The 71511-nt window shown below is 38.3% G+C and overlaps 1 protein-coding gene across 3 annotated transcripts; it reads right to left on the minus strand.

Moving 5' to 3' along the window:
* Positions 1 to 32364: 32364 nt before the first annotated feature.
* Positions 32365 to 57377, minus strand: FEM1C (fem-1 homolog C). 3 transcript variants are annotated; one of them, XM_033110428.1, is made up of 4 exons: positions 57103 to 57377; positions 56430 to 56561; positions 55567 to 56248; positions 32365 to 36987 (listed from the first exon to the last, which is right to left on the minus strand). In XM_033110428.1, exons 3-4 carry the CDS (start codon positions 56108 to 56110, stop codon positions 35678 to 35680), a joined length of 1854 nt encoding a protein of 617 aa, XP_032966319.1. In that variant the 5' UTR covers positions 56111 to 56248; positions 56430 to 56561; positions 57103 to 57377; the 3' UTR covers positions 32365 to 35677. The 3 variants fall into 3 exon arrangements, with proteins under 3 accessions (XP_032966319.1, XP_032966318.1, XP_032966320.1); XM_033110427.1 differs by lacking the exon at positions 56430 to 56561; XM_033110429.1 differs by lacking the exons at positions 56430 to 56561; positions 57103 to 57377 and adding an exon at positions 56905 to 57057.
* Between the last annotated feature and the right edge of the window lie 14134 nt (positions 57378 to 71511).

Below are 71511 nucleotides of genomic sequence, written 5' to 3' on the forward strand. Positions count from 1 at the left end.
AGCGGTCAAGTAAAATTCCTCTGGGCCCCCAGTCTTCTATTTTGACTCCCTTCCCCATAGCTTTTCCCTTCTTCTTTGTCAGGTTCCCAATGGCTTCCTCCTTTCTGACCTCCTCACTGGAAGCAACACAGGAAGGGGACCAGGAAAGGAAGGACATGAGAGAGGACAGAGCCCAGGGAAGCTCAGCACAGTGAAGCCAAGGGAAACCCAGGAGTAAAGAAGTGAGAACCGTGACAAGAGACTATGGCATGAGTTGATACTGATCGAACATAAAAATGGAATCAAGAAACAATCATTGAAAAGCAAATTATAGATTCTTCAAAACTCTATAAATGGGAAGAGAAGAACAAAAATGCAGTTTGGTCAGTTAAGATTGATACTAATTAGAAAGTCATCTTGTTCTCTAATTCCAACATAGACTCTAAAACTAATCTCTAATCACTGCCACCCGCCGTGCTAACCCGGGTCCATCCCAGCTACCATCACCGGGACTCCTCATGCCCTATTTTGCTCCATCTAGTTCAGTCTTTCTAATGACAGCCAGAGGGTACTTCTTAAAACATGAATTCAGTCATGTTTTCTTAAATTTTTCAACCATTTCCACACGTACTTAGAATAAAATCCAAAATCCAAAATCCTTATCATGACTTCAAAAACCCCGAATCACCTAGCCTCTGCCAACTCCCCAACCTTATATCGCATTACTCTCCCTTCTTCTACTGAGCACAGGACACCAAGGCCTACTTTATTTTCTAGAGGTACCAGGAAACTGCCCCAAGACCTTGACTCTTGCTGTTACTGCTTCCTGGAGAACTCTCCCTCCTTTCCTCCCACTTCTTCCTGTTCATTAAAAAGAACTCAGAGTACTCTGTTAATGCTCCCTCTAGATCTAAATTAGGTTCCTCATGTTCCCCTATCTCCCAGGACACTGTACTTTCCTTTCATTTGTCACTTAAGTGTGAAAATGTATGTTTACACTAGACTAGAAGCGCCATGAAGATTGCGACCATATTGCTTTTGTTCAATCATATCCCCAGTTCCAAGCATAATACCTGATATGTAGAAACACACTATAAATGTTTGTTGAATGAATGATGAAGAAATGAACTGCTGTATATTCATCACTCCATGGACCTAGTTCTACAAATTCCATGGGATGCACCTGGATCACTCCCTTCTCCCACCACAAGTCATGTTCCTTCTCTTAAGGCATAAACCAGTTTCTCCCAAGTTATGGTTATTTTTTCTGACCCCCTCATTAGACTATAAACACCTATAGGGCATATTTATTCACCTTTTTTTAGCTTCTGTAATTTCTAGCACAGTGCCTTACACTTTATAGATGTCTAAAATGTATTTTAATAAAAGCTGAAAACAAGCAAAGATGGCTGACTTCTTGCTCATGCGTCTCACCTTTCCCTGTGCCTACGTTGCTGAAGTACCTCTTCATGTTCCTAGATGAGCAAAGGGTAGAGGGATGGGGCCAGAAAGAAACAAAAGGAGAGGTCGTGATATACTCCTCATATCACAACTTATTGGATTGTGATATGAGGAATAGCTGAAGGGAGAAGAAAAAAAGAAGGGGAAAACATGAAGACAAGGAATAAAGAAAAGGGGAAGAAAGAGGGAAAGGCAAGGGATGGGGTTAACCACCTTATATTATAATTAACGAAATAGGTCTAAAGTCCTAGTTGTTAAAAATAGTTACAATTTTCTTCTCTACCCACTTTTCTCTGCCATAATTGCATTTAATGACTTCAACTGCCCAGGCTTTTTACTAAAAGTTGGTGGGTCTGATAGTGGTACTTCATATTTTAATTCTTGCAGCTCTTGGTCATGAATCCTAACAGACCTACAGTTATTACAGAGTGATAGTGATGAAAACACCACTATTTAACAGATGGGGAAGCTGGCACTGTAATAGTTGGCCAGTTGGCACCAGAGAACGAAGTGTCAGCAAGTTCGACCTCAGGCCATGAATGGAACTGACTCCCAAGGGTATCAAAGATCTCCAGCCAATTCAGAAACCTCACGCTCTATGGATCAAAGCATATCCTTTAGTCTAGTGTGTTCTCAAGACATGTCCAAATAATACTTTTTTTCCTTTCGTGAGTGGCTCTGCTCTTTCTATCATTAAATATGACATCTCAACAGTCAATCATTGTTTCATTCCATTTGATCCAAAGAATAAATAAATTTCTAACCAAAAAATATTCCACTGAAATGACTATCAAATAAAGTCAAAGTTGAAGTGGAGAATGGCTTAGAACTCTATTAATATATTCTGAAAAAGATACCCCTATTTGTAGAAATGAAAGGATTCAATTGTATGGTGGGAAGGAATAGTCTAAGGATCAGTAGACAGCATTAACTTACTTCACAATAGTTTTCGGAGAGCAAATCATTCAAGTACCATTTTCCCATTCATTCACCTGATCCCCTTCAGAGAGACACAGTTTCAAAGAAATTGAAATTTGTATGGAATCTTATAGAGAAGAATGGCATGTATAGGAAAGTGTACTGAGCCAGGAATTAGAAATCTGGACTCTTTCCCCCTCGACGCCAATAATTAGTGTGAACTGGGGTAAGTCAAATTCCCCACTCTGGGCCTTAGTCTCCTAAACTTGGATAATAATTTTTATGATTCCTTCTAGCTTCTATTTTTCAGGTTAATCCCACCCCTAATTCAATAATTTCTCCTAAAGTGCTCTAATGTAAACATACTCCTCTTAGCTTAGATTCATGAGTGATAGAGAGCTCTGTTTCCCAAGGCATTCACTCCTCGGTAACTGATTTGTGGTCATAGAATCTTCCTCTCTGTAATTTCCTCTCATTGATCTTATATTCTGTGTGCAGGAACAATCCAGAATAAGACACCTTATCCGGCCGTGTGTCAGCTGCTTAAAATTTACGGACACTCAACATCCTTCTTGCCTATACTGGCCTCTTTCTAGTTTACCAACGTCCATCTTAAAATGTAGTTCCCAAAATTAATTTGTATACCCTAGCTGTGATCTCAGCAGCTAGCTCAAAGAGTATCTCAAAGTGATCTAGGAAAAATACTTCTCCAAGTACTTTGGCTTGACTAGTAACAAAACAAAAGTGAGCATTGGCTGATGACACGGCTGTTGTTTTTGTTGTTTAAAGCATCTACATCATACTGTTGCCTTTCATAGCTGTGGTTCCAGCTGAGCCTAAACTGGGATTCAAACTCTGAGAGTACCTGATGGCTGGGTACTAACGGTAACCCACAGGCACTGACCATTCTGCAGGAGGTGATTTTCATGGAAGAAGGAGCTTGTGGAGAGGACATAGAGCCAGAGGGCATGGCGATGGCAACGGGAAGTAAGGACTCAGGTGTCTATCAAAATTATGACCTTTGAGATGTCTTAGATCTGCAGAGGGTAGGGCTGGGGATACGCCAGTGGGAGACAGTAAATGAAAGAAACGTGGCCTTGCACATGTCTGCCCCTGGGAGGGGACGTGAGGTGCCCTTGAACTTCTCAACATAGTAAGCAACAGGCAACAGTGGGGGAGAGGAATCTGCTCCTTAGGTAGCATCTGGGTAACCTCCTGAGGATTCCAAGAAAAGCTTCAGGGCACTTTGAAGATGAACTGAGATATTGTCTTAGGCATTTCCAAGGAAATGTGAGCTAGTGAAGCTGAGTTTTTACTGGTAATGAGAGCTCATTGGGACCATTAAGCTGATGAAGCAAAGAAAATCTGGGTTCTCTTAATAGTAATTAAAAAGTTAATGCAATCTCTTTCATATTAATCTCAATCTAGGGCATCTGAGAATTTTCTGAAGAAGTCCAAGGGATGCCAAATCTGCCGGTCTGCATACTTACACTTTGAGTAACGAGAATGAGAATACGTGACCACAGATCCTCTTAAGAAATATTAATAGTATTGGGTGAAAAGGGCTCCATAACTGGGAGTATTGCAGTTGTCTTCATTGCTCTCTGCTGAGTTTCCATCTTTCTAAAGCCTCTAAAACTTGATCCTAGTTGCTCAAAATGAATCTCCGCTTCCAATATTTTTGTCACCTTTGTGTGGTCCCCCAAAATAAAAAGGGGACCATTATTACCCTAATAAATTTTAATAAAAATAAATAAATAAATAAAAAGGGAAAACCCATTAGCACAGGTAATGCCTGGGAAGTAAAGCTGTCTACTTTGGGGAAGGAAAAAAAAAATCAGCTCTTCCTAAGGATATATTTAAGTTAATCGTAGAAACGGGTTTTGAACTTTCATTATATTTGACCTGACATTTGAGGTTTCAGAATGCCTAGTAAATGAGAGAAGGAAGCAAAAGCTAAAAAGGCATTTGATTTCCCCACTTTTTTAATCTCAATATAAACTGTCCAGGGTTCTGTGGAGACTTCATGCCCATAAAATCAAAACCTGCTTACAGGAGACTCCCTGGTGAGCTTCTGTCTAGATCTTGTTGAATCATTTTGTCCCCAGGGTGATACAGAAGCTAGAAGGGTAGGTGACGGGCCAGAGGGAACAGCCCTCACGCAGCTCGCAGCCCAAGTAGTTCATTTCTCTACTTGAAACATTGCCTGAGAATCCCCACTATTTCCCTCAAGCATCACACTCCACAATCTCACACAGAAAACCCTTCCTAAAACCAACCTAAAACACAAAGCAGACACGGGGGAACTAGGACACCAGCGGAAATTTTACATTACACTCAGCTACAGAGGGATATGCAGACAAAACCCACTGCCATTGGAAGATGGCATCTCAGAGGAAGACTGCACCAAGTCGGGTTTCACCTGCAGAGGAAGCTCTGTCCTTGCTACTACCTCGAAGTCCCGGGGCTAAGGCTATCCAAGAACAGTGCTTTGGTAACCATGCCCACTCGAGCTGGAATAGGTTTTCTTCTGACAGTGTGTGAAAAGCAGATGTGTTTCCACAGCACTTCTCCAACAGAAGCTCTTCAAGCATTGCATAAGAATATTAACTTCTAGAAGCTGAAGTGATGACCAGCTCACTTCCTTCAGCTGGCCAGGCCCAAGCAAGTCATAGATGAGAGAACACACCCCTTGCTCATGGGTCGCGGAAAAGCAACTGACTCCGGTAAAATGTAGCCAGGCAGGTATCTAAACGGGGATAGGAGACTGATAAAATAATTTACTATATTCTTCTATTTCAGCCTGCTACACACATGGTTGTTTTTCAAATCTCCTCCCATTTATTTATCTTTTATTCCTCACGTATTTAAAAAAAAAAAAAGTGAGGACATTTATGACAAAAGCCACAAATCCAACTGACCCATTAAACAAAGAAAAGAACCTGAGTCTGGATTGGAAAACCAGCAAAGTACTGAATTATAAACCCTAAACTATAGACAGACTTTCATTGCAATAATCCCCCACACCAGCTCTGTGCTCCTGGTAGCCAATGGAAAATTATTGATTTTTAAAACTCTCACCTAATAAAAGAAAACACATTTGTTCATTAACAGAAACAACAATTCCCCGACGTCTAAATTTTGTGTTTTCCCAATTTGATTAAACCATATTCAGGTATGTCCTATTATTCCTGGGAACTGACACTACCCTCCTTGGAGAGTCAAAAGGCTGCTGCCTTATTTCTGGAGTTGACATACACCTCTATGTAGGGAATATGTGACGACATTGCAATTTATAAAATTATACTTCTGAAATAAAAATGAATTATTGGACTTGAACTGTCAAATAACTCATACACTTGACACCCCTTAAAATAGCAATTATTTCATTATTAGAGTCCCAACATCTTATGGTAGGAGAGATTGTGTGTACTAAATATGGCATAGGTAGGTGCAGCTCAGCTCCTGAAATACAATCTTCCCATTTCTTTTTTTCCCTGATAGATGACAATGCTTGTTTGCGTACGGTAATTTTTAAAACTTGAGGTTTGGTAATATTTTAAAAATATACATAACATAAAAATTATCGTTTTAACCATTTTTAAGTGTACAATTCAGCAGTACATTCACCTTCCCCTCCATTTCTGCAACCCCACTTCCAGCCCAGCCCCTCCTACAAAGGGAAAACCTACAGACAGTATTATTTTTCTTGGGGCTTTGTATCTATTTTTCTCTTAAAAAGAAGCACATCTCAAGAAGTAATGCGTACCATAAAGGAATGAATGAATGAATGCTTTTCAGAGACAATGAGACAAAGAACTTTGAGTAAGCAGGCCTTTCTAATGTCCCTAATATATTACTCTCCCCTCTGCTCTCTCAGGGATATAATGGAAGAAGCATGACATTTAGAGTTGGTATTCTGTCATGTGTTTGTTGCATAAGCTTTTAGCTGGTATCATTCTGCCTTGATGTCTCGTCCATAAAATGGGGATAGTGACACTGGTATCAAGGTTGTGTAACTTAAATGAGGGAATACGTATCAAGAGGGATTTTAAAATTACTGTGCGCATATTGGTTATTACGTACGTGACCTTCTGGTCCTAACTGATACCACGAGGCTGCAGGCTCCTTGAGGACAGGGTTTGGGTCCTGTTCACTGCTGTGCTGAGCCCCCAGCCCGAGCACATGGTGAGCGTTAAGCAAATATTGGTGAAAGGTATGGAGGGACAAGTTCTCTCCATTTTTCTGAAAGCTTTTAATGTATCCAGGATAATGAGGAATAAAAATCACAATGAAGAAGTTAATTGATTGAAAAAGAAAGCAAGTCTGTGTGGCTTGTTGCACGCTGGGCCCAGCGTGGGCAGAATTATCATTAGTACGTGAAAACGGGTGCTCAAGGAATGGACACTCACAAACTGGCACAACCTTCCTGTAGCACAATTTGGACACAAAAGCCTTAAACATAAGCACAGTTTGACACAAAATTCCAAGTCCAGGAAGTTATGAGAAATAGTCAAAGATGTATATGAACATGTGACTAAAAGGATGTTATGTACAGAAAAAAAAGAAACCACTGTCTCGCCCAACAATAGGGTCTGGCTAAATAAATTATGTGCATCCAGACAATAGGACACAATGCAACCAGCCTTTAAAATGATGGCCCAGAAGTATACTTATTAACAAGGAAAGATGTTTAGAATACACTCACACCAAAACAAAAAAAAAGATGGACAAGCAATAAACACACAAAAAAATACATATAACAAAATGTGAACAAAGATGACTTTTGGGCTTATTCTTACTTCTTCAGTTTGCTTTTTCTAAATTTTTTCATGTTTCTACAATTGGCGTAAATTCTTAGTGTGATTTTAAGAAAATAGTTAACAACAGAAAAAGAAAAAAATATGGTCTTAAATATGCTTTAAGGAATTTGGGGGTTGGGAAACATGAAAAAGTCTATATAGACTTTTGAAAGAGTATATATATATATTATATATATATATATATATATTTGTATACCAGTGAAGCAACTCGAAGCAGAAGGTGAAACACACAAGATGCCAAACCAACTGGTCAGTTGACTAGTTTTTGTCCAAAGAGTCATTTGTTTAAGGGAAATGCCAATTATCTCTATTCTAAATTCCCCAGCCGATGCCACGCTGACCTCCAGCAACTTAGAAACCCAGTGGTCAGCATCAGTTCCTTATCCCCTTATTTGAGGTCTGGGCATGTGCATGAAGTAAAGTCAGGAAACCTCCATGCTCCAGGTTACTCAGCCAAGGCCCCGGCAGGAGAGCATCTCTCAAAGGAGAAGGTGAACCAAGAGACTTCGGGGTAGCCATCCACGGCCAGTCCTCCCTGAACTGTGAGTAAGTCACAGGGCCCAAGGCAGAGGGACTGCTGGGAATAAATGCATGGACAAATAAGTTCCTCCTGCTTGGTAAACCAAACTGATGACTCAATGTTTTGACATTGTTCCACAAAAAAAGAAAAACAAAAAAGTGCTCACACAGTCTGAGCAGGCAAGGAAGTATTAGTTCTGTTTTTTTGCAGTTACACATTTTCCGGTTGAAAATTGCTTCATTAGTTATAGTGTCCTTCTTCTTCGACTCTCTAGCTTTCTTGCATTACTGAGAGCCCTGAAACTCCCCATGCCTCTAGAGTGTATTAACTTGTTCAACTTTCCATGCCACAACTGTGAAAGTACTAGAAGTTCTCTATAGCTTGCCCTTTTTCTGATACTGCCTTCTTGTTGCTGTATCTCTAACAACTGTAAAGTTCATTAACACAAGCCCAAATCTCGTTAGCCTGTGCACAGGGGTCTGGAATGCTGGGCAATTTCAGGAAAGACCCAGCACAAGGTTTCCTCAAGAACAAAGGTCCTTTAACACAAACGTCACACTGGGCCCAGAATTCTGTTTTATAAAGCTCAGGAGAACCACGCTCAGTTCCTTCTGCGCACAGAATCGCTGTTCTGAGGACATGTCCAAAGCCAAGGCTTCTAAGACCACATGTTGGACCCCTGCCCACTTTCCTACATTCTACGGGAGGAAGGGAGGAAAGCAAGGAGGAACTATAGCATTTATTATTGTTTTCAGATGAAAAGTCCTTTTTTTTTTCTAGCAGGTGTGGGCTAAGAGCAGAGGCTTTGTACACTTGAAACTAATAAAATAATTAAATTTGAAAAAAAAAGAAAGAAAAGACAGTATTAGAAACTCCACTTGTTGAGTGGATGAATCTGTTGGGACTCGTTGTGAGTTCCAATTGAGAAAAATCCCAAGACCATAGTAGGCTTAAGCAAAGGGGAATTTATTGTCTTAAGTAGAAGAAAATTTCACGGGCGGGTCTGGCTGGATACATAATTCAGATCAATGACACCAGGAATCAATGTCTCCCTGCGAGCTATTCATCTAATTTCCTCTGATGGGTTCATTTTCAGCACACTCTCATGTTGAACCGCAAAAAAACCCAGGCTTTCATCCAATTAGACTAACGAAAGAGAACTTCTCTTTAATATGAGAAGTTCCACATGAGTCCCAAGACCGATTCACATCTGACTGACCCGAGTGGCAGTGGTCTTGGGTAGCGGACGGTGTAGGGTACAAGCAAGGAGTGCTCAAGGGTCAGCAGTTCCAAGGATCAGTCATGTCAATGACCCACAAGCTCAAAAGGCTTTACACAGAGCGAGGAAAGCAGTCCACGTCAGAGTGTGGTCTAGAAGGGAGGATATGGGCTCTGGGTGGGAAGAGGTGAAGTCAGAGGAGTCAGTGAGGTGGCCATCTTGCCCCAATCTAGGGGATATACTGCTTATAGCAAAGATCTGTCACATAGCAAGACTCATTTGAGCCGCCTGGCACCACCCTGCTGGCATGAGCCTCTGCTGCTAACCCTGCCATACCACTCTTTCAAGAGGCCAGGTCCGGGCAACACTATCCAATAGCCAAGCCCAAGTCACTTGTCTCCCCCAAAGCTATTCCAGGCAGGAAGAGGCCCCACCTGGGTCCTTGGGCTTCCTCCCAAGACTACATCCAAAAGTGGAAAGGGAATCTACCAAAGAAAGTCAGGATGCTATGGGCAAGGGTGATTGGTCAGACAGCCCTAAAGCAACAAACATGTATGGCTTTCTGAGACTCATGACTTTTCAACCATAACAGCTGTTCTCTCTGTGCTAGATCTGGAAGCATGACCATTACCAATCTCACACAAAAGAAAACAAATCTCTAGGCAATACTACAAGTGTTTAGTACACCCATCCATAAGATCAGAGGACAGAAAGGTGTTTATTTTATTTAATCATCAATGGCATCACATTAATCCACCTTTCTATTTCTTTCTACATCTCCCCAACCCCTACCCCAAAGGTCTCCACCACCCTGGAACTTACATAAATAAGCAAGAGTACTCAGAAACGTATCATAGGCTATCAATTCAAAAATCTCTCAGATGGGCACAACAGTTCTTTCAATACAACAGTGAGGAGACAACCCAGTTCTAGAACAGGACTGTGCTGGAACGGGACCTGAAACAGACACTTCCACCTCCTGGAAACAAGGCTATACCCTGGACACATGCCTGAGACTGAAGACAGGAAGGGAAACAGCAAAAAAGAAGTTGAAAACATGACAGAATCCTCACTAAACAATCAGACATGTTAAGTTTCTATGTCTATTTCCCTATTTATTAAAAGAGAGAGAGATCTAGGCATTAAGTGTGCAAAAAAATTATTTAATGAAAGCGTCACACATACATACACATACACACAGAGGGAAGAGAAGATCATCCATTAGAAACATAGAAGCCATTGTGTACTGATTTGTAATAATGTCCAAGACATATTGTTTGGTGGAAAAGGCAAGTTGTTGAACAGTGTGATGAGTAGGGTGCCAACTCTGTAAAAACAAGGAGTAATTACATACACATCCATACTTGTATGTTCTTTTTCCTTTCTTTTTTTTAAGTGTGTTTTTCGAGGACCCATCAGCTCCAAGTCACGTAGTTGTTTCAATCTAGTTGTGGAGGGCACAGCTCACAGTGGCCCATGTGAGGATCGAACCAGCAACCTTGTTGTTAAGTGCACGGCGCTCTAAATAAGTGAGCTAACCGGCCACCCCCATATTTGTATATTCTTAAAATATCTCAGAAGAGCATATGAGTAACCTAATGAAAGTGGTAGCAGGGACTGGTGGTTGGGGGCTGGCACTAGAGGGACACTCTTCACCCATTTCTCCTCCTGAAAGAAAGGGTGGTGAAAGCCAAGAAAAAAACTGAGATCTACTGGTTTATACTATACCATAGATTTACAAAAGAATGGAACATCCACATGTATTTATGATCTATTCAAAATTGTAAATGGAAAAGGAGAAATGCATTTTACATTTAACCAATAGGAAAGTAAGCTGCAGGGCTGGGGGTTTATGTAGATGACCCCACCTTTTCAGTGAACACAGCCTTTTACCCCCACTCCTAGGAACAAAGCCTTAAGCAAATGAGAACTTTTCAAAGAGCTCATTGGGAAATCCTGAATTGCTTGATTGATCTATAATTAACTGAGACCTGAAACTTGCTTCAAAAGTTTGTTTCTCCTGCTTCCTATTTATTCCTTATATAGGGGAAGCACAAGAATCAGCAACATTCTTTTCTAACCTTTGGGGAAACAGTTAAACTTGGGCAAAGGAGATTCTAAGAAGCCAAGAGGCACAAGAAAAAAGCAGCACCCAAATGCTTTAGTCCACTTCCTGGAAATTTCTTAAACATACTCCGAAAAGGAGCAAAGCAGATCTGCTAAAGAAAAAAGGAAATTTGAAAGCATGACAAAGACGAACTAAGACCATTATGAAAGAGAAGTCAAAAGCAACATGCCTCCCAAAGGAGAAAGAAACAAGGAATTCAAATGATTGTTCTACTAACTACTACTCTCTATACTTGCAAAATAAAAGGTTACAGGTATGTTGTTAACATTCTGAATATATGTAAATGAATGCATTTTTGATTAGTAAAAAAGAAAGATGATATTAGCTATTTGAAAGAACACAGGAATTCTCCAACATTGCTTGAATAGTTGTTTTAAAAGGTTTGCTAACTGACTCTGGGTGGTGAACACACAATTTATAGATGATGTAATACAGAATTGTACACCTGAAATCTATGTAACTTTACTAACAATTGTCACCCCAATAACCTTTAATTAAAAAAAAAAGTTTGCTCTGATCTGTTCAAAATGTGAACTGAGGAATGAAAAGACACTTAGTGTTTTGCTCCAGCAGGGCTAGGAGATATCTTACTAAAAAGTACACCTCCCAGAAGAAAGGGGAGAAGGAAGTAGCAACTGTCATTGCTGAGACTTCTGCGTGTGGGCACTTCATAAATACCGTCTAATTGAATCCTTACAACCGCTCAGTGAGGTAGAATAGTGTTATTCTCCCTATTTTTCAAATGAGGGAACAGACACCAAAAGGTTAAGTGATTACCCAGAGCTACTCGGCTGGAGCAGGCCTGCAAGGGTCTCTGCTGGGAGTCAGGTGGAAGAGGAGTGCAGATGGAGGTGGGGCAGCTCCAAATCTCCCACTTGCTCCTAACCTCACTTCTATTGGGGCCAACCTAATTTCACACATGGCCTGTATTCCCTTGTGCTCAAGTTAATTTGTAAGATTGTCCTACATTTTCCTTTAGAGAGCGACTATTTGAAGGCTCTTAGTCACAAGGGCATGAACATCTTTGCTAAGTGGGTACTGTTTCTGCTAATTAAGGAAGACTGAAGGCTGGAACAAGCAGGAGGGCAGTCTCTGACTCACCCTCTTTGGCTTCAGCTATGAAAATAGACCCTGGAGCTTCAAAAGAAGAGAGACGATAAAAGGCACAGCTGGGGCACTACCCTTCAACAGGTTGAAAAACATTTGAACATGGCTTCTGTCTGACCCAGAAATAAGGCTTCTACACCTGAAATTTGTTCAGACACTCATCAAAAATATCTCTGCCTCTTTTTTCTGTACCTCTGGAGCCACAGAAAATCTCAACTCAAATATTCCAGCACACCTCCTCCCATTGGCAAAGGAGGACCGTAGCTATCTAATTTTAGGGTCTAACAGTTGGTATGCAATTAAAACTATATTTATTATGGGCTTCGAAGCAGAATAATTTATTTATGGGTAAATTAGGATCATTGCAATACAAACATGCTCCCACGGACGGGGATTTAGCTATGCTCAACCAGGGACCGTAAGAACTCTGCCATTTTCGCAACATGGCCCTTATTGTTTCCAAACAAGCAGAAGATCAGACACTTCTAGGGTCCTTCTCAACATCAATCCCCAATGCTGCAGCAGGGTTGTAGTCAAGACTATACTTCAGCATTGATAATGATTTGAGGTATTTCATCAAAGGAAACTCACCCTCTTTGGTTCTCCTTCCTGAAAACAAAAGAAATTATATTAAAGTTCAGAAACGCAGACTGAGAGGTTTTTGTTTTTGTTTTTGCTTTAAAAACTTTAATGATGAGAAATTCAGACTTCGATAGATGAGACTAATTTTGCTGGTTTATTTTGTGTCATCGATTTGCTAAAACAGAGTGGAGAAAAGCACACCTTATTATTTAAATAATGAGAAATAAAAGAAAAGTAAAATAGCTAATAGTATGCAACCATTGTTTTTCTGAAAACCAGGTTACCATAATACTTGTCAATTCAGTATCACCTTTTATTTAAGCTTTCCAATCTAATCAGAGTATGTTCCCACCTCTAGTACAGCAGCTTTACAAAAAAAATATATAAAGCATATAAAAATACACAAAACTATGTGTCCTTCCCAAATCACGAACAATATGTTCTATGTGGGGTAAAACATTGTTTTTGAACTTGTTTTTGTGTTCTGATGCAGAAATAAGTCTAAAAACCTGAAGCTAGGATTTAGTTTTGTTCTATTTTTGCCCCGATTGAAGACTTTAAATTATTGGTAACCTGTGACAACCTTTTGTGGGTTACATGTTTCTGCTCTTGTTTTCCTGCCCATTCATTATTATGCATTGGCCCAGGCATAAGTACTCACACAGGATTTCTACCTAGTACCTTCATAGTCAAACCCATTTCGCATAAACAGAAATGGAGAGCTGGTTATTACCCCTAAGTACACAGGCACCCTCCCCTTGGGTGAGTCTTCATCATAGAATCTGTTTTGTTTTCATGGAAACATTCATTGCTATATGAAATCATCTTGCTCACTTATTTGTGTACTTCTTTATTATCTGTCTCTTCTTACTAGAACATGCTTTCCGGGAGGTTAGAAAACTCATCTTTCTAATTTATCCCTGTGTTCCCAGCATCTAAAAGAGAGCCTGGCTCGTAACAGAGATTCAACAAACGTTTGTTGAAGGAATGAATTCCCTAATGCTTTGGGGAGTACAAACAATGGATCTATAAGCGAATCCTGAAAGACAGTACTCAAGGATCTTAGAATCTTCTAAGGAATCTCCTAGGTCATTCAGAGCTGGCAAATTTTTATTAAAAGACCCGAGAGTGAATATATCGGACTTTATGGGCGACGTGGTCACTGCTATGACTACTCAATTGTGCCATTGTACCATTAAAGCAGCCACACACACACACACACACACACACACACGACATGAATGAGCACGGCTATGTTCCAACAAAACTTTATGTATAAAATCAGTCACCGGTGGGCTGAAGTTGGCTGACCTCTTCTAGACGAACAGTAATCCAACAGAAGAACTATTTCCTCTAGGCTTATGCCCAGCCACTGCCTTACTTTACTCACAGACACCTCCTCGTCTCACACAGATCCATAAGCTTAGCTGAAAAAAGGTCACAGGCAGAACCCTCACTGCAATGAGGTGGAGAAATGAATGTGTATTTCGCCATCCTCTTTGAACAGCAATTCAAACTAGAAGGAAGTTGGAATGGGTTTTGAGCTGATAGCATCTTCCACGCAGATCCTGAGGCCCAGAGCTCCTTACCTTTATCGCCACACCAGTTCAGACTATTTCAGAGGACAAAGGGGCTCCAGCCCAGGGATCTGTGGTATAACTACATTTTGTGGAAGAAAAGTAGCATCTCAAACGGCTTAGAGGGTTGCCGTCAAAGGAACATTTTCAGCTTGTTAGCGAAAGCCACACAAGTGGAAAAGTGAAGAACTGGGATAATTACGCAGATAACTCAGATAGCAAAACAACTTTGCCTGATCACTAAGGCAAAAGGCAAGAAAGAAAAAAAATACCCCTCAAAACTCAAATAATCACGTTAGTCAATTTTTTATTGCTGTTGTTTTGTACTTGTAGACACATCTTTAAACCCTAAAGTTCAATAGGGCGGACTTAGGAGTTGCTCCTTCTAAGCGCTGAATGCTGGCTTCTGCCCACACCTTTCAGATCCGAATCAGAATGTCAATGATGCAACCTACCCTTGAATACAATGGGGTAAACAAAATAAACCAAATAAATCAATTAAGCTTATTTTTATCTCTTCATAGATAACTGCTGTGAGATAAGAGCTGGAAATAGCACAATTGTACAAGGAAAGTTGGACTTATAATGACAGTTGTTTGGTGTGATAGCTCCACTAATCAGAGACCAAATTAAACACACCAAAATGTCAGCAGTTAGTTATGTCTGAATAGTGGAATTGTAATGACACTCATTCTTTTCAAATTTTCAAAAATATGTATATGCTGTATATATAGTCCTTTTTTTGTGTGTAGATTAATTATTTATTTGTTATTCTGGGTTTACCCATCCAGGACTATTCTCTGTCTTGCTCTGCACACACAAGGCTGCCCTGTGTGGATTGCATCACCCGTGACCTTGCTGCTATAGGATGATTTCTCTAGAAGGAGACACTGAAATGGAGTCTGGAATATATAATCCTTTTTAAAAAGAGAACAACTTACTCCCAAATAGTAAGTCAGTATATAGGTACTTATTTATAATGCATTTATTGTTTTTATCCCACCATTAAATATTTAGAGTCCATTAGTGCAGGATTATATCTAACACATATGAGCCTAAAATATACTTGAGATATTATCCTTTTCTCAAGAAGCTCACAATGGAATGAACAAAACTTAGTTACAAATGATATTACTACAAATATTACACAAGGCAAAGTGTTCTTAGAAATATTTATGTTAAGAGAAACTTCATTTTTTAAGGAAAGGAATGTCAATACTGATATATGCATGTCATTCTTAGATGCACGAAGTTTGTTACTGGGTGAGCGGGTGAGGAGGTTGGGGAACAATGGAAGGAACACACTGTAGGGAACAAAAACAAAGACGTTCCTACAAAGTGGCTCATGTTGGCTGAGGATCTCAGTTCAGTGGTGTCCTCAATTTCTCAATAGAACCCAGTGACCAAAAATAGCATTTGTTCATATATGTGTGACAAGTCCTCTTCAGGATTAAAAACACATCAGAAAAGTCACGGCCACTGAATTTTCTAATGAACCAAATCAGGACAAAAGTTGTTATGTGTCTTAGTCTATTTGGGCTGCTATAACAAAATACCAAAGACTGGGTGGATTACAAATAACAGAAATTTATTTCTCACAGTTCTGGAGGCTGGAAGTCCAAGAGCAGGGTGCCAGCAATTACAATGTCCTATGCGACTGCGCTTCCTGGTCCACAGACCGTTGGCTGTCTTCTCACTGTGTCCTCACATGGCGGAAAGGGGAGGGGCTCTCTGAGGCCTCCACTACAAGAGCACTAATCCCATTCACCTGGGCTCTAATCACTTCCCAAAGGCCCCACCTCCAAATACCAGCACAGTGGGGATTAGCTTTCAACATGAATGTTTTTTAGGGGGGAGGGGGCACAAAGACTAAGTCTATAGCATTATGTCCTAGCATTTGCAAACAGCAGGCGAAAAAGATAAGAGGTAGCCTAGTGTGTTCTGAATGTCAGAGCCAACCACCTCCAGAACTTCTTTTTCTACTAAGTGTTTTCACTTATTAAAGTAGAAAGCAAGACTTTAAAGAGATTGGGCCAAGACAACCAAAGTGTCCTTCGACAGATGATTGGATAAAGAAGATGTGGTATAAATACACAATGGAATACTATTCTGCCATAAGAAAAGATGAAATACTGTCATTTCAACAACATGGATGGATTTTGAGATTATCATGCTAAGCGAAATATGTCAGAAAAAGTCAAGAACCACATGACTTCACTCATATGTGGGATATAAAACTGAAAGCAACAAAGGAACAAGACAACGAAAGAAAGAAACAAAAACTCATAGACACAGACAAGTTTGGTGGTTACCAAATGGTAAGAGTGGAGAGGGGATGGTAGAAAAGGGAAAAGGGGATCAAATATATGGTGATGGAAGGAGAACTGACTCTGGGTGGTGAGCACACAATGTGATATATACAAAGGGTGACAAAAAAAAAGTGTACACACATTTTAAGAAAGGAAAAGAACTGTATTCAAATTGTAATACTCAATATATACTGATAACAAAAGATGAATACAAGTCAAGTGTACACATTTTTTTGGCACCTCCGGTAGATGATGTATTATAGAATTGTACACTTAAAACCTACGTAATTTTACGAACCATTGTCACCCCAATAAATTTAATTTAAAAAAAAAGAAAACAATGAAAAAAACTTTTAAAAAGAATGAGTCAAACCCTGTACCAATCCTTTCTGTAGATTAACATGCATACTCTCTCCTAGGCTTGTGGTCAATTTCCCATCAAAGATTCTCACAGTGTCATCTACCCAATCAGTGATCTGAGACCTGTTTCTCCACCAACACTGGTCTGTGACAGCCTGTGAAATGTGTTCTATATTCAAAGGACTCATTTACAAGGGAACAATCCTGTTCATCTTTGTCTAGGTTGCAACTTAACCACATTTTCATTAAAAAAAAAAAGGACTAGTATTAGGAAAAGCTGAGTTTACTGGCTATATAAAGAGAAAACGTGTCACTAAGGGACAAACCTGGAACCAACGGTTCTCTCCACTAAGGGATCTCTAGCCAGAATGTTGCCAACACTCAACACATGTATTTGGAGTTGGACCATACCCCTCTCTCCTCAAATCTCTTTATAACTACAAACTGTCCTATAACTGTCCTAAATGTAAGCTAGGACAAAGAAAGGGGCCTCTAAGAGCACATTCACCGTTTTGAAGGAGCCTGGCCGACTCAGCAATAAGGCTTGAGAGTCAGACATACGTGGCTTCGGACAAACAATACTTGAATCCATCCTGACCCAACTACCTGGGTGGCATGTCTACACATATGCCCTGGGGAGAAAAAGCCTTGTGTTCCAGGACTGATAAAGCTCTCCCCAAACTCTGCAAGTCTCCAGAGCTGATGCAGCCTTCTGCAGGAATGGCGGGGCAGAGTTAACATCTGCCACACACAGGGCAGCTGAGAGATACTCAGGCTTCATGAGGAAAATTTCTGCTCAATGTAAGGGTAACATTTTCAAATACGTAGTCACAATAACAGGACTTTTTATCTTACAAGGTAATGAGTTCTCCAGCCCTGGAAGTGTTTAAGCAGAGATTTAAAAATCCCTGGATGGAAAGTTGGCCTGGCTAGCCTCTAAGGTCCCTTCCGGGATACCTACGCTTCTAGCCAAAAAGTGGACACAAAGGTGCCATTTGTCTTTGTCACTTCAGTTCAGCTCACATGCATATACATGAGAAAGGATTAAGAGCATGCCAAGACGCCAACTTTCCTACCTCACTGTACTGCTGTGATGGTTAATTTCACGTCAACTTGACTGGGTGACAGGACGCCCAGATATTTGGTCAAACATTGTTCTGGGTGTTTCTGTAAGGGTGTTTTAATCAGTAAAGCAAATTCCTCTCCATGATGTGGGTGGGCTTCATCTAATCAGTTGAAGGCCCCACATAGAGCAGAAAGACTGACCCTCCCCCCGGTGTAAGAGAATTCTCCCCCAGACTGCCTTAGGCCTTCATCTGCACGGCTGGCTCCCGGGAGTCTGGAGCCTAACAGCTGACACTGCAGATTTGGACGTTGCCAGCTTCCACAATCACGTGAGCCAATTCCTTATAATAGATCTCTCTCTCTCCACTCTCCCATCTTAATGGCTTCATCATTCACTCAGTTGCTCAGGCTCAAGATCTAGAAGGCTTCTTTAATTCCTCCTTTTTCCTTCACCTCCTTCATCCAATCCTTTAGTAAAAACTATCAGTTATATCCAAAATATATACCAAATCTGTCCACTTCTTATTATCTTCACTGCCACTCCCTGATTCTATTCTTGCTCCCTTCTATCTCTTCTCCTTAGAGCTGTGAGTGGTTATTTAAAAAAAAAATAAAGGAACAAACAAACAAACAAAAAAACCCCACAAAACCATGAACCTGATCATATCACGTCTACATTCAACACCCTCCATGGTTTCCCATCTCACTCAAAGTAATATCCCAACTCCTCTCCCGAGTACTTCCAGCTTTCTTTTGCTAAAAGCAGGACTTGTTACTTCATATGCCTTTGCCCCTCTGGCGTCATGCCTTACCACTCTCCCACCTGGCCTTTCTGTTGTTTCTGGAACATCTAAGCTATTATAGTTCCCACCTCAAGGCCTTCCCATTTGCCGTATCCTCTGCCCAAAACACTGTCCCCAAATCTTCAAGATGGCTTTCTCCTTCACAGCATTCACATCTCAGTTTAAATGCCACCTCCCGCGAGGGGGTCTTCCCTGACTACCCTATCTATCAACTTTTCTCCCCACCTTCCATCTCTTAACACCGTTTTGATTTCTTCATGGCACTTACATTTGGCTGGAACAGAGAGACTTCTAGACAGAATTTGTACCACTTTTTTCCTGGGTCCACCTGCAGAGGAAGCTGGGTCTACAAACTACCTGAAACTTATCCAGTCAGCACTACAGAAAAGTGCTGCCTCATAATCTATTGAACCCTGACAGCAAGGACAAAGAGGCAAACATCTCCCAAAGTGCATATAATAGCAGAAGGTGGGTTCTGGGCCTGAACCAGGTGTGCTTACTGCCTGGGGGACAGGAGTGAAGGGAGACTGCACCTGTCCTGAGGCACAGGCTGGCCAGGAAAACCTGACAGGGCTGAGCCACCAAACTCTGCAATCAGATATTACTTCTCCTTGGGAGTAAGGGATGGAGAGAAGGCCTGCGACTGGAAGATCCTTTTGGAAACACAGACCCAGGGAGTAGGGAACGCTCTATCAATTTAGGGTAATAAAAAATATTGTTTGAAGCAATGGGCTGAAAGAAAGTAAGTTGACTAGTTCATCTCTGTAAGACCCTCTTCCATCACGACTCAGTGCTAGAAGAAATGCAATCTTAGTGATGGTATTTAACACTTTATTGTTTTATATGGAACATTGCTCGCAGTTTACTGGTACCTTACCTACGGCAAATTAAAGCGCACGTCGCCCTACCCCCACCCCCAATGCGTCTTCTACATTTATTTGGTTATATAAGTTAATGATCTTCCTACTTCTCCTGCCTTTCATGTCATTTGCGAATTAAGTTGCCTTTCTCTTCAGTGGCTTTACTATCCTTCTGTATCTCTGTGAATGTCTTGCTTAAATCATAGATGCTTCGTTTCAAGCAAGGTAGCAACAGAGAAGCAACAAACTTATGGTACAGAATGACACCATGTTGAAGGTGCTTAAAATAAAATAGCGGAGAAAAGAAGAAAACCAAACAGCGTCTCCTTTCCCCACCTCCCAAATGTGCCCTCATCATTCCCCAGGCGTTCAGTGCGAGGCGAGGCCCGGACCCTCTCGAGCCACGTGACTCTGCAAGTCCCATTACCCCGGCTTGATCTGCGTCTTGTGTTTGATCTGGACGCCTCCCACTTCTCTTGACAACAAATCACAGGTAAAAAAGTGGCATTTTAATGAGTTATGAACCTTTTCGAAGACAGAAAAAGCAACCTAAACTGAATAGGGACCTTCAAAAAATGTGTAAGACATGTAATTGCTTTAAAGCATACGTAAAGAGAATTTACAGGAATAAGGGCAGCATTAACTTGAATGAATATCTAGATCACATCAAGGGTCTACCTGAGAAAGTCATGGGAACTGATGTGGCATCTAAAGCGGTTTCTAAATACAGATTCTTAACACCATTTCCTTTGAAGTCTTCCTTATAACCAGGTACTTAAAGATCACAAGAGTCTCTTCTAGCATTCTTTGGCTAAAGAGTCAGGCACAGGTTTGATTAAAACCAGGATTTGTGACTAAAGAGATAAAATGTAACTGTGTTTCAGCTACGATTCTTCTATTGCCAGCAATAGAAACGAACACCAGCTAACTTAGCAAGAAAAGGGATTTAGAGAGAGCAAACGGTAGCTGATATTCACTGAGGAAAAGCTGAAGAACCCGGTCTCAACAGGGACAGGAATTAGGCTGCTCTAGGAATCTAGGTAGGTGGGATCAACAGAGCATCTTCAAGATGCCACTGTTGAATTTAAAAAGTTCCAGACATTTTGTTTGTATTAAATCCACAGAGATAGTGCATTTGATTGCCCTCCCTCGGTCAATGTTAGCAGACAGTCCCACTAAGACTGTAATCCCTAGGAGAGGGGTTAGTCTACCAAACAAATTCGGGAAGCTGTTACTAGACGACAAGAATGCCTGGTGATGGGGGAGTAGGGGTGGAGTGTGGATGGTGGAGGGATGGATGACAGTCTACTCTAGACCACCAAGTGACGTACTGATGGAAGGTGTTTTCATCTTAGTCATGTACTTTCAAGTATTAACTTGATGACAGTGACTAATCTCATACATTAAGAAAAGTCTCTTTCTCTGTGCATTGGCTTGGCAATCAGGATGACTTTGCAGGATGACTGACTTTAATTTGCACTTGAGGCAATATCCTACATTCCACTGCTGGGACTGTCTCCCTTTCCTGTTAGCTCACAAATTCTTTTCATCCATTTCTCATGGTGCACATCCCACATACTTACTTTATGCTTCTCTTCTTCTGTTTTATGACTTGGGTATATCTAAATCTCTGTACACCTTGGAGATCCATAAGCTGAATATTGTAACTTTTTGTTTTTTTAACTTTTGCAGTATTGTTACTTGGGGGAGAAATATGTACTCCAAACATGGATGGTTAGACTGCCTTAATATTTCCTCCCATGAGACTCTAAATAAGCCAATAGTTTCTTGAAATGGCTTTTTCATTGCAGATTTTATTTTTATGTTCCCTGTGAACCAAAGCCATTTGCATAGTTCATTTATTTACATCTTTGGGATTCTGTTTTGTTTTTTTTCTTTCAAAAGATTCTAACAGCTACTTACAGTAGACCGTGTAAACCAAGTATCATTTGTGATGCTTGTGGTGGTATGTGCGTATGGAAGGATTTCATTTTTCTTTTTTAAGATTTTGACAGCTAAGAGAATATTTGCTCTTCCTTTTTGAGACAAAATTAAGATAATAATTTAAAAGAAAACACTTTAAAGTTTCAATTTTTAAAATCACTCACAAGGACAAATACATATTGCCAGTCACTGCTGCTGTTTCGAGGAGTGACAGGTAATCACCAGCAGCAGGGTGTGTTTTGTTTTATAACTGTTAAGAAAGTGACAAGTTGCCAAGCATTCGTTTAGAGTCCCTGACTCCTCTTCCTCCCCTCACATTTATAATTCAATCAATCCATCAGAAATCCTTTAAGAGCTACCTCTAAGCATTGGCCAAATCCTTCCATTTCTATTTCCATTACTAGCCCCCTAGGCCCGGCCACCATCATCTTTCTTCTGAACTATAAGGGCCTCCTAAAGTTTCCCAGCTTCTACTCACAACACCTGATTCTCCAGACAGCAGCCAGAGTTATCTTTCAATAATAAACAGCACGTCAATTTGAGGTCAGAACCCTCTAATGGCTTCCCATCACATCCAGAATAAAATCCAGACTTCTCCACATGGCCACCGAGGCCTGATATAAGGTACCTATCAACCTCTCCCACTCACATGCTTTGTCTTTAATATAAGACCCAGTATTTATTATATTATATTTATTATATTACATTTGTTATATTTATATTACATTTATTATATTAACTATATTATATTATATTATATCTGGTCTTATATTCTATTAAAATAAGACTGGGTCTTATATTAATTTTTGCTCCAAAAGACGCATTAGAGCTGATTTTCTGGCTAGGACTTATTTTCGGGGAAACATGGTGGTAGCTATAGTGGCAAGAACTCTGTGCTTGGCGTCAGAAAACATAGGTTTGAAGTTAGGAGCACTGACACTTAACCGCCTTGTGTCTTTGGTCAAGTTTCAGATGAACTTATTCTCTTATCTGTAAAGTAGAAATAATGCCACCTACTTCACAGGTGATTGAGGAGAGTCTGCAAGATATGGTGGTGATGGAGCCCATCCCAACACTGTATGGAAGTGCTCAGTGCATGTTAGCTTCCTTCCATCCTTCAAGCTCTGTAGCCCTTTTCCTTTCGTCCTTCAAACTCTCACAAAAGAATCATTTGGCATGCAATATATCCTTTTAGAGCATCATTATATAGGCTTTTAAGGTTTGTTTTCTGAGCCGCTCATAATCAGGTGAGTGATGTCTAATCAGCCAAAGATGCAGTCTTCCTTGGATAGTAGCAGCTTTAGATCTTGAATACCTTGCCTTGTCCGCATTTTATTCTCAGTGCACCACTGAAATGACAAGCTGCTTTCCTCACAATGTATCAGGAATTCTGTTTCTTAGCAACACCTGTCCCACAGGCAATAAAAGGCAGAACATAATTCCCTTCGGGCATTAGGAGTCTCTGCATAATACTGAAAACGGGGCCAATTTTCCCTTAGATGCAGAATTATTAATCAGTATTCCACCTTTGAAAGATGATACATTTGAGACCCTTGAAAGTACAGCTTTTGAAAAGTTTGGCACATTTCTCATTCCAGCGCCTGCTATTTCAGGGCTTATTTTCACAGATATTAGGCCTTCATGCCTTGTTCTTCCTGAATCAAAATTAAGAATGAAGCTTTTCTAATTCTAAGCTTCTTCTTCCTACTACCTTCCAAGTTCTTCTTTCAATAAAGTATAACAACTTACTAATTTTGAATACCAGCTGCACTCTTCACTTTTATATTCTAGATTTCAGAAAATAAAAATTTTATATTTTTGATCAAGTATAAAACAAGCTCATTGTACATGTAAAGTTCATTTAAAGGTTAAAATCCAAATAAATCCAGTTTATCTTATTTTATTATCAACCTTGTCACCATATAATAATAGCTACGACATTTATTAAGAAATTATTATGTGGCAGGTGTTCTACTTACACTTAAAATGCTTTATTTACGCTTCATAAAAAACCTTGTGTGGGAGGTATTATTACTTCTCATTAACGGTGGAACTGAGGCTAAGAAAAGTTAAGTAACTAACTCAAGGTCACACAGCAAGTAATAGATACCAATATTAATCTTTATGCTCTAATACATTATTCATTAGTTCCCTTTTTATTTTGTATTCTGCTCCTCACTGCCTAGTTTGTTGAATCTAATTGAATAAATAAAACCATGTGAATAAAATGAATTTAAAAAATGAATAAAAATGAATAAAACAAACATTTCTAGAAAAGATAGTATTCAGTAGTTCCCTAAGGAAACTTGAACACATTCACAATTAATACTTAATCCTTTGACACTGTAACTATATGTTACAAAGGTATGTTGAATGAATTCAGTATAGTAAAAAGGCTCCAATGAGCTTTGACTTATGTTCTGAACAGAGAAGTTACTCGTCACCAGAGACACACTACTGTTTCAGCTGTTGGATTATCAGAGTAATTTACCACATCTTCTCTGTGTCTGCAGTTCTGTCATGTCGTGTGGGTAACTAGGAGACTTGCAAGCAAAACAAATGTGGTCACAATTATTTAAAGTGTGTTCCCATCTGATGGATCTAATTTTTTCTTAGACACTTGACATTTGAATGGCTATCATTTTCTATGACTAAAAACAGTCTTGCCATTATAATTTAATCAGCTACTCCTTAACTTTAACAGAAGCACTCCGGCCAATATACTACTATTATGCTGTTGGCACAATCCAATATAGTACATTATCATTTAGCTATATGTTAAATAGTGTCTTGGGGGGAGATATCTCTCTCTCTAAATTTAAACTCATACATAACAAATTTTAATATATATATATATATAACATATGTATATATTTTTGATATACATAAATGTATATATTACATGAAGTTTCTTAAGGGTCAATATAGAATATATATTTAATGGAATGCTTATGATGAAAGGATATATTAAATATGTTTCTTCTTTCAGCTACCTTGAGATATTAGTCCATTGCTAGAGGTGTATGACATTCTCTTAAAGGGCCACTAAACGCTTCACATACGTGTAAATAAGAATGAAAATAAAAGTTGTATGTTGTACACTGAAACTACCCATGAGTGAATTTTTCTAGTAAATTAGAGGAAATACACTATGCAAACGTTCATCCTCCCTCTTGTCCTGACATTGCAGGAAAGTTTACTTGAGCTTTGCATTTGACAATGCAGGAAACATTGCAGGAAGGTTTACTTGAGCTAGGTCTACAGTGACTGCAAAATGAAGACTGCTCTGTGGCTCAAAAGGTTCTCACCTCCAAATCTTGGCCTCATTACAGGTTGCTCTAAGCAACTTTGTTTTCGATTGTGGCAGAGGAAAAACGATGCGTTATGTTCACATTCAGAACTGAACTCCAGGCCCATACTCCAGGTCATATACAATTATCAGCACAATTATAATCCTATGCTGCTCTGATCCATAACAAAGTATAACTGAATTCTAGGGAGAATATCAATATAACAACGACCTTGATTCAACTCTAATTTATAAAACTGAAAATCCCTTCATCACTCTGATACTTGTGACTCAGTACAGGTTGAAATGACACTAGCTTAGTGCAGACTACCCACTCATTCCAAACGCATGGAACTGGTGAATACATACACCTGCCCTCCTCACCCCCATTTTTTTAAATACATAGCTAAGTTTGAAAGAAAGAACGCTTAAGTTTCGGTAATAAATAGGGGAACTCAAAGTCAGAGTGTAAGTGCACAAGCGAATGCTAACATTGATGGGAAGAGGTTTAATGGCTAGAGACTGAGGGTTTACAACCACAGAAGAAATTTCCTTGAGGCCCCATTAGACAGGATGCTGAAATGAAATTCTACATATAGTATCAGAAACCTGGGAAACACTATGCCTTGAGTAAAGGCGCCATGAAAAACCTTCGCCAGGGGGTGGTCAGTTAGCTCAGTTGGAGAAAAACCTTGGTCTTCTCGTCCAGTGAGGCAGCAAGGAAGCTTTGTTGTCTGTCCTTTAATATGGATTGGGTTAAAAACAATATGCTTCCATGAGAAACTGGACCTTTAAGTCTGCACCTTGTGCACAGACTCCAAATGAACTTCACCCTCTTCATATAGGAGCCACAAGCTAAAATTTTAACATAAAAACTGATTCTGGAACTCCTGGGGCTCTGGTTGCTCTGTGAGACAGTCCCAAAACCCTGGACACAGAGTTCTTCCATTTCAAGAAATACCACCTGCTGAGGATAGCTAAAAAAATAAAATAAAATTACAACCTCCAGAAGGAAAGGATCCATCATGAAGAAAGCAGCACTATAAACAAGCACTTAGGAACTGAGCCAGTATAACTACAGGGATTTATAAAGTAAGAATGCTTAAAATGAGGAGATAGAAATTGAAAAAGGAACAAGAAAACTTGAAAAAAAACAGAATTTCTAAAAATAAAAACATAGAGGCATTGAAATTTTAAAATTTCATAGATTTGTTAGACAGTAGATTAGATAGGACACAATGGAATTAGTGAATGGAAGAGAGGTTTAAGAAAAATTACAGTCTAGTACAGAGATTGAAGATATGAGAAAAGAGACAAAGAAGAGACTGGAAAAGTCTAACAATATGTCTAATAGGAGTTTCAGAAGGAAAGAAGAAAGAGAATGAGGAAGAGTTAATAGACAAAGATATTATAATGGATGATAATTTTCCAAAGCTAAAGAAAGAAATGAGTCCACAGACTGAAGACTCACACTGAGTCATAAGAAGTTGGTAAATAAATAAATCCCACTTAATCACATCATAAAGAAATGGCAAAATGCTGAAGACAGAGAAAATCTCAAAGTAAATGAGAGACAAAAATGATTACCCACAATGGAACAAATGACAGAACTTCTAAGCAACATTAGAGGCCAAAAGACAATGCAATAGTGTCTTCAAAATGCTGAGGAAAAAGCTGTTAGAGTGAGACAAACGTAGTTGAACACAAAGTACCCTCCTCCCCCAACCCAAAATAAGAATATTAAAGGTACTTTATATATCGATAAAGTATGAAAATTAATAAACTGAAACCTCATTTACAATGGAGTCGAGGGGCTAGAAGAGAGAACGCTCATGTATGTGACACTCAACAACCACCACTAACCCAAGAAGAAAAATACCTTGCATCTCCGACAGGAAGTGATACTTCTTTACTACCTCGCAGGAGGAAGAAGAGATTTTCCCTTGCCCAGTAACACCTCAGCCAATGGGAGACTGCCATAGCTCAGCCAATGAAAAGTCACTACACTTCGAACTTTCAATTTCCTCCAATGGACTCTTCATTTACAACAGCCCTTCCCGAGTTCATAAAAGATGGGTTCTCTCCTTTGTTTCTCTGGACTTGCACATGGTTCACTATCAGACTGCAGGTGTGTCCTAAATTGCAATTCTTTTTTGTTCCCAAATAAACCCATTTTGTTGAAGAAATATCTGTCTGTTTGTTACAGGTTAACATAAGTACTATCTAAAGTTCTTCAGAGGTAAAAAAATATTTTCTCAAAAGGAAAGAATGGACCACAATTAATAGTACTATTAATGAAACTGGTAAGTACATTTGAGCACAAACTACAACAAAATGATTCATTTGGATGGGAGGAAGATTAAAACCAAAGTGAACCATCATCTTAGTTTCTAACAACCTAGATTAGAGATGGGTGCTAAGAGTTACACATTCCAAGGTCCTTGTAGTGTATAGTTCTGTTAAACCAGTATACATGTTGTATTGGTTTTCTAGGGCTACCATAAGAATTTACCACAAACTTGGCTTAAAACAACAGTAATTTATTCTCCCACAGCTGTGGAAACCAAAGTCCAAGATCGAAGTGTCAACAAGGCTAGTTCTTTCTATAGGCTCTGAGGAAGAATCTGTTCCAGGCCTCTCTCCTTGATCTTGGTGGCTGCCAACCACCCTTGGCATTCCTTAATTTGTAGTTACATCACTACAATTTCTGCCTTCGTCTTCATATGGCCTTTCCCTGTATGTGGCTCTGTCTTCACATGACCTTCTCCCTTCTCTCTCCGTGCCTTCTCCTATTCTACATCTTATAAGGAAACGCTTCATTGGATTTAGAGCCCACCCTAATCCAGAATGATCTCATCTCGAGATCCTTTCCTTAATTATATCTTCAAAGACCTTTATTCCAAATAAGGTCACACTTAGAGGTTCGGGTGGACATGTCTTTTGAGGACCACAGTACAATTGAACCCAGTACACTTGTTAAAAATGTAAAGGTGGGCCACTAAAAAAGTTTTATTTTTTTTTTTGGTTTTGTTTTGTTTTTTTTAGGTGGGTGCAGCTCACAGTGGCCCATGTGGGGATCAAGCCGGTAACCTTGGTGTTATTAGGACCACGTTCTAACCAACTGAGCTAACTGGCCAACCTAAAAAAAGTTTTTTAAAAAGTGGACTGTATAAATTCCAAACAATTAGAGGGAAAAAGAAATACAGAAAACAGTCTCCGTGAAAGTAGGAAAAGAGAAATAAAAGCTAAGTAAAAGCATAGTAAAATGAGACAGAAGTTCAAATGAATTAAAAATGACTTTAAATGTAATAAATAAATAGAAATTAAAATTCAGAGTAGATTAAAAACAAAATCCACATATACCATTGCTGATCAAAATGTTCAGACTTAGGTCCCACTCTCTTTAATGCTGTTCTCAGTGCCTTAGCTTAGCAAGGCAAAAGTACATTCTCATTTAATTAATGTCCTGAAATCATTTTCACCTGTGACAACATTAAGACTAGATTATAAACACAGCTTATACAATAGAAAAAAGGCAAAAAAATTGCTTTCAAACCAAATTTCCTCCATTATGATGAGAGCTAAGGAGTTAAGTTTTCTAGATCAGTTCCAAGATTTTTTAAAAGTAGTTTTACATGACTTAAAAGATTAACAAACGGTAAAAAACTGTGAGATTTATTTTTGATCTCTCACTCGTCTTTATTCTTCTGCCAATTTGATGTCTTTAAAAAAGAATTCTTTGAAATTCCAGATTACAGAGAACAGATCTCGTTACTGATTTTATTAAAACACAAAAATAAAATACATATCTATGAGCTTATACTGAAAAATAATTGAATGAGAAGGAACAAATCTCTCTTACATTAGGATTCCAAACCCTCTATGGAAAGTATAGCTTAATTCCTTTCCTCCTTCAGCAAGGTTTCGACTTAAGAGACTGACTTCCAAAGAACAGCATACAGAACTGAAAAATAGTAATTTTCCAATAAAAAACCTGGCAGATACCATCTTAACCAAGTAATCAAGGTCAATATCACCAGTAATAAGTCATGTTGGTATCATGTACCCCATGAAGTGATGTAGAGAGAAAGGCATCTCAGCTCTGTGGTATTCTTTCCCAGAAAAAGCACAATTCTAGTAAAATAAAGAGAAACTATCAGACAGCTTCGAATTGAGGGACATTCTACAAAATACCTGACTAGTACCGGTAATTTTACAAAATGTCAATGTCTAGGAAAACAAGGGAAGACTGAGAAACTGTTACAGACTAAGGTGACATAATGACTAAATGCATTGTGGCGTTTTGGACTGGGTCCAGGAACAGAAAAATGACATTAATAGAAAAACTATGAAATCCAAATAAAGTCCATAGTTTGGCTAATTATATTGTACCAATGTTCATTTCTTAGTTTCCATAAACTAAATTTGATCAACAGGTACCATGTAAGATGCTCACATTAGTGGAAACTAGATGAAGGGTATACAGGAACTCTGTACTACCTCTGCAACTTTTCTGTAAATCTGAAATTTGTTTGCCTCCTTTTAAAAAGTCTTGGAGTATTCGAAAAAATAAAATAAAAATATTCAAATCTTAATTTGTATAATTCATCTGTAAAATAAAAAATAATTTTCATAATTTAAACATATCAAGACTTGTTCAAAGTCAGTCAGTGGTAAAGAACTAAACACTACAAACACCAGCTTATTCTTTAGAAAAATCAGGTTTAAATGTATAAGCTCTTTATGTGTAGTTTCCACAATTTCTTTCAAGTTACATTTAGATGAATAGAAGCTATCCTAACATCAGCTACGGCAGAGACAAACAGGAATTGTTGCCTACTGGCAAAGAATGTGGACTTATTTTGCTACACGATTTTTGTTTAAGATTACCCTGAAAGGACATGGGAAATATCCCTAATTTGCCTTAACTCCATTATAAACAGGTCACACAGTTAAATTCATTCTTGACCTAATTCTATTTTCAGAATTTCCCAAAATTTGGCTACCACCCACTACTTTAAGAATTTGTCCTGAAAGAATTTAAGATGTAAAATGGAATACACACACACACAAAAGGAATATATACCTCAGTATTAACTGTGTATACTTGGGAGGTTTGTGATTGGTGATTGGTGGTTTTCCTTTTGCTTATTTTTCAGTCTTCCTCTGTGAGTGGATACAGTAATGACAATTTGGCATGTGTCTGGTACTGCAGGAATTCAGTGTTATTGACTAAATACTGAACTGGCATTACTTTTACTATTAAACTGAGACCCAGCCGCTGCCTGTAAAGGAAGAGGTCACAGTGGGAGTGACGCCCCGGCCCCTGGGCAAGAAGCTGCAACAGGAGCTTATGCTCAAGACCATCATCCTCTGGCGACAGAACTTCTGCCTTCCCTGACTCAGACCACCACCTCTTCAAACCATCCACAGAACAGCTGGAAAGTCTCCCGAGACTTCCCCAGTGGCTACCATCACAGCACGCCTGCAGGGAAGCTCTTCACGCCCTGTCATCTCTGCTGTGTGACCAGTGTCACGTATGACTGGACATCCTGGAGGACAAGTGGTCAGCACTGTGTGTGTTACGTCAGGACCGTCCTTCTCTCCATGCAGGGCCTGCTAGGAGAACCCAACATCAACAGTATTTTGAACACACATGCTAAGTTCTGGAGAAACAACCTTCTACAAGAAACGTACTCAGAGCAGGTTTCCCTGCAAGCGCCCTGACGTGGCTGTCCAGCCTGTCTCCCTGTGTTGTCTTTATTTTTTCCTCAGGTGGTCTGTCCTTTCTGTGATTTCTATGTAGAAAACCTGTTTTATTAAGTTGTTTTGCTTAAAAAACAAACATTTGGTTTGTTTTTTTCTGTTTAATTGTCTCCAGTTGAGCCTTTGTAATAAGAATATTAAATATTTTTTTTTAAAAAAAATAAAAGAATCAAGGTGCCTGCTAAATTTTAGAACTAAGTATTATCACAAGCATCCTTTATAGTTTTATAATCTACAAAGACATTCAATTGTAAGGATGAAATGATTTTAAAAAATAAACATCAATCCTAGGATCAATTAGTACTGGTTAACTCTTAGGTAAAAAAGGAGGGTAAACCTGCCAGTTATATTTGGTCTTTCAGAAAAGGGAAAAAAATTAATAAGGCTCAAGTAGGTCTTAAAATAAAATAAATCAAATAGATCTCACTTTACAAGAGACTGTTTACTGAAGTTTTGGAAATAATTTTTCTGTAATAGACTAAATCCTTTTTTTTCCATTTTTATTTTTGACAGTAATGTCAAATACTTTAAACCACTACATTCCTTGACCTACACCAAAGTATAGAGTGATTAAAAAGCACCTAAATTGTTTGTGTTACTACTCATCTAATCCTTCTTTAATGTGAAAGCGTTTTAAATGTATTCCTTTCATAAGTTTAAATTTTCAATTTTTTAAGGCAAGGAAATGTATTGTTTTATTTTTAATATCAGATATAAATATTGTATTAGGAAAACTGAGATAATTATACAAAGCTGATTTTACTAGAGAAAATCTTATTTAAAAGAGTCTTTACAACAAACAAAATGTAAGGTAACGTGGCACCCAGGAACCAATCATTTCACAATTCCCACAACCCATGTTACTCAAGAAAGAAACAATGATAGTAGAGCTTGGCAGGGGTGGGGGTGGGGAGTGAAATTAAAAAAAATCTTGAAGAAATAGAATACCTTGAGGACATAATAAGGCTTTTCCTTTGATTCAAATCCTCAAAAATACATTCTTATCCTTATAAATTTAAATTTCCTTTTAAATATTGGTGGCGGTATTCAGGGACAACCATAGAACCAAGGGTAAAGAACACTAGTTCAACAGGGTCCTGTCAAAAGGATGACAAAGCCTATACTTGTTAGAAATATGACAGGGTAATGATTCGAAAGGGAAAAGCCTACTCAACTGGGTATTTCAATCTACTCTTGGAGCTTAGCCATTATGGTCAGTAAATTTTCTGGATCTATTAAAGCCTTTTGTATTAGGAAACTTACATACAAGGAAAAGACAAGCAGTACTAGATTTTTACGATATAAAAGGGATGGAAATAAATTTGTAAAACTTACCTTCATAGTAACATATTTATGACATACTTCTGAAGCTTACTATCAAACCAGTCAAAAAAAACAAGAATTAAAAGCAACCCCTCTCCCACACATTTGACAAGTCTTCCCATCTTGAATTTCTCTAGTCTTTACTGGAAAAAAATTTAGAATAAACTGTACATAAATCATCTTTGTTTTTTACATAGAAGTATTAATAATAAATGCTATCTCTTAAGTTCTAACTGACCATAAATCAGTAGGTGTTTCTTGAAGCAGGAGACCACTATCAAAAGCATTATAACATCAATCAAGTATTAAGTTCATAAGAATACACTTGTACTTGGTGCAAATTTAACTTTATTAAACCTTACAATGAATGTTGTGGCATATCATTTTCCACTGTGTGACAATTTATTGGCTGGCACCTGAATACAGTACTTCTTTTGAAAAATACATAATGGGAACTGACAAAAGGGAGAGAAACTAGTTATTTAGTGATATGTAAGGGCAAAAAAAGAAAAGATGATGACCAACTAATTATAGTTTCCTTAGTATCTAACTCTAAAATGGTTCAAGTTCCAAGCAATAATGTTGCTGTTACAGTGCACAAGAATATGGTTATTACCTCATCCAGCTCCCACAATTCTGAGAAAATTAATTATAAGGATTAATATACCTGTAAAAGTCAACCTAAGGTTTCTGTTGGGCAATATGATATTACAGAGCTACCTTTTCAAATATAACCTAACAATTTTCCCAAGTCACAGTAGATGGGCGTCTCTAAAATATTATACATTAAGGTAGTTACTTTACCAGTGAGCAGTTACTTAACTTCAAAATCATACTGGGCACCAAATTATCTTTTGCTGACTTGGGCTGATATGCCTGTCAGATGTATGGATAAGAAAATTACTTTTTTAAATCTATACTCCACTTGTCGTTATAAGGTAGACTGGTATCTTATCTCAGTAAAATGATCATTTCTTTTATAGAAATGATCAATAGTGGAACATCTAAAATTTAGCAGGCCATAAAAGGGCATTTTTATAGAAATGTACTCAAAACTTATACATTAACTCCAGCCAACATCACCTTGCTAGTGTCTAGTTTAGTTTGACTCAAATGAGTACATATAGCTCATTATTAAATTACTCATCTGTGGTTAAAAAAATAACAGGTTTTTGTTTTGTTTTGTTTTGTTTTATTTTTAAATTCAGTCTCACAATTTTGAGAATACTTTCTGACACAGGCCTAAGTGGTGTCTGAGGTCATGTTTGTTAACCAACCTCCTCAAAAATAAAATCATGGACAATTTTTAGATATTAAACTAACTGATTTTTCAAGCGCTCCTAATGGCATTTGGGGAGACGGCAAACAGGAGAATTGTATCCTAAGGAAAAGAAGGCATTTCAGTTATCAAGACTGAAGGACAGTTCTAAGTTATCTATATTTAGTGGTGGAAAAACACTACGTAAAGAAATCCTTATTTTATACTACAGTTGCACAATTCAAGTTTACCTGTCAAACACTGTGAGATGTGCCTTACTATAAAAGCATGTGAGCCTTCCCACTCCTCCCAAGAAAAGAGGGGAAAATATTAAACCCCTTAAAATTGCTCTTTTACCCCAAAATTGAGATCAACTAATATAGATTTACTCTACTTGCAAAGCTTTCCTTTTTTTAAAAAAGAAAAGCAGCTCATGCATATATAACTCTTATATCACAAAGTTAGTCAATGATTCCAAAATACTGATGTCTGATATTTCTAGAATATTTGTCTAAAGCACAATTTCTCTTATTATATGGCAGTTCAAATATGTCATAAAATTTGCCCATGGTAAATAAAGTATTAAAATCTCTTCATCAAAAGGTTGGAGAACAACCATTTTATATCCAGACCTTTTTCAATGGTGAAATTAAATTTACAACCTAGTAAAAAATAAGGATATCTTTTTAAAAATTACACCTCAATTATTTAACCAGAAAGTAAGTCTAACGCTGTTTTAGTTACTACGCTTCAATACAAGTTTTTTACTGAATAATGATGAAATAAACCTAATGTGACTGTTCGCAATGATGACTCCTTAAATACCATTACATCAACCCTCAGAATAAAATGTGAACACAAAAATCCAAGTGATCCAGCTCATTAAACTCACAGGTAAACTGAATTTTTCTCAAACCAATATGGAGTTTTTATTCAGAACAATTTCATTAAGACATTTGCAGGGCAAATATGCCATCATAAATTTTATTCTGAGTAACAGTAAAGTGCTGAATGATAATTACCTGAATCTTTTTTAGTACTTTTCACTTATCTTTTCTTCAGTTAAAAGAGCCCTTTCTGTGGCATTAGCAAAACTATTAAAAAAAAAAAAAATCAAAGAAAAAAAAAGAAAGAAAGAAAAGCTAATTTTCAGTAAGAGAACAGGAAGCACTGCAACCTCTTGTGTTTAACTATGGTGACAAATAATTGAGACCAAAGTAATTCATGCAAGTTATCTTTAAAGGTATACTTAAGCTTGAAGAAAGAAAGAACACCGTTACTGACCTCTGATACTATGGCAGCAAACTGCATACTAAAATACCTTAATTATCCTAGATGCCTAGATCTGGCTTGGCAAGCATCATGCCACTGACATGCTTTAGCTCTTTTTGTAACTAAAAGTGATTTGCAGTTCAATTATGGAATATTTCAATGTGACTCATTAAGCTGTGTGATAAACTTTAGGTTAAATTTAAGCGAATTCTCTACACCTAATGACATCATCAGCACAAGCAGGACAATGCTGGCACAGCATGGAAGGTGGGTCATTTTATAAAGATTCTTCCTTTTACTGCATGATATATTAAGATGACAGACCTAAATTTCAACTGGGTTAATGAGTTAGAATAGATTTGTTTCCCAAATTTAGCACACAATAATTTCAGTGGATGAGAGAAGTGAAGGAAAGAAACAAACAAAAAAGCTTGAGCTCAAGTAGCTAACCAGTCGTTCTAAAAATTGTCATGCTACAAGAGTACTTTCATCAAATGAACCTTGTAACAAACTTAACAGTGTTTTGAGTTGAAGTTGACCAACTGCTGCATAGAAAATATGCTAACATACAACAGTCAAGTTTAAGCCTGTGCATAGAGAAGATAAAGCACTTATGGTAACTGCAAATGGTAACAAGTCCATAAAGTTTGTACACCCTAGGTCCATAAGGGAAAAAAAAAAAATAAGTAGAAATGGTTCCGAAAAACAGTAGAAACAGGGGAGAAGCTTGGAAAAGAGAAGGAAGCAGGAAAAAAAGACCTTCAACTGTATAAAATTCACAAACCAGAAAAGTATACACACCACTGAAAAATGGTTAACTCTCCCAAACACCAAACGGCAAACGAAACTAGAATGGATAAGCCTTTGGCAGACAATTTTAGAAATCTGAATATGACATTACATTTCTCAATAATTCACAAACAATATATTATATGGTATATTTATATTAAATACTGGGAAACCAATCCTGTAAATCTGATGCTTATAATGCTTTAGCCAATGAGAGCACGATGATATCAAGCTAAATGAATGCTGGTGTTATCACAACAGTGCTCATTTATGAAACAACTGTTAACAACTCGTGCTTTAACAGTGCTAAAGTACAGTCCAATTATCATCTATGAAGTGAAACAAAGGTCTCTAGCTTTTCTGGGATATGCCCTTTATAATATATCCTATGATTCACTATGACACGAGCAGCAAGACACTGCAGTGTGGTATGATTTATGGGCTGGATCAGATTTTTAGCGATTTCCTTCTCGTCCAACAAGTCACTAGCAGTTTGTTTGTGCAAGTTTGTGGCATCAAAATGTGCACCTGATTTAATGAGAAGGTTCATGAGATCGGGGTGGTTGTTGAGAGCAGCAACGTGCAGGGGGCTGTTGTCGTCGGAGTCCCTGACGTTCACGTCAGCGCCACACTCGATCAGAACCGCAGTGACTGGCAGAGATGGAAACTTGCAAACCGGGTACCGCCCGACACACGTGGTGTTCTTGTCCACAGCCAGGTGAAGGGGGCTGAAGTTATTCTTTCCCCTTGGATGCAGCTTAAGAAACCTGTATATAGTCTGCTTTTTGAAATGGTCTTGTTCTAGAGTACAAGGAACTTTTTCTAACAAGCAAATTAAGTGCAAAATGATGGAAAGAGCCTTATTTAACTGTAATGGGTCAGCTGGACACTGAGTTTGTTTGATAGCTCGCTCTATTTCAAGGACACTTTTGCACAGTATGCCCATAAGATCATCAAATGTAACAGTGGTGCCCAGCAGGCCTTTAGCCCTATCCTGTAACATAAAAGAGAACAGTTCTGCAAAAGATAATAAGCTGCTGGCGGTCATTGGGCTTAAAGGGTCCAAATTGTTCTGCTGCATATCCAAAGCATACTTCCATAGGTTGATGCATCGTTTGAAATTTCCAGAGTCTGCATAGACAGCACCTCTATATCTAATATAATAAGAGGTATCAGGATGAGAAGGACCAAGAATGCGTTCTCTAATTAATAGAGCCTGCATTCTCATCTCATCAGGATCAGCAATAAGGCCTTCCAGCTCTTCTGAACTGTTTACCTCCTTGGCATAATCATAAGCCATTATCAGTGTCTGAGGCACTGGTTTGCTAATTATATTAGTCCTATCACTGTATCTCATGTTCATTGCCTTTTTCCAGTATTTCAAAGCCCCAAGTAGATCTCTTTTTTTGTCTACAAACGTAGCTCCCAAAAGCTCTAAAGCATTGATCCGCTCAGTCTTGCTGGTCTGTGCATGGTGAGTCAGAAAATCCACAATATTTGTGTGACCGGTCACACTTGCTGAGAGAAGGGGAGTCATTCCATAACCATCCTTTTCCATCTTGGCACAATACATAAGAAGCATCTTCATGATGTCCAAACTTCCAGATTCTGCGCAATCATGCAATGCAGTATTACCTTAAGGAGAGGAAAAAGGAGAACATATTTTGAGGGACCAGGATACAATGTAACACATGTACATACTTTAGAACCTAAAGAAAAGCAGGTAGCTTCAAGCCACCCTTAATGAGACATACTTTAATTTGATCACAAATAAGAAAAAACCCTCCCCAGCACCTAAAACTAGGGTTAAAGAATTACTTGTTAAATTTGTTGAATAAATGAAATAGCCAAACTAGGCAGGAAAAGATATCCAAAGTCACCAGATGAAATTCCAAAGTAATCCATGGCCTCTTGGTATTTTTAATAATGTCTTCAAGTGCATATTCTATAACTAAAAACTGATGAAATGAAATTAACCAGCTATTCACAGTTTTGCTGACAGTCACTTAACTTTCTGGGTCAGCGTCTACATTTAGAAAGGAGAAATCTGGTCTACAATATCTAAGATTCTCCAATTTGATTCTAATAGTAGTCAGAAATTATTTTTTCCAATATTTCTGATTGCCACGTAAATTTCCAACTGTTTTAGTCCAAAATCTTGGTAACAAATTACTTTCTTCAAAAAGCTCCCATAACAAAAACAAGTCTACTGAAATCTGAAAAATATGTGGGTGGTTCCATATGAAATTTAAAAGGAGACATATGAAGTCTGTTTTCATAATTGATTATTTCCCATTGTAATTTAACTTTTTAAACAATCTTTTTAGATGTACTAAATGTTCTAACACTGTCCTGTTCTTCCCACACATGGATTAAAACTGACAACAACTGACAACTGGTACATTAGTAAAAACCTGTGGAACATATTAAGACATTATAACCACCCAAGTATTTTAGCTACCATAGTTTAGTGATAAACATTTACTAATTACCAAAACAAAAATTACCATGCAGACTTTTGATCTTCACATACAGTGTTGACAGAAAATTTGAACAGTGAGTCATTTTAGGCATGTGTGCAGCAGAGTTCACGTAGCTGGCTGAGACAGACCTGCTCACAGGACAGCCCTTAGCCAGCATCCGGGAACTTGGCAGGTAATCAGTTCCAAGATACAGAATTTTTCCTAAATGATAAGGGTAGCTCACTGTTTGTACAAACAATGCAGTTTATACTGAACACCTGATTTCCTTCTGGGATTTTAGAATTTTAGATATGTGCTTGGGAAAGGGTGCTTACGTGACCAGCACCCAATAAAAATCTTGGGCCCTGAGTCTCTAATGGGTTTCCCTGGGCAGAAACACTGCACACGTGCATTATGTTGCTAGGGGAAGACAGTGCTCTGTGTGACCTCATGAGAAGGACAGCATACGAAAGCCTGCACATAGATTCCTCTAGATCCCCCGTGCCCTTCCCGGTAGGACCCAGCTGCGCGTCATTATCACATCACTGTAATAAATCGTAGCTATGAGTACAATTACATGCTGAGTCACCTCCAAACATGGGGGTGACCTTGGGACCCCTGACGCAGCATGTGTACTAGAAAGTAGTTTAAACCCGAATACTTCACATAACAAATCTATAACTAAAATTCCAAAAATGTAAATATTATAATATATTAGGACTTTAATCTTTCCACAAGTTTATCCTGTTTAGTCTTCTCTGGCATCTAAAGGGACTAAATAATTATCTGGATATTGATTCTGACCAATGGAATGGTGTCTGATAGAATGTTTTAGCAATGTGTATGGTATCCAAGCTCTACGAGAGCCCAGAACTTCAGAATACTGATGTTCATTTGCTCAAAATAATTTCAATTAAACATGACTACTACTAAGTATATTTAAAAATCTTTTTTGAATTAAGAATCCCTAATCTCATTTTTCTCTGAAAAATAGACAATATAAGAGAAATATAAAGAGAAGGCTTAGATGGCATTCTTATCTAGTCACAGTAACAAAATCAAGGATAAAAATGGAGCAAAAGCCAGTTTTTTTTAATTAACTGAATTACTGTATTGGAAAAACATAGAATATATATTTTGAATACACCATATTTTAAAAACAATGGTGGTTTAAAAAAAGAATAAGGAAGACTTTCACATCTAGTAATGGCAGACGTAATACGATCACCCTCCCACACTAAGAACTAGAAAAGCTGAAAAATGTACATTTAAAAATCTGTTTGGCATTCTGTAAGCGCTAGCAAGGGGATTAACATCCACGAGAAGAAAGAAAACTAGAGAAATATAGTCCAGATTTTGGGGAAGCTTCCCCCAATGGCCTCTACCAATTCTGGAAGAGGCAGATGAAAATCTCAGCAGAGCTTCTGACAAAGGGAAGGGAACCACTAAGAAGGGAACTTTGCAATCTCCCTAAACTTTAAGTTATAGCTCTGAAGGTCTACATTTAAAATTATCTCAATATGAAGGAATCCAGGATTGCTTGTACACATATCAAAAGCCAGAAGCAAATATAAATACTACTTAGAGGAAGATACTGTCATACCAGGCAGGGCTCAAATTATTTTTTATATTCTTCATATGTAATGTTTGGTATCCAATCAAAAATAGTGGACAGAAAACAAGGAATCACAACACAAAAACTAACAGAAATAAGAGCTGACAGAAAATCCCAACAGAAGATCCAAATAATTCAGTTATCAGACACAGACCTTAAATTAATTACTATACTTAGCATATTCAGACAGATTAAGAAACAATTTCGAGAATTAGACAGAAAACTGGAAATTACAAAAAAGAACCAAATTGACATTCTAGAACTGAAAAACTCAGTGGGTAGCTTTAAAAGCAGACTACACATAGCTAAATAGAGAACTAGTGAACTAGAAAATTAGATGAAAATACACAGAAAGAAGCATGGAGGTGAAAGGATGGAAAAGCAGGAGACTGAAAGAGACAGAAGGAATGTTGCCAGAAGTCTTCATAACTTAAAACTAGAATTCTAGAGGAAGAAAATTGACCTAAAGCAATACTTACAAAGATAAAGTCTGAGAATTTTCTGAAGTTGATCAAAGATTAAACTATAAATTTAATGTTTTACAAAATACCAAGGATAAATTATTTTTTTAAAAATCACTTTGACACACACTACAGCAAAACTGCTGAAAACTAAAGACAAAGAGAAGAATCTTTCAGAGAATAGGTGGAAATGACCTGCAAAAGAGTAACAGACTCTTTTAGAAAAGTTTTCTAAAGGAAAAACAAAAGCCAGGAAACAACAGAATATCTTAAAAGCAATAAAGGAAAACAACTACCAACTTAGAATTGTATACCCATATCAAGAATAGATGTGAAAGAAAGGACCATTTCAGGTGAGAAAGAAAAACAAGAAAAAACTAAAATGTTTATTACCAGCAGAGCAGACCTAAATTAAATACTATAGGGTGTTCTTTAGGCAAAAAGATGAGCTACATGGAAGCCTGGAAATGTGGGCATAAATATCAACAAAAAGGGTAATTTTGTGGGAGTTCTAAATAAATATTGACTTTAAAAATAATGTCTTGTAGGGCTTGAAACACTATAAAAGTAAAATGCTTGACAGCAATAGCATAAAAGTAGGGTAATTGGAGTTAAAGTATTCTAAGATTTCTACATTGCCTGGAAAGAGATAAAATTAGAAATTTATGTTAGAATTTGATAAGTCAAAGTTGTACTATCTAGGGTAACCACCAACATAGAGTATGTATATAATCACTACGTATTTTCTAATACAGAGAAAAAATGAAATAATGAAAAATAACCCAAAAACAAAAAAGGAGAGGCAAAGAATACAAAACAGGACAAATAAAAACCAAAGAGTAAATAGAAGATTAAAATCCAAATATATCAGTGATCACATTAAATGCAAGCAAACTAAATGTTCCCATTAAAAGACAGAAACTGTCAGACAAAATACAAACACAGAAAATTCAACTACATGGTACTTACAAGAGACACACGTTAAATATAAGGAAAAAGGATGAAGTGAAAAGATGGGAATAAAACATATGCCTTATGTAAAAACTAACCATAAGAAAGGTGTCTGACATTAAAATATCAGACTAAGTAGACTTTAAAGTAAAATGCATTAGAGATAAGGCAAAATATTTTATAATGATATAAAATTCAAAACAACATAAAGATACAATTCTAAATTTGTTTTCATGTAAAAATATAGATTTGAATTACATAAAGCAAAAATCAACAGAACTACAAGGAAAATCAGACAAATCCACAATCACAGTACATTTAAACACACCTTTCTCAGTATGGAAGACCCAAATCAATAAGGATATAGAAGATTTGAACACAATTAACAAACTTGATTTAACTGACATATATAAATGAACACTTGACTCAATACGTAAAATACCATTTTTTTCCAAAGATACATGGAGTGTATACAAATATTGACCATATTCTGGGCCCTAAAGTGAGTCTCACACAAATGTCAAAGGGTTGAAATCACTAAGTATGTTTTAAGTTCACAATGCTAGATATCAAAAACAACGAAAGAAATAACCAGAAAAATCTCCATATATTTCAAATTTTAAAATATACTTCTAAATAACCCATGGACCAAAGAAGAAATACCAATGGAAAACAGAAAATATTTTTAACTGCATAATAATGAAAACACTAAATAACAAATCTCATGGGGTATGGCTACAACTGTACTTAAATGTACATTAGAAAAGAAGAAAGGTTTTTAAAAACATAGCTAAATTTCCATCTCAAGAAGTTACAGGAGAAAAACTATAAACTAAAATCAGAGAATATAGAAGCAAATAACATAAAGCAGAAATTAATGACAAAGAAAAAGATATCAGTATGCTGCTAGCACAGCATTTATTTTTCTAAGTTTTACTAGCTTTATAATCTTATATTAATAACTATGCAAAGTAGAGAAGATAAACTTGTAAAAATAGAAGACAGAGATATTAGTAGTAAAACATAAAACCATGTTTCCCAATCACCGTTTCAGAGTACTGCTCATTTCTGAGTACTGGTCACATTTTAAATGCTAGTCATACTAGACTCCCATAAATGTTATACCCAATATAAGCCAAACCTTATAATACAACTTCCACCAATCATACTACTTTCCAACTCCACAGCTTTCAGGCTTCCTAAGGAAATAGCTGAAAATCTTTAAGATGGCTTTCAAATTTCCACAGCACTGATTCTCAAAGCACCATCTATATGCGGGTGGGTGGGCAATGAGGAAGAAATCTATAGTTGTAGAAGGCATGGTATGTGAAATAAAGCTTAGTCTTGGTTAGTGGGAATACTCATCAGAAGATACACTATGGGAAATGAATTTTAAAGACCGAATTATTTCCCTACCCTACCTCTCCAGCTTCATTTCTTATCATCTCCAATGTGAATGCTGCACTGTGAATCTAGTCCAGGAGTTGGCAAACTTTCCCATAAAAGGCGAGGTAGTGTTTTAGGCTTTGCAGACCATAAGGTCTCTGTTGTAACCACTCAACTCTGCCATATAGCAAAAAAGTATCCATAGACAATACAGTAGTCCCCCCTTATCCACAGGGTGGACTGTTCTAAGACCCTGAGTGGATGCCTGAAACCAAAGACAGGACCAAATCCTACATATGCGTACACTGTTCTTTCCTAACATATGTACATACCGACCAGAGTATAAATCAGTCCTGTGCTTTGGGGGCCATTATTAAGTAAAATAAGGGTCACTCAAACACAAGCACTGTGATACTGCAACAGCCAATCTGATTACCAAGAGGCCTGATAAGTGATTATCGGAGGGGTAGTGTATACTGCATGGATATGCTGGACAAAGGAATGACTCGCGTCCCAGGCAGGACAGCGAGAGATTTCATCTCACTACTTAGAACGGTGTGCAATTTCAAACTTATGAATTGTTTATTCTATAATTTTCCATTTAATATATTCAGACTGTGGTTGGCCTTGGGTTAACTGAAACCATGAAGAGTGAAACTGCGGATAAGGGGGGACTACTATATGTCAAATTAATGGACATGGCTGTTTTCCAATAAAACGTTACTTATGAACACTGAAATGTGACTTTCCTCTAATTTTCACATCATGAAATATTATTCATCATTTGATTTTTCAGCCATTAAAAAATATAAAAACCATTTCTTAGCTCTCAGGCAGTCCAAAAACAGAGGGTAGACAGGATTTGACACCTGGGACATAGTTTGCCAACACCTAATCTAATCCAAACGACATTACAATACGTGCCACACTAAGATAGACACCCTGCTTGTTTCACATCACTCCATCCTAAGTATCTCTCCTGGCACCAGAAAGGTGTGCTCACTTCCATCTCCAAGCCTCTGCTCTTAATTTTCCTGTAATATACTCTTCTTTACCTTTGTAACTTCTTGTCTTTCAATTTCATCAGAATTTAAGCTGTTCATAGAGGCCTCCTTCATTATGTCTTATTAATTTGTCATTTTGAGAATGATGGTGAATAAAGGTATCACTCATCCTGGTAGGTACTCATATTACATCTACTATTACAGTATTATGTAATACCTTACAATAGTATAATGTTACTGCTTCAGAAATAGGTTTTCTTCCCTAAACTGTCTATTCCTAAAGTACTCGTGCATCCTGTATTTCCTTTATATCCCAGATAGCAGTTAGCACACTGTTAAAACTGAGGTAGATTCTTACATTTTTAATACTTGGTATCACAAAAAAATGGTTCAAACTTAGCTTGAGGACAAGTGACTTTAAAAAGTAAAACCTTAGAAGGAAGAATCTTAATTGAGGGGATCTTGGTAATACTCTAAGAAGTATATAATCAACAACTTTCATGCCCTGGAAGCCCTATAAAAAGTTTCCGAATTATAGCATTACTTAAAAATTTAGAAAACAGAGGATTGAAAAAAAAAAAAGCCTAATTTGAAAGTAACTATAATTTGTGTAATGTCTCCACGTCTCTTTTACATAGTATGTTTTGATAAAGTTGTAATCAGTACATATACAACTGTTGCCTGCTTCTCACCTCCATCTTGTCCTTTTGTCATGTTACCACATGGTCATTCTTAGGTCTTTATGGTGAAAGCTCAAGTAAGGAAGCACGTCATAATTTACATAATTTCCTGTTAATAGACATCGCATGGCTTCAGAATTTTCACTATTAGAACTGGTGACTAAAAAACTATCAGGACAGATAACAGATTAGTGATTGCCAGGGCATAGGTGGTAGGAGAGGGGCTGACTACAAAGGGACATGAAGGAACTGTCTGTTCTATCTTTATTGTAGTGGTAGTTTAATTACAGTATGACTGTCAAAATGTACAGAACTGCATACTAAAAAGGATGGACATTATTGTACATACATCATACTTCAATAAACAAATGACAAAAATATTAATGCATACCTTAATAGAATCACAAATGTGATAGCTTAACACACATCTTTAATTCACTTCAAAAGGAATTATAAAATCTCTTAAAAGTTCCACTTTTAGAGTATTCTTCCTACCACTGGAATTAATCTTTGAATTTTAATTTATATTACCTTTATACCTAGTTATGCAGAATATTTTTCCATGTCTGTTCACAAACTTTATTTTCTTTTATGACATGTCTATTTATGTTTCAGTTTCTGGATTAGTCTTTCTAGATATATAAGTACTTTTTAAAATAACCACCTGCCTGTTATATTTACTGTATACAGGTATATCTTGGAGATATTGTGGGTTCAGTTCTAGACCCTGCAAATAAAATGAGTATGGCAATAAAACAAGTCACATGAATTTTTTGACCTCCAGTACATATTAAAGTTATGTTTATACTACACTACACTATTAAATGTACAATAACATTATGCCTATAAAAACAATGTACATACCTTAATTAAAAAATACTTTCTTGCTAAAAAATGCTAATCACCATCTGGGCCTTTGAGGAGTCATAATCTTTTTGCTGGCGAAGGTCTTGCCTCAGTGTTGATGGCTGCTGACTGATTAGGGTGGTAACTGCTGAAGGCTGGGATGGCTGTGGTAACTTCTTAAAATAAGACAACAGGCACTGACTTCTCTCTAGCTATGAAAGTCCTAGATGGCATCTTCTTCCAGTACAAGGCTGTTTCATCTACATTGAAAATCTAATGTTTAATGTTGCGACCTTCTTTAATTATCTGAGCTAGATCTTCTGGATAACTTGCTGCAGCTTAGAAGCTGCACTTGCTGCCTCATCTTGCAGTTTGAGGTTATGGAGATGGCTTCTTTCTTTAAACGTCATGTAGCAACCTCTGCTAGCTTCAAGCTTTTCTTCTGCAGCTTCCTCACCTCTCTCAGCCGTCATAGAACTGAAGAGTGTTAAGGCCTTGGTCTGCATTAGGCTTTGGCTTAAAGGAATGTTATAGCTGGTTTGATTTTCTATCCAGACCACTACAACTTTCTCCGTATCAGCAATAAAGCTGTTTCATTTTCTTATCATTTGTGTGTTTACTGAGGTAGAACTTTTAATTTCCTTCAAGAACTTTTTATTTGCACTCACAGCTTGGCTAACCGGTACAAAGAGGCCTAGCTTTCAGCTTATCTTGGCTTTCAACATGCATTCCTCACTAAGCTTAATCATTTCTAGCTTTTGATTTAATATGTGACTCTTCCTTTCACTTGAACACCTAGAAGCCATTATAGGGTATTAATTGGCCTAATTTCGATACTATTGTGTCAGGGAATAGGGAAGTATAAGTAGAGGAAGAGAGATGGGGGGCAAATCAGTGGAGTGGTCGGATCACACAGAACATTTATCTATTAAGTTCCTGGGCGTATGGTCACTGTTCATGGTACCCGGAACAATTGTAACAGTAACAACAAAGATCACTGGTCACAAATCACCAGAACAAATATAATAATGAAAAAGTTTAAAATATTGAGAGAACTACCAAAATGTGACACAGAAACACAAAGTGATCAAATGCTATTGGAAAAATAGCACCAACAGACTTGCTCAATACAGGGTTGCCACAAACAATTTGTAAAAATCTGCAGTATCTGCAAACAGCAATAAAGCAAAGCACAATAAAACAAGATATGCCTGTAAATTCTGTTTCATTTAAGAGTGTTAGATATGCTGTATTAAATGCAAGTACATGTGAAAAAATATAACAACCTGAATTTAAAAATCAAGTTACGAGGTCTGATCAAACAATACAGTAAATGTTCAAATAACAAAAATTTATTACAGTAAAAAACACATTGCCATTAATACCCCTCCAAACACTCCCCTTACTCCGAACACACTTATCCCACCATTCTTGCCACTTTCTGAAGCAGTTCTGGAAGTCCTCTTTTGCAAATGACTTTAGTTGCACTGTCATGGCTGCCTCGATGTCCTGAATCGATTCAAAATGCTTACCTTTCATGGTCATTTTGACTTTGGGGAAGAGCCAGAAGTCGCATGGTGCAAGATCCAGTGAATAAGGTGGGTGAGGACACACCGTAATGTTTTTATTTGACAGAAATTGCTGTACCAGAAGCGACGTGTGACACGGAGCATTGTCAAGATGGAGGATGATTTATGGCACAATTCAAAACACACCTTCTCTCAACCATAGTTCCACCCAACTGACTGCACCGAACAAGTGGAAACTTGTCACACACACGGTTACTACGGGTTTGATGCACTACTTCCCATACTGAAAATCCCTCTTTCCATTGGATGGAACTCAGCAGCAGCATTCACCATAGTTTTACGATGACAACGCAAAGGCTCCATGTCACACAGTGCTTCTGGTACAGCAATTTCTGTCAAATAAAACCATTACGGCATGTCCTCATCCACTTGATACACCAGATCTGGCACCATGCGACTTCTGGCTCTTCCCCAAAGTCAAAATGACCATGAAAGGTAAATGTTTTTAATTGATTCAGGACATCGAGGTAGCCATGACAGCATGACTAAAGACACTCAGGAAGAGGACTTCCAGAACTGCCTCAGAAAGTGGCAAGAACGATGGGATAAGTGTGTTCAAGCGAGGGGGATTAATGGCAATGTGTCTTTTACTGTAACAAATTTTTTTATGTAAACATTCAGCATATATTTTGATCACACCTCATACTATATTCTGTGACTAGTCTATGCTAAGTTATATGCTGAAGACAAAATTATATTCAATTTTTGCTAGGTAATTTCATTGACTTAAACTTTTGATGCATAATAATACATACCAAGCACTTTTGAAAATTCAACTCATGCATTTTTCCTGGTTTACATGCCCCTTAAAAATGTTTCCATAATATAATGACTGTACTTCCAAAAATTTTGTATCTCTACTTCATGTCTCATTTTTGTATCCTCAAGACAATGAAATCTGAACACGCAGTTCAAAAATAAATATTACCAGGCATCTTATTATTAAAATTAAGACTACTGAACAATAGAATTAAATGAATTTACCTTTAGCTAAAGAAAAAAGGTAAGTATTGTATTGTATAATCCTCAATGCCTGATTAATAACAAGTTCATTTGGAGAAATAAAATTTCTGAAATTGAATTTATAATGGAAAATTTTTATGATTTCTCAAAAGACATGTCTGTTAAATGGGCATTTCTTAAAAATCAAGATAATGGTACACTATTAATTCAGTTAAAGTACTGCTGCAGAAAGTTAAAATAGTATGATCCAAATACATTATTTTTAGCTATATAACTTAACAGAAATAGTGCTAAGAAAATTTGGAAGAACAAAAAGTAACCATATTAATTGGGATGCTTCTGTGATGGCTAGTAAGCAAAGGAAATTATGGGACGTGTTCATGAATTAAGGCATGGTAGTATTCCTTATGAAAGCCTAGCTGAAGTGCCAATCTTAGTTGCTGTAATTTTAAAGAGACCTGTAATCTTTTGATAGCAGGCAGCTGCTTTGGAAAAGTTTGGCAGTTCCTCAAAAGGTTAAACAAAGAGTTACCACGTCACCCAGCAATTCCACCCCTATGTATACACCTGAAAGAAATGAAAACATACATCCACAAAATAACTTCTATACAAATATTCAGAGCAGCATTACTCCTAATAGCCAAAAAGTAGAAACAATGCAAATGCCCATCAACTTATGAATGAATAAATGTGGTGTATCTATACAATGGATTATTCAGCAATAAAGTACTGACATGCTACAAAATGAATGATTCTTGACAACATTATGCTAAGTGAAAGAAGCGAATCAGAAAAGACCACATTATTATGATTTGATTTATATGAAATGTCCAGGACAGGCAAATTTATAGACAAGAAAGATTAGTGGTTGCCTAAAACTAGTCCATTTGGGGATGAGGGAGGAAGGGGAATGAGAGTGACTATTAATGGATATGAAGTTTTTTTCAGGAGTAGAGGTGGGGATGAAAACGTGATTGTAGTGATGGTTGCACAATTCTGTGAACATACTAAAAACCACTGATTTGTACATTTTTAATTAGTGAATGGTATGTGAATTATGTTTCAAAGCTGTTTTAAAATCAAAGTACTCATGTTTTTGATAAAAGTGTAAGTTTTGACTGATAGAAGCAGCAATTAAAGGGTCTTTTATTGTTAACAGATTTGTCTGAAAATGCACAAAAACAATTCTCATCTCCTCTTTAGCCTACTCTGCCTGGCATCCATTCTTTTTCAACTTTATGGCTGCGACTAAGCTGAGTCCATAAGAGATCCACTTGTAAAGATGGGGAAAGGGAGTGCAGTTTAACTGCATAACAATGCTGATTCCAAGTATTTAATTCCCAGAATAACTAAGTGGCTTGTGTTAAGGGAGAAGGTTGAGACAGGGTGGAGAGAAACCCTTTAGGACATCAAAGGAGCACTAAAAGGTTCCTCTGCTCAAAATGTTTCCCTTCCCCCATGTATATTCTAACACTAGAGATACTCAAGGACAGGAGTTCGGAAAAAAGTATCAAAATAGAATCAAAGACAAACTGTGCCAAGATTACCATGTGCGCTCCCTTCATTAATTCTTTGCATAAGGCACTGAGCTAGGAGCATACGGAAATTTAACAATATAGATCCTTGAGCTCATGACAAAGTTAAATGTCAAAAAATATCTGCACCTACAAGATACATTCTTATGACTTGAGGGATAAAAATTGCCTTGAAATGGGTCTTGACATTAAGTAGAATTTTCAAGACTAAGAGCACCCAAGAGCTAAGGAATCAGACTTAAAAGAACTAATAGCAGTGTGATTTGATGAAAATTACACAATGTAAGTTGATGAAAACAACATTACAAGTCAGACTTCATTAAAATTCCTTTTCTGGCCACTCTAGTTCAGACTCTATCCAACTGCAGCTCTTCCCAAAGGGAGAGAAAAAAGAGAAAGAGATGTTTTAGTTAGATATGCATCCATGTGACTTCTTCACTAGGGCCTCTCCACACTATGTCCACCTCTATCTTCCATCACATACATTCCTGTCTCAATAGCATAAATTTCTAGAATGCCAAGGGCTTCCTGAATTTTGTTTTAAACTAACACATTTAATTAATCAATCTAGGAAAGTAGGTATACTTGGACCAAAGGGAACTGATACAGGTGAACTCAGTGAGAGAACCACATGTACCCCCAGATCATTAAGTAAAACTTAATCTCTGCCTATAACTCTTCAAATAACAGTGGTGGTAAAGATCTATTCATTTTTACCAACTTCAATTCAATTCTGTGAGGATTCATATTTCAAAATCCAATCTCCAGGGAAACAGGAACACAGCATTTCCCTACTGAACTCAATTTACACATCATCTATAGCTGAGCTTCTCCAACTAGGATACCAAGTCTCCCCGAGAATACAGGGAAGTGTGTCAGAGAATACAAGGGGGTAAAGAATGAACATGGAACAACTTGCAGGAGCAATTTGATGACCTGGGGTCAAAATGTTAATGACTTCAACTAGTAAGTTATTTAAACATTATTACATGAAAATAAATAGAGATATGTTATGGAGTAGAACAAAAATTTACTCTTTTACTCTTCTAAATAGGTGTGTTGAGTTAACCAACAGCTGAGAAGGATTCTCAAAGTCAAGAAGGAAAATAGAAATTCATCTTCCGATACTCAGTTCTGAAGTACACTGAAATATCTATATGACAATAGTCATTATAGTTGTCCATTATCTTAATACCAACAGTTCTTAATTTATACGGTAGATTTTCTTATTTGAAATTCCTTTGTATTTACAGTAATATATGTAATTTTTCTAAACATTTTCTCAACTGAAATACATTTATACCCTAAAATGCCTATACTATGAGAAAGAAATAATGTAATGCCTGGGGTTTGCTTTAAACTACTGCAGAAAACAAAGGAAAGAAACTTTGTTTTTTAAAACTTTAGCAAATGTGCTTAATAATTGAAGCAAGGTAGTAAGTACATAGTGGTTCAACATATTCTCTCTTGCTATGTATAAGTTACAAATTTTCCATAATAAAAAGGCAAATAAACTGCCTGAACTAGCTTTCTTTCAAACTCTTACAAAGCTAGCTATACTTATCATAAGCCTACATGGATTTCTCCCTTTTCTGACCCCCTACAGAGTTCCATACCTGTACCACTTACTTTTCACAATTATTGTCAAGTCTGCATGTACGTATTTCCATACTGAAAGGACTACAGAAATAGTCCTTGCAATCAAGGAGTTTATAATCTTTCCTCCCTTAAATCCAAGAAATTCATTCAACAATCCCATTTACCAAATACCCACTGTGGGCCAGATACTCTTATCTAATGCATAGATACAAACACCAGGTGTCTAGCTAGCCTCAAAGAGCTCACAATGTGGTAGAATTAGAATGTAGGTCAATGGGTTTCTCTTAAAACAAACAAACAAACAACAAAAAGCCATTTATTTCTCTTTCACTCGTTCACCGATGCATAAAGAATAAAATCAAACTCTTTTACCTAGACATCAATGTCCTTTATAATCTAGCCCTGGGTGCCCTTTGGTCCAAATATACCTACCTTCCAATTCCTGGACCCTCCAAGCATATTTCTCAATGTGCCTTTCTTTATGTATTTCCTAAGCCTTAAAAACTGTTATCAAATCCTATCTGCAGATCTTAACTCCAACAATCCTTTCAAGGCCCAGTTCCTTTTCCATGAAGCCTTTCTTCTAAAATCCTACAGCATAGATTTATACCATTCCTTTAGCAATTAACAAATATGATGTCCTGTAATCTTCTCATAGTCTCCACAATATCCAACACAATGCCTAGCCTACAGAAAATGCGCAGTAATTATCTTATTACCAACTTACTTAACGATTGACCATGCATGAGGATAGTGTGTCCTCTAGGACCAGCCTTCCCAATCCCAACCCCGAGAGCTATTCCACTGGTCTGTAGTACTCAATCACTTTCAGCTGGTTAGTTCCCAGTTGAATTTGGGTAAAAAAGCAGAATTGGAGTTCTGGTAAACATGGCGGAGTAGGTAAAAGCTACGCTCGCCTCCTCTCAAGACCACATCAAAATTATAACTAAATTATAGAACAACTAACCTGGAGAACCATCTGAAGACTAACTGAACAGAAGTCTTATAAATCAGGATATAAAGAAGCCATGTCAAGTCTGGTTGATTGCCTCCTTTTTACTTATTTTTACAATATTAAAAAAAGCATCTGTTTTTTATGAATTTTACCAAAAAAAAAGTGGAAGTGAAGGGCTTAAGTAACTTTACCATAAATCTGCAAAGTCCTATTCAGAGTTTAAATAACAATAAAAGAGAACCAAAGAAAACCAAAGATGGCTATGACCATAAAGAGCTGAGATCAATGACAGCTCTAAGACTGGCTTGTCTAATCACTTCTGATTTGGGGTCTATAGTTTTAAATAGCAACCAACTCTCCTGTCTCAAAAATCAACTGTATTAAACTGGAGAAGTATTTCTAAATATCTCAAAGGTTTTCTCCCCTTTTTGAATGTCATGGTAAAAGAAGGAATCCACTATCCCCTCAGGTAATGAGCTGGCTGGGGGATAAAATATTTCCAAATATCAAATAGAAGAAAGCACTTTTGTTATCATTACTATACTGTGGCTTAACTATCTGCTTATGAACCTGTCTCTCTGATCAAACCATGAGTTCAAGGGCAGGGAATCAAGGACAGGATATCTTGTCTTACTCATCTTTGTATATCCTAAGTCTAACAGACTGAGGGACTCAGTAAATGCTCTCTCAACTAATGAATGAATTCCACCTTAGATTAAAACATGTGCGAAAGGCTAACAGCTTGTTACAAAGTAATAGAAAAAGGTTAAATAATATATTCAAATGCCAACTGTTTGTTAAAAAGTAATGGAATGTAGACCTCACATACATTTTATATTTAAGCAGACCAAGCATAATCCATTGGCATTTTCTTTCTTCAAAACCATTTCCAAAAGCTGACATATAAAATTCCTGAAGAAATTAGTCCATTTTATTCCTAGTCTTCATCAGTCTTTTCCACTTTCTGGATGGGGGTAAAATGTGGGGAAAAATCCTTTTTGATGCTCTGTCTGAAGCTTCTCCAGTGTTCCTGCCTCAGTTTCAATTGGTTCCTGCTTTATTACCCCTTAAACCATTAAAAAAAACATCTGAAGAGTCAATGAGAGTGATTATCAAAGCCAGTATGAAAGTAGGGGAGGATGCAATGTACTTTAATCTGCCCCAACAATCATTAAGAATCACTGTCAAAATTTAAAGGCACCATGAAAAGGTAAAAATACTGCACACAAAGTGATATATACTAAATATCTACATATATAATATACAATAATTGTATGTAATACAAAAAAGGGGAAGTGAATATATAATAGATATATAATATATATCACTTTGTGTGTAGTACATATATATATACATATATGCATATATGTACACAAATATATACATATATAGAGGGTTCCCAAAAAACCTATATACATTTTAAGGAAAAGACTATTAAAATTATGCTGATGGTAACCACTTTGAGCACCTCTTGTAATTGCAAAAGTCAAACGTTTAACTGTATGCATCTTTTGTTACCTGTATATACTGAGTATTACAATTTTAGTATAGTTTTTTCCTTTTAAAATGTGTATACATTTTTTCGTACCCTATGTATATATAAAATACAAATATGTGTATGTGTATGTATGTATGTCTATAAAATTGAGGCTATCTGAAAACAATTTTTGGTATAAAATTGTTTTCACATGTCATGTATATTTTTTCAAAGACATGAATTTTAGATAGTGAAACTGGGGGAAAAAAATGACTCTAGAATTAGCAGATCATTGACCAAAAGAGGAAGCATATACACATTCTCATACAAGGTATACCATACAATAAAAAAGGAATATTCTCCTTAAATAGCAAAGGTTATCAAGTTAAATACTGTTCATAGTTTATTAGGGAAAAACGCTCACAAAATAATGAGCTGTTTATAGTATAGTTCTCTCATATATTGTATCTCCCGGAGTATATAAAACAGCTTTGAAAAACAAAAGGGAAATAGTACCAGTACTCATCTGTCCAATGACATAAGAATTCAAAACATACCCCAATTTTACTTAAACATATGAGTTTACCAACAATCTGTACATCTTTTAGGCTGATAAATAAAAAGCCCAAAACAAAGAAACAAAAAATGCAATAAGCTTAAACAAGCAACCATACCTTTTAACCTTTTCTCTTCTAGTTATGATTTCAAAGTATTCCCAATATTAACATGGTTATATTAACATGCTTAAGCAGTAATTTGTTCTCTTAAAATAAGCATTATTTAAAAGAATGACGATTGTTTTTTAAAAAGTCATGGTGTCCTTTGACTAAACAACCTATCTCAAAGATAATCTGGAACAACTGAAAACATTTATAAGAATGTTTACAGAAACATATTTTGTCATACTGAAAAGCCAGAAGCAATACAAAACTCCATTAGTAGAAAAGTATGCAACTATTGAAATTGACGAGCCATAATTAATAACATTAAATATAACACTTATTAAGCTAAAAATAAGATATAGAAGGGCATATTTAAAAAATTGCATACATATACCTATGTGCAAAATTTAGAAATATTTTTGAAAGGATTATCTCTAAGTGTTTGGATTTCATGAAATTTTTATATTCCTCTGGAAAGAAATTTTTCCATCACAATGATCCTGTTTCATTTTTATAACAAAATTTTTTAAAAAGGATCTTACTAACATTAGTAAATATATCCAGCAACTATATAGTGCCCCATAATTGTGTGGTTTAGCGTCTCTAAAAGGCAATCAGACACTATCACAACAATAAACGCACATTTACTTTGACTCAGCAATTCCTCTTATAGGTATTTATAAGTTATTCTCACACAAGTGTGCACAGATACACTTTTGTTCAAGAATATTGACAGCAGCATATTCAAGAATATTCACAGCATCACTGTTTACATTGGATGTGATCGAACTGTCCATTAATAGGGACTAGATAAATAATATGCATTCATACAAAATACTGTGTAGCCATGAAACAGAATAAGGTAGCTATGTATGTTGGAGTTGAATGACAGCCAAGATAAATTAAGGTTTAAAACAAAAAACAGTAAGTATCAGCTAACAGTGGAAGGGGAAGAGAGACTGATGCAGACAGTATACTTGTATTTTCACAGACTATCTCTAGGACACAAAAAAACTGCTGTAAATAGTGGTTGCCAGTGGGTTGGTGGTCTAGAAACCAGGGGCGATAAGACTTATTTTTCATTGTAAACCAATCTGTATTGTTTGAATTTTTTTTACCATGTATGTTACTTTTAAATTTTAAGGTTTTTCAGACAGTGAATTATTTTGCTGCTGTATAAATATGTTTAACAAAAATAGGTTTTCAAGTATCAAATTTTATACTATCAAAACAGTTTTTAAGAGTTTTAAAAAATTCTGATCTATCATTTGCTGCTTTATTACAACCGTTGAAAATTATACACAATTGTAAACCTGAGCTCTTCTTCTGGACAAAGGTTGTTTACACTGTTGCTAGCCAACAAATGCACAACTGTTTAACCTAGTCCTTATTTTGCTCTCAGTATTGTTAGCAGTTAAAAAAAATCTGTTTTCTTTCTTGCTATATTTAATACATGTTCTATATAAAAAGATTTTCTACTGGCCACACAATAATTAGGGAGTAAAGGAACAGATTTTCCTCCTTTTCCATTGATACTAATCCTTCCAGGTCAATTTGGCCTAGCCTTCCTTGACAGAATAACAAATATAATACCTACCTAAGACAAATTTAAAAAATGACTCACTAAATACAGTAGTTTCTACTCCAATAGTGTTCTTAAAAAAAAAAAATTAAAGCTAAGAAAAATATACTACATTAACGTATATTCTCAAGAAGATTAAATACAAGTCCAAGGGCTCAGATGAACTGCCACTAACATGCTCTGTAACTCTGGGGAACCCATTTCCCAGCAATTGGAAGTCACTCCAAATAAGAGACAGAAAATTCTGCTTAACATAGTGATGGAAGTCTTTTTATCACACTTGTTCAATGTATTATCAATTATCAGAGAAACAATCAACAATGTTATACTGGAAGGTATCCCTACTCAAAACAGGTTTTGGCGTGCTCAACACCACTAATTACAATTATGTATCAAACTTCCTGAAAATAAGTGGTAATTAAAAAATAAAAATGAAGCAGAACTCACCTTTAACACTTTTTCTATTAACATCTGCCCCCTTTTCAAGTAAATACTGAGCAATCTCTTTGTGTCCTTTGTAACATGAAATCATCAAGCAGGTATGCCCGTGTCGGTTTGACACTTCCAAATCAGCTTTATGTTCTACAAGGTACTTCACGATTTCCAAATGGCCATCAAAACAGGCAGCTCGAAGAGGAGTTGAATTGGTTAAAGTCGTATTGTTGACAGATGCTCCGTGATTTAACAAAGACTGAACCACCTTCAGATGTCCTGCTGCAGAAGCGGCCCACAAAGGGGGTGCCCCCTCAATGGTTTCGCCATCAAAATTGACGGAGCCCCCAACTTCTATGGAGGCACTGCACTGCTCTAGGAGGAATTCCACCATGTCAAGGTGCCCATACCTGGCCGCCATCAAGAGTGGCGTGGCCCCGTTTGTTTTTTCAGAGATCAAGGAGGAAATCTCCTCTTTGGATTTGCTTGCCAACAACTTGGTGAGAAGCCGGAGTTTGCCATCTCGAGCTGCGTTAAATACTGCTGTCTTTAGATCCATTTATGTCCAGTTGAGAGCCTGTGCTTTATTTATCCTTAAAAGCAAAGCTCCAGCTTAACTCTATCGACACAGACCAGAGTTACAGGAGAGTACGTTCTGTCCTATTGCCTTCCAACATCTGACAACCAGAGCACCAAACTAGAGAAAGGAAAAAAAAGTAGCAATTTTGAAATGAATTTTCCATAGGTAAAGGCAAAAACACTATTTAGGTTTTTCGTAATTGCTATTCCTGTGGGAAGGAGGAAAAAGCCATACTTTAGGTACTACTCCACCCCCACCCCCAAAAAAGGTGAATAAGGAGACACAAAAAGGTACCCACACTCCCAAATGTTTTGGTAGGAGGCGGTCTCTTCTCTTCTACGGTAAATTTAAACACTACAGGCAACCGGTTTTCTCGCCTCCTAACCAGCCAAGCTTTGTTCTAGTTTTGCTTTGCACACGCCCAGGGAGACTACAAGCGAAACAGGCACGAGACGCGGATTCAGAAATGTTTCTTTCTCACATCTGCGGAGGAGAGGGGACAAGGGCGCGAGGATGGAAGGCCTCGTTGTGGCCAGGATGGGTTTCGAGGAGGAACAAAAAGGTCGGACACAACAAACCACGGCCAGCTAACGCCAAAACCCTCACCCCAAAGCTTCTCTCTCCTTTAAAACTACTCGAGGCTCTCAGGAAATCCGGATGCCTTCTAGCTAACTTTACCCGCCCCATTTTTATACCCCCGCCTCCAGGGGACCCGCAGGGTTCCCAAACCACAGCCCCCCGACCCCGCCACCCCACTTAACCTTCACCTCTACCTTTTCCAGATAGGGGCAGCGCCTCCCCAAGGTTCTCCAACGAACACGACCCCCTCGGGCCGGGCCGACGAGCCTGTGGCCTCCAGCCTGCTGCCACCTTCAGCGGCCGGGGGCGCCCTCCTTCCCCTTCCCGCCCAGGCCTCCCCGCGGGCGCCTCAGGCCGCGGCCCCGGCTCGGGCAGGCCTCCGCCGCTACTACCTGCCCGTGGGCTAGTCCTTCCAGCCGCCGCTGGCCGCTCGGGCTCGGGCCGCCCCTTCAAACTGAAACCGTTGTCCTCGCCGCCGCCCGGGCCGCCCTGCTCCGCCTGCGGTCGCACAGCTCCTCCATGCCCCGCGCCCCACAGGAATGAGTCCGGCCGCGCCGCTCGCTCCGCCCCGCCACGCCAGAGGGCCTCCCGCCCTCCCAAGTCTGCGCGGGATGCAGCTGCTGCAGCGGCTGCCGCGGCGGAGGGTGTAATGGGCTGCGGGCCGGGGGCCGGACAAGCCTGAGCGCCGCTTCACATCACTGACGCGGCAACCGCGCCATTGGACCGGGGGAGGGCGGCGGCCACCGCGAGCAACCGCCTAGGGGCTGGGCGGGCCGGCCTGACGGGGCGGGCTGGCGCGGGAGGGGGCGGGCCCGCGAACCCAGCAGAGGACGCGCCTGCGTGCGGCGCGCGGGGGGGGGGGGGTGACGCGGAGAGCCACGACGGGGCGGGGCCACGCAGTGCCGCGGCGCTCCGAGGTCCATGGAGCGGCTGCGGGATTTTCGGAGGCTTGGTGGCTCTCCTGCTTTCCCGACGTGTGTATCGGGAGGCTTGTTGTGGGAACCGTAGGGTCCCACTGCCGGAACCCCAGAGGAGTGGCAATCACTGTTACTGCCTCACACACATAAACATTCTTGGACTAGCCTGTTTTCTCCTTTGGTGGGCCCTGGAGTATACCAAGCTCATAGTGAGATCTCAAAAAAACAAGAAAAGCAAACAAAATCGGGAGAAAGATTAGGAGGCTTAGCATGACTTACCAGCAAGGTTGAGTTCTTGAACTCTGAACAATATAAGCAGGAAATGAAAGAAAACTAAAAAGTGAATATGAATGAAAAGATTACTACTTCATACATCAGGAAATAAACTTCTGGAATTTGTCACGTTGAAACATGAGATGTATTAAACTAGATTGAAGAAGAGCTTAAATATATTTGGGGAATAACACGCATAATGAATCATGATGAAAAACTAGTTTTTGAAAAAAGATCTTCAATCTCTTGAATACTTTTATTTTGGTGAACAGTTCCTTGGTACCATTGGAAGAAAGAGAATATTAAACAGATTATCTGAACCCCCAGCATCACAAATGTATCATCATTTTAAAGTCTTGCAACATTAAAGGCACTTTACAAAAAAATCACAGCTTCATTTTTTCACATTTACTTACAGTGTTGTCCAGAAGTTTATGTAGTTTTGCATAATTGAAATCCTAATTTTCATACAACTATATATTTTGCTTTTTTTCCTTTACCAGACTCTAAAGAGTTTCTCATGTATTTAGTTGTAATAATCATTTTTAAGTGGGGCATATTTCCCTTAGGTAGTCAACATATGGGCTCAACATCAGTACCCCAAAATTGAAGGTTATTACCATTTATAAAAAAATATAGAATATAAAGGATGAGAGCAGCCATCTATAAAAATCAAACGACCTTAGTGTACAGGTCACAGTTCTACCTGTACTCTGAAGGTATAGACACCAGTGTACAGTATCCCAACGGAGGCCTAACCTGATCTGACCTGTCTCTCTTATATTCAATAAGATGATGTAAAAATGTACATCCGTGGTCTTCAAACTGAGATGTGCATCCCCTAAGGGATTCTGGAGGGGAAGTGCACACTTAGACCATTTTAAGGCCACCAGTTTCTGAATCTTCAACTTGTATCTATATATGTAGTATTTCCTAAAACTAGTATGAGGGTGAAGGAATGCTGTCAAGGTGTCTTCCTGTTTCATTTCCCAACTCTTTCACAATAGCCATGCATTCCCCAAGTGGTAAAAAGAAAATGCATAACTCTCACTTATTGTGAATCTTAAAAAGGTGCATTGCTCCAGGCAACCTTTGTCAGTACTTTATCAATTTAAAATACTAGGCTGTATTGAGAAAGTGTATACTTCTAATGACTGGGTGACAAATTATTTTGCAAGTCAGATGATTTACAAGTAATTGCTTTCAACAAAGTATGGCCTTAAAATCACTAAGTGAGTTTATAAATTGGAAGAAGTTCAAAAAATTGAGTGACATTGATATGACAAAACTCCTTAGAGCCCCATCAACTTATTAATGTAAAGACATTTTCTTATAATTTATGGAAATGAAAAATTGAGAAAACATACTAAATTCTGTCTCATTCTTGTAAGAAGTAGTATTTAACAACAAATGCGTGCACTAATTGTTTAAAAATAACATGTTTAATAATTATAAAAACATAATATATTTTATATTGTTTTGAATACTTGATTATTAATAATAAATATAATGACATCTCATTGAAGAAGAAAATGATTCAGCACTTAGTCTTTCAGGTATTGGAAATTTAAATTTTTAAATTTAAATGAATACAGTGTATATTTTCATTGCAGAGAAATATAATAGGATGATCAATAAAGCACATTCAAACATAAAAATACTTTAAATTAGGATATACTCCTGAGGGGCGGCATGTGGAATGGAGTTATAAGTGTGAAGAGAAAAATAAGAGATATAAAATACACTGTAGGTAAGGAAGAGTTTGTGTATATTTTGTTTTTATTAATTTCAGGTGTACAAAACAACGTAATGATTAGACATTTACAGCCCTCACAAAGTGATAAACCCAACAAGTCTACTTTTAAATTGTAGTTGACATTCAATATTGTTTTATGTTAGTTTGAAGTGTACAATGCAGTGGCCAGGTATCCATACAACTTATGAAGTGATCCCCTGGTAAGTCTAGTACCCACCCGACACCATACACAGTTTTACAACATTTTGACTATATTCCCCATACTGCATTTCACATCCCTGTAACTATTTTGTAACTACCAATTTGTGCTTCCTAATCCCTTCATCTTTCTTACCTACTCCCTAAACCCTTCCCATCTAAAAACCGTCAGTTTGTTCGCTGTGTCTGAGAGTGTATTTCTGATTTGTTTGTTTATTCTGTTCTTCAGATTCCACATACATGTGAGATGATATGGTATTTGTCTTTCTCAATCTGACTTATTTCGTTTAGCATAATATCACATAGGTCCATCCACGTTGTTGCAAATAGTAAGATTTCATTCTTTTTATGACAGAGTAATACTCCATTGTATAAATCTACCACAATTTCTTTATTCAATCGTCTATTGAAGAGCATTTCGGTTGTTTCCATATCTTGGCTATTGTGAACAGCACTGCAGTGAACATAAAGGTGCATATATTTTTTCAAATAAGTGTTTTGGATTTCTTTGGATAGATACCCAGGAGTGGAATTGCTGAGTCATAAATTAGTTTTATTTTTAACTTTTTTGAGGAACCTCCATACTGTTCTCTATAATGGCTACACCGATTTGCAATTCCACCAACAGTATGTAAGGTTTCCCTTTTCTCCAAATTCTTGCCAACACATATTGTCTGTCGTGCGGGGGATCCTGCCGACTTCGCCATGTGTCATGCAGGGTACCATGCGGGGTCTGCGGGGTATCCTGCCGACTACGCCATGTGTCGTGCGGGGTGTCCAGTGGGGTCTCTGCTCCCGCTCCCCACATAAGAACGCAGGACATGGTGAGGCCAAAAAGGAACACCCACGGAGCCATAGGTAGGGGAGTCACACCACTATACTCTCGCTGGCGGCTGGGTTGGAGACACAGGAACCAGGAGCAACACAATTCTCAACTCTCACTGTGCTGCTTGCAGGCTCAGCCACCATCTTCTTGCTAGCTCCCCCTTTCTTTTTCTCTGCTAGCCTAGCCACGGCAGTTATATTAGTGCCCAATGTCTCACTGGTTACAGCTGATGGCCAACTAGCCACAGCTGATGGCCATTTGATCACAGTCGATGGCCATTTACAACCTGAGCCAGCACCTTTCTATGTGAGGCCGAGAGCCTGGAAACTGCTTTTTTGGGGCTCTGTCCCCACATTGTCTGTTGATTTATTGAAGATAACCATTCTGACAGGAGTGAAATGATATCTGATTGTGGTTTTTATTTGCATTTCTCTGATGATTAGTGGTGTTGAGCATCTTTTTATATTTCTACTGGCCATCTGTATGCCCTCTTTGGAGAAATGCCTATTCAAGTCCTCTGCCCCTTTTTTTTTAATTGGACTGTTTGGTTTTTTGATGTTGAGTTGTACGAGTTTTTTACAAATTTTGGATATTACCCCTTATCAGATGTATCATTGGCAAATATTTTCTCCAATTCAGTAGGATGTCTTTTCGTTTTGTTGATGGTTTCCTTTGTGTAGTTTGATGTAGTCACATTCGTTTATTTTTTTCTTTTGTTTCCATTGTCTTAGTAATATATCAGTGAAAATATTACTAAGGGTAATGTCTGACAGTTTACTTCCTATATTTCCTTCTAGGAGTTTTACAGTTTCAGGTCTTAATTTAAGTCTTTTAATTCATTTTAAATTTATTCTATTCTTGCTTTTGGCATAAGAAGGTGGTCTAGTTTCTTTCTTTCTTCCTTTCTTTCTTTCTTTTTTTTTCTTTTTTTTTTGCATGTATCTGTTCAGTTTTCCCAGCACCATTTATGGAATAGACTATCTTTACCCCAATGTAAATTCTTGCTTCCTTTGTTATCGATTAAATGACCATATAGACATGGATTTATTTCTGGGCTCTCTATTCTATTACATTGATCTATGTGTCATGTCTGTTTTTATGCCAATGCTATGCTTTTTTGATTACTATGGATTTATAGTATAATTTGATATCAGTTAGCGTGATACCTCCAGCTTTGTTCTTCTTTCTTAGGATTGCCGTGGCTATTCGGGATCTTTCGTGGTTCCATATAAATTTTGGGATTATTTGTTCTAGCTCTGTGAAAAATACCTTTTTTTTTTTTTTTTTGGTAGTGATTGTATTGAATCTATGGATTGCTTTGGGTAATATGACATTTTAACTATATTAATTTTTCCTATTCATGAGCATAGCATATGTTTTCATTTATTTGTATCTTCCTTAATTACTCTCTTCAATTGTCTTATGAAGTTCTGATACAGGTCTTTTACTTCCTTGGTTAAATTTATTCCTAAGTATTTTTTTTTTTAATGCATTTGGGATTGTTCCCTTAATGATAGTTCATTATTGGTGTACAAAAATGCAACTGATTTTTGAATATTAATTTTGTATCCTGCTACTTTCCTCAATTCATTTATCATTCTAAAAGTTTTTTGGTGGAATATTTGGGGTTCTCTATATATAGTATCATATCATCTGCAAATAACGACAATTTTTCTTCTTCCTTTACCATTTGGATGCTTATTATTTCTTTTTCTTGTCTGACTGCTGTGGCTAGAACTTCCCATACTATGTTGATGTTCATATGTTTTTTAAATGGGTGCTAGTAGGCATAATTGCTATGGTATTTAGATTTCATTGGATTCATTTAAAAGAATGACTATTTTGTTTTAGAATGTCAACGTTTACAGTATGCAGGAAATTGCATACTTTGCAACTATATAAACTTACAATAAACAATTTTATATGTTAACCTAGAAATATGAAAGAGAGTAAATAGTATTTTATGCATATGAGCAAAAATGTTTGAAGACTATTGATTTATTCACCAACTCCTTATTGGAGGTTGTCTCCATTTCTAAAGACTTTGGCAATCTTCCAATCTTTTTTTATTTTCTTATTTTTTTGTTTTCTTAAATAGAAACTCAACAAAAATTCTCTTTTTTGCTGAAAGAACATACATTGTTTCTCTAAATACGTGCCTCCTCTCTACCCTCTATGAATTTGGGAAGGAAAAGGTTTTTGTTTGGCATGATTGGTTTGGTTTGGATTGGTTTGGTTGCTAAGGCTTTGGACTCTTGTTCAATCAGCAAATACTGTCTTCTTGAAAGCCTCAGAATACTTTTGGGGGTATAACAAGAAGAACAGGGACTCAAGTTTAAGGAGTCTGCACATGATGTGGGTTGGAGCTAGCGGACTGGAAATGGGGGGTGGGGGCAAATGTAGCTCTGAATGACCCATTCTAGTAAGTGCCCAGGCAAAAGGAGGAACTACTGCAAGGAGCCAATAGAAACACCCAGTATACCCTTGTGTCCACAGCTCTGATTCCTTGGCCGTGCCCAAGACCAAGACTTCACAAATGCCTGTGAGGGCACCTTCGAGCACAGCCCCCGGTCACTGTAAGCCCAGAGGGGTCACTACCCCATATCTTAAAGGGTGATGGGGAGGAATTTGACTAGCAGAGAAGAAGCACCCTTATTACCAGAACAATGAACATTTTTAAGTGTATCATTTGTTTTCCTCTTTTCATGTATTGCTTTGGGATAAATTTCCAGAAGTTGGATTATGGAACATCTTTCTGGCTTCTCACACATATTGTCATATCACTTTTCCAAAGAGGTCAATTTGCTATACTAGCAGCAAGGGAGTATGTTGAATTCACTGAACCTTGCCCCCACTGGAAATTTTTAAAATTCTTGTATGTATAAAATGGTATGTATAAAATGATACATCAAATTTCCCCCAATTTGCCTGGCTACTCTTATGATTTTTTGGTCCATATAATCTCCTATAATTAGTAGAGTATTCCTGCTACAGTTTTTCCTTCTGGGGATTTTCAAATATTTAGTTCTTGCTGGCCTCTGCTTAAACCAGAAATCTCAATGAAGCAGTCTGCTTTCATGGTTTCGGTAAACTTTGTAACAGTCTAATTTGGGGAAAGGCCAGGATGAATGAAAAAAATACCTCTTGTTTTTAGTAACTAACTGGGCAACAGTTTAATTTAGAAGAATATGAAAGGAACCTACTTTAATGAATATAAAAGTTACACAAAAATAGCATAGCATGCTCCCCATGCTATTTAGAAATGCCTTTCTTATATAAGAAATCTATTTTATTAACACCGATAATTTGTTTAGTCAAAGTGAGATATTTTAATTGTTATAAATGTATTAATCACGCCAACAGTTGTCTTATTATGTACTATATTAGATACTAAATGAACACAATCCCTACTTTCAAGGAATTCATGGTCTGTGGGAGAAATGTAGCTATAAACAGATCAGAGTGAAATATGTATATAAACAACTGTGAGAGCCCAAAGGACAGAGCTATTAACTCTCCTTGGGCAAGTCTGGGAAGGAGGTGATGGTTAAATTGGATTTTGAAGGATTAGTGGGAGTAGGCCCAGACAAAAGGGAAAAGGAGGGAGCTGAGAGAACACAGGAAAAGGCCCCTTCCTTCTTCCTCACTTCCTCCGCACGCGCGCGCCCGCATGCACACACACACATACACACACACACACACATACACACACACACACACACACACACACACACACACACACCAGGTACCCGGTGGTATCCTAGGCGGTATCCTAGGCACCTTCTGAAGATACAAAATCCCCACTCCCCTCCAAGTGTATCATAATTCACCATTTCCCATTTATGCAGCTCGACCAGAATTCATATTCTCTTACTGCAGCTGCTCTCTGAGAGGTTTTAGGAGTGCGGCATGGTGAAAGTAATTTACTTAAAGCAAGAATACATCCTTGAGGTACTAGCATTTTAAAATGGAAACTTGTGAGTTCAAATGAACTTTAAATTCATAGAAGTATGCAGGGCAGAATTCTTTAAGCAGGGAGATTTCCAGATTTCCCTTGTGTATTTTGGTCTAGCCTCTCTTTAGTTCCCTGAGCAAAACAGGATGAGGAGACAGCAACTCAGTCACCAAATTCTGATAATTTTTTCTTGACACAGTCTCCCACTTTGGTATGGTGTTATCACTTTATTCATCACATTACCACAAGCTAGAAATCTTGTGTCGTTGGAAAAGCATCTGTTTCTTTCCTTTGTTATCTCATTTCCTGAAGTTGTCAGGGCCCTGACTCTAGCTTTCTAGGAGCAATGGATGAGAAAGATTCGAAGATTCTTAAGAATCAGCTTCTATGTGGACAATGTGGATGGACCTAGAGGGTATTATACTAAAAGAAATGACTGAGAAAGACAAATATCATATGATCTCACTTACATGTGGAATCTAAAGAACAAAATAAACAAACAAAACAGAAATAGACTCATAAATACAGAGAACAAACTGATGGTTACTAAATGGGAGGGGAGTTGGGAGGCTGGGTATACAAGGTAAAGGGTTGGGTGGCCGGATGGCTCAGTTGGTTAGAGCGCAAACTCTGAATAACAGGGTTGCCGGTTCAATTCCCACATGGGCCAGTGAGCTGTGCCTTCCACAACTAGATTGAAAATAATGAGCTGCCGCTGAGCTGCCGGAGGGGCAGACAGATGGTTTACCTGGTTAGAGCACGAGCTCTCAACAAGGTTGTTGGTTCAATTCCCACATGGGATAGTGGGCTCTGCCCCCTGCAACTAAAGGTTGAAAATGGCAACTGGACTTGGAGCTGAGCTGTGCCCTCCACAACTAGATTGAAGGACAATGACATGGAGCTAATGGGCCCTGGAGGAACATACTGTTCCCCAATATTCCCCAATTAAAAAAAAAAAAGTACAAGAAGTACAAATTGGTAGTTACAAAATAGTCACAGCAATGTGAAGTACAGTATAGGGAATATAGTCAATTGTATTTTAAAAACTATGCATGGTGTCAGATAGGTACTGGACTTATCAGGGGATCATTTCATAAATTATATGACACTGTACACCTAAAACTAATATAAAATAATATTGAATGTCAACTATAATTTTAAAAAAATTGTCACGGGGATATAAAGTACAGCATAAGGAATATAGTCAATAATATTATAATAGCTATGTACAGTGTCAGGTGGGTAATAGACTTATTGGGGTTATCACTTTGTGAGGTAGATAAATATCTGATCACTATGTTGTTTTGTACACCTGAAACTAAGAAAAACATTTTAATAAAAAATAAAAAACAAAACAAAGAAAGAATTAGCTTCTACCCATTGGTAGCCTCTCCCCTCACATCCCAACCCAGCCCACTCAAATACCGCCCAGCAATTCTGGAATAGAAGCCAAAGTTTCTTGGAGTGATGAGGATGTAATTAGTAACTCAGAGCAGGGAATCTGTTCTGAGAAATTTTTTTATAGTTTGAAAGAATCCCATAGGTGTGGGACAGATGAAGAGACCAGAGTCACCTCAGATATGAGACCACAGTCAGCAGCTCACTTCTGTCAGCACATCAAGAGCAGCTGGAAACAGTCCCTACGTGTTGATGACTTTGGCTGCACTTTCAGTCTCAGTCCTTCTTCCTGTCCTAACCTCTGTCCCTGCCCCTGACTGGCTGCCCAGGCCTGTGTGGGTGTCCATCCAATCAGCCAGGAATAGCTCCCACCTCACCAGTAATTCCTTGGCCTCCGCTCCAGTCTGCCTGATGAGTCCGGAAATTATCCATCCTCAACTTCTGTCCATCTTATCTCATTTTTGTCAATTATTACACAGTCTGATGACCACCTCTCTCCCGAATTCCTCAAGAACCACAGCTAGGCCATCATGAATAAGCCAGATCAGAGCAGTTTTCATCCAATCCCCACAAAATGAAAAATCCATCTCTACTTGCTACAGCAGAATAAGCCTCCTCATTGTTGTTTCTGAGTGGATGGCCCACAGATCTCAAGCATAAGAACCACCCAGGAAACTTGTTTAAAATAGAGATTTCTGGGGCACATTCTTGGAAACTAAGACTCACTAGTTTTGATGTGAAACATGAGTGTGCATTTTTAACAAATCCTAGTGATGATTCTTATGCACACTCAGTTTAAGAACCATAGTCTTACAGGTCCTTGTCCTACAACTTTCTAAAGAGAAGGCGACATCACAGATCTGGGTCCCAACCTTGTTTCCTCCAATTACGTTAGTGTCTGCTCATAGATACATTGGTCAGGAAACTCAAGACTGCTATAGAACTCTTTAGCCCAGGCCCAAGGGTGTATGGCTTTATGGCTTATTGGGGAATTAACAACCTGGTTGCCAGCCTGATGAGCTACACCCTAAGTGAGGAACCCTGACGTTGAGTTCTCTGTCCCCGCCCAGACTGATATCAGATGGGCCAGCTTCTTGTCAGTTACACATATACTGAGACCCCACCCAAAGTCTTCGGAGCCACACTTAATTAGAGAGGAAGGACTCAGCTCACTTCTAACCCAGTAGTCCATCTAGGTCTCCTACTGCCACCTTGACCTGGGTCTAGGGCACTCCTTCCCCCTCTCCCAGCAATGGGGACAATGCCTTGGGACACCACTCCAAAGCTCCTGTTGACCAGGCCCTAAACATCCAAATGATCTTCTGATGGCTTACCTCTTACAGAGCCCAGGAAATGAATTTTGTTTCCACAATCCTCACTCCTTTGGTGTTTTCATATCAGGCTTCAGTTCCAGACTCTGCTTCAAAGCGGCCTGCTCTCACACTCACCTATACGTCTCCACTCAGGAGCTCCCAGGTTGGGACACTCAGCTTGAAGGCCCTCTTCTTCCTGGATAGGAATGAATCATCATTGATGATTCTGTCTCTGCCAAGGTGATGATCCCACATTCCAGAGCTGCTTCAACACCTCTCAGGTGCTCACAGTTCTAGGAACCTCATGCCATTTGTCGTCCCTGTGAACTCTACTATGTCCAGTATGGAATTCTGTCAGGTGATTCGGCTCCACCTCACTTCCTAGCCTTCTGACTTCCTGAGCATCTAGTGACTGTGTTCGCTGATTTTGTGCCTCCCACTCCTTTAGGTCCCAGCACATTATGCTGCTGAACCCTCTCCGCAGGGGCCAGTGCCACAGCAGTCACTTTCCCTGACCTCAATCCCACTTGTTTCTGGCCTCTTTTTCCCGCCCCACCTGGCAGTTCCAGTATGGCTTGTGCCTACCCTAGCCCTGAACTCTACCCTGATGACGAGGACCCTGTCCCCTTGACTCTTTCTTGCTAGAGCCACCAATGAACACACCTTCGAACTCCCAATACTTCTGATTGGAAACCCCCTTGCTAGTTGTTACCTCAGTTGTGCCAGAGGCTACTGATTTCTTGATAATAGTGGCTCCTGTCTGGCTCTTCTACTGCCACTTAAGGTAGTTCTTGAAAGCCTGTCCTACGCGAGGAGGTAGGTCTCACGCTAAGCCTCAGCCTCTCTTCCTGCCCCACATGGCCAGAGTAGCCCCCCATCTCTACAATCCAATCTTGACTTGATTCCTGGTCAGAAGCGGATAAGGCCCTTAGTGTCAGTTTTGTGAGTGCCTCTGAGGAAGCACCTGAAGACTTACACTGGTGGTAGATTATAGCGTAAGGGTCTCTCTCCCCTTGAGAAATGTAGATCAATTCCTCAGGAGCAGGCTGGCAAAAGTGTCCTTGAACCCCAGTACTGCTGTACTCAGTGCAGTCCTATTTAGGCTCAGTACAATCAGCTTTATTTTATGTTGGCTGAATCAGTTTACTATTTTATTTTATTTATTTAGTATCTTACCTAAGTGTTTTCCCATGCCTTTAGTCTAAGGTACCCAATCCAAGAATACCAAAAAAATCCCTCACCTTCTAGGTCTCTATTCAAAGTAACCCTCTGATTGGTCATTTGTGGAGGGCAGGCATATCTCACCCATCCATTCATTCATTGATTCACTCATTCTTTCAACACATATTTTTTGTTGACTGTGCTATGCCCAGTGATGAGGCCTGGGTATACAGTATGTATGAGCAAAATCACATCAGTGAATGTCAACTATAATTATATATATATATATATATATATGGTCACGGGATATAGAATACACCATACGGAACAGAGTCAATGGAATTGTAACTGCTATATAGGATGTCAGAGGGGTAACAGATTGGGGGAAGGGGCTAATCACTGTGAGTGGGGAAATGTCTAACTATTGTTTTGTACACCTGAAACTAATAAAAAAAGATATATGTACAAAAAAAAAATCATGTCAAATGTGTCCTCCTGAAGCATCAGGCACCTCATCTGGGCTGCACGGTGGGGGTGGGGGTGGGGAGGGCCTTCTGGAGGCAGTGATGATTCTGCAGAAGTCTGCAGGGTAAGTCAGACTTTTCACAGATGAAGAAAGTTCCACATAGAGTGAAAGACTCAGAGGCAAGAGAGGGCCTGGCTGCTGAAGAATTGAAAGAAGCTCCATGTGGCTGAGAAACAACCTGTAGTGGGAAGTGGTGAGAAATAAAGACAAAGAGTTTTGAAGGAGTCAGGTCATATGCATCGTAGAAAGCCATGTAAAATACTTTGAATTCGATGTCATACAACTTTCCTCAGGTAGAATCCAAACCTGAGCAAATGGCGCAGGGCCAGGTCTAGTTTCTGCTAGCCTAAAGGATGCCAAGTAAAAATCAACTTCAGCTGTTACTGAGAGCAAGCTGGACATGATGCTGGAAACTGTCACTGGCTAAATCACCAGCTCCAGGGCGGTCCTGAGGACAAGTCTTTACCTAGATTTCCAGGTCTGCCTTCTGGAACAGTGAGTAAAAAAAGCAATTGGTCCGTGTTCCATCTTCCTCTGCAAAACAAACAACAGTGCACACCCAAACTCTAATACAGTGCATCTATTTGCTAGATTCTGGCAGTAGAATTCCATATGTTGCCTGTCCAGAAGAGCCTTACCTGTTCAGGTTCTGCCTCGTCTGCCCTCAGAATAAACAATAATATCTAGGGTGGTTTTCTCGTTCGTTCGTTTGTAGTAAAACCATCAACCTGGATTCCTTAGCTACAATAATGTAACTCATCTCTGAATCTTTCCCCCCTGGATTTGAAGCTTAGAGAATAGGAACCTGAAGCCTCTGGGTGCCATTACATGAAGCAAGGCACCTGAAAACTGAAATCAACATACATGAAGGAGGCATGGACAGACATAAAGGCTAGCCTGATGGCATTGTTTGAACCCCGGGATCCTGCCATTTCAGAGGCCAGATATCCCCCAGCTAGCACCACTATGTTGCTTACACCCAGAATTGTTGAACGGAGCACCCCGAGGTAGACAACATGCTAACCCTGTCCTAGCTGCCCAGTTATGTGAGCCTACTTCTTTTGGTTTTTGCGTAAGCCAGTTTGAGGAGGGCTTCGTTCATTTGCTGTCAAGATTTCTGAAAAATAGTAACAAATAAACATAATCTATACAAACCGAGATGAGCACTAGAAAGGAGAAACACAGGATGTTTTTGAGAGAGAATGAGAGGGGGCCTGACCTATTCTTAGGGCTCAAGGTGGGCTGCTCTGAGAAATGACAGTTGATGAAAAGACGAGAGGAGGAGCAGTTAATGAGTGGGAGTGAGTAGAGCAGGCAGAAAGCGTGGTCCCGGTGCAAGGATTATAAACACCATTTACTAAGAGCTTGGTGTGAGGTGGAAAAAGAACTCAGTGCACTTGTGAAAGTAAAAGAAAGCCAACATGTGTGGCAGCTGTAGACGAGAGAATGTGGACTCGACAGGCTGCAGAGGTTGGCAGGACCCGCAACAATAGCCGCGGCACTCTGCGCTAAGGAGTGTCCTGACTCCTGATGGAGGCAAAGTAGGCTTCACTGGGCAGAGAAAGAACTTGGTGGTGAAATATTAATAACTTAGTCGTGGTGCTGCCAGGAGGCAGAACAGTCTAAAGACCGTCCCATTAACCCTCCCAGACTGAGGCATTCATATCCTAACTGGTCTTCCTACAACTGCTATTGCCTTCTCCAACTAATTTTACACTTAGCTACCCAGAGCGAAAGGCACACATGTCATGCTACCCTTTTAAATTCAGTGGCTTCTCACTGCTCTTAGGAAGAAATCTACAAATGTTAATGTGGTTTCCAAGGCCCTCCAGGATCTGGCCTACCACCTGCTCTACATCCTTATTCTTACCATTCTCTTCCTCCACGTCTTCTCATGTGCCATCTTGGAATTGCAGCTCTGCCTCTGTATCTCACTCCTGCTCATCACTTGGCTTCAGGCCTCATGCACAGTCCCTTTCCAGCTAATGCCTACTTAGTCACACTGCCTTAGGCCTCCACTTAAACATCCTTCACATTTTCTCAAACCCTGAAGACTAAGTTGGGTCTCCCTAGTACACATTCCCATAGGTCCTTGCTCTTCACCATTGTCGGGCCTTGGCTACTGTCTGCTAATCTGAGAGTTCCATGGGCCTAGTGCTGAGCAGTAGTGTCAGGAACATAGGAAACATGCAATAACTCTATCTAATATTCTGTGTGCTCTAGAAGGTGGGGTGGGAGTGGGTCAGAGAGGAAGTTAGAGGAAGAAAGAATTTCTACAACAGTTTTCTGTGTGTTGCGATAGAGTGCGGTTTCTCACCATCAACAAGAATTTGCATGAATGAAGAATTTTGAGAATGAATTCTTCTAAAGAGAAGGACATAGGTCATTTCTAGAAGCCCTTCTAACGCTAAAACTCTGCATTCTCTCCAGGCTTTGTGTCCCTGCCAAATTTGTATAATGTTCTCATGGCTGCTAATC

This window comes from Rhinolophus ferrumequinum, chromosome 7 (genome assembly GCF_004115265.2).
Source record: "Rhinolophus ferrumequinum isolate MPI-CBG mRhiFer1 chromosome 7, mRhiFer1_v1.p, whole genome shotgun sequence".
Classification (NCBI taxonomy): Eukaryota; Metazoa; Chordata; class Mammalia; order Chiroptera; family Rhinolophidae; genus Rhinolophus; species Rhinolophus ferrumequinum.

What these genes read in the sequence shown, in the direction of transcription:
- FEM1C (XM_033110427.1), bottom strand. Translation starts at nt 56,110, where the DNA reads ATGGATCTAAAGACAGCAGTATTTAACGCAGCTCGAGATGGCAAACTC. An exon ending in TAATAGAAAAAGTGTTAAAG is followed by an intron (nt 36,988 to 55,566) that starts GTGAGTTCTGCT and finishes CCTCTCCTTAAG; the next exon opens with GTAATACTGCATTGCATGAT.